The sequence below is a fragment of the Salmo salar genome, chromosome 16 (assembly GCF_965601325.2).
Source record: "Salmo salar chromosome 16, fSalSal1, whole genome shotgun sequence".
Lineage (NCBI taxonomy): Eukaryota > Metazoa > Chordata > Actinopteri > Salmoniformes > Salmonidae > Salmo > Salmo salar.
This window is the reverse complement of record NC_138306.1, coordinates 89,696,402-89,768,490: the sequence shown is the minus strand read 5'-3', so window position 1 is coordinate 89,768,490 and position 72,089 is coordinate 89,696,402. Positions and strand designations below refer to the sequence as shown.

The 72,089-nt window shown below is 41.6% G+C and overlaps 2 protein-coding genes, 1 non-coding gene and 1 pseudogene across 6 annotated transcripts; 3 read left to right on the top strand and 1 right to left on the bottom strand.

Moving 5' to 3' along the window:
- Window positions 1-6,586: 6,586 nt before the first annotated feature.
- LOC123727744 (uncharacterized) lies at window positions 6,587-27,272 on the bottom strand. 4 transcript variants are annotated; one of them, XM_082962355.1, is made up of 5 exons: window positions 27,166-27,272; window positions 26,022-26,270; window positions 23,180-23,416; window positions 12,674-12,922; window positions 6,587-9,484 (listed from the first exon to the last, which is right to left on the bottom strand). In XM_082962355.1, exons 1-5 carry the CDS (start codon window positions 27,170-27,172, stop codon window positions 8,562-8,564), a joined length of 1,665 nt encoding a protein of 554 aa, XP_082818481.1. In that variant the 5' UTR covers window positions 27,173-27,272; the 3' UTR covers window positions 6,587-8,561. The 4 variants fall into 4 exon arrangements, with proteins under 4 accessions (XP_082818481.1, XP_045552719.2, XP_082818483.1 ...); XM_045696763.2 differs by lacking the exon at window positions 27,166-27,272 and adding an exon at window positions 25,386-25,909; XM_082962357.1 differs by lacking the exons at window positions 6,587-9,484; window positions 12,674-12,922 and adding exons at window positions 12,930-19,016; window positions 19,237-19,348.
- A 7,106-nt stretch (window positions 27,273-34,378) lies between these two features.
- On the top strand, window positions 34,379-34,452 carry trnav-uac (transfer RNA valine (anticodon UAC)). The gene has a single exon. It is a non-coding gene; the product is annotated as a tRNA-Val (tRNA).
- Window positions 34,453-37,433: 2,981 nt separating this feature from the next.
- Window positions 37,434-48,170, top strand: LOC145861027 (uncharacterized). Its single transcript, XM_082962361.1, has 4 exons — window positions 37,434-37,523; window positions 40,042-40,285; window positions 42,224-42,469; window positions 44,765-48,170. The coding sequence occupies exons 2-4, from the start codon at window positions 40,054-40,056 to the stop codon at window positions 45,772-45,774; spliced, it is 1,488 nt and encodes a 495-aa protein (XP_082818487.1). The 5' UTR covers window positions 37,434-37,523; window positions 40,042-40,053; the 3' UTR covers window positions 45,775-48,170.
- Window positions 48,171-64,012: 15,842 nt separating this feature from the next.
- Window positions 64,013-64,975, top strand: LOC145861060 (uncharacterized; annotated as a pseudogene).
- Window positions 64,976-72,089: the final 7,114 nt, after the last annotated feature.

The window sequence follows — 72,089 nt, the reverse complement described above, 5'->3', positions numbered from 1 at the left end:
CAAAGGCTGCTTTCAGCTTGTGTATCACAGCTGCAGATGTGGTGCTGCGAAGCTTGTCAACTTCGAAGTATCTGCTGTAGTAGTCCACTGTTACGATGTAGTCCTCGTTGTTCCAGGTGAACATGGCTTGAGGGCTTGTAGGCCTCTTGTAAGGCAGGTCCTCATCAGACATCACCGGTAACAACGTCGCCTACGGGAACAAACCCCCCGTTGCTGGACCAGACAGGACTGGCAAAAAGTGCTCTTCACTGACGAGTCGCGGTTTTGTCTCACCAGGGGTGATGGTCGGGTTCGCGTTTATCGTCAAAGGAATGAGCGTTACACTGAGGCCTGTTCTCTGGAGCGGGATCGATTTGGAGGTGGAAGGTCCGTCATGGTCTGGGGCGGTGTGTCATAGCATCATTGGACTGAGCTTGTTGACATTGCAGCCAATCTCAAAGCTGTGCGTTGCAGGGAAGACATCCTCCTCCCTCATGTGGTACCCTTCCTGCAGGCTCATCCTGACATGACCCTCCAGCATGACAATGCCACAAGCCATACTGCCCGTTCTGTGCCTGATTTCCTGCAAGACAGGAATGTCAGTGTTCTGCCATGGCCAGCGAAGAGCCCTGATATCAATCCCATTGAGCACATCTGTGACCTGTTGGATCGGAGGGTGAGGGTTAGGGCCATTCCCCCCAGAAATGTCCGGGAACTGACTGTGACTTTAGATTTTTGTCTCAGTTGTTGAATCTTGTTATATTCATTCAAATATTTCCACGTTACGTTTGCTGAAAATGAATGCAGTTGACAGTGAGAGGACGCTTCTTTTTCTGCTGAGTTTAGATCTAACAATGGGGAACCATGAGGGCCAAGCCGACCTGCCGCCCCAAGCTTGTTGATATATCTTTGCTGTAATGTTCAGCCAGTCGGCTTGCCGTCTCGTAGAGCGCATCATCATCTGCGTTGACCAGGGTAGTGGGATGGATGGAGTCAAACAGACTCGATGTTGCCCGCAGGCTTTTAAATCTGTTTGACAGCTGGTGAATAACGATGTCAAGGTTTGCATTAAAGACGTTGACTCTAAAACTACTCTCCCCATCAAACACTCGTCCTCGTATAGCTCATCAAAATGATGCCTCGCCTTCCTTGCCTTCCTTCTCCGAGTGTCTTCAAATGCGTTCTGAGCTCCCCATTTGTCGGCAAGGGTTTTTGCAGTGACTTTGGCCTTCTCAAAATCCTGTCGGAATCTGGACAGGACCTCTATAATGTCCTTGAGTAGGCTAACTGCCCTGTGCAGGTCTGCATCTTTGGCCTGTAGCATTTTGGAGAAGACCTTCACATTTTCTAAAACCTTAGTCTGCAGAACGACTAAAATTGAAGTGCTGCTGCATCATCCATCTCGTCCTTCTTGTCACTTAAGCACAATCTTGGTGAGGGCCTTCATTACGTCCACATATCTGTATCTCAGGGCGGCATGGGACTCATATCTAGATGACCAGCGGGTGGGACCCAGTAGGCTTACACGAGCCTAATGTAATAACGTGCCATTTAACTTTTGCATCCACATTTGTTGCATAACGCCCCGTCAGTTGGATAGGTAAAAAGGCTTTCTGTCCCACTTCCACCTGTTTCCTCAGCCGCCACGATTCTAGCCTCACCCTGCTCCTTACCCTGCTCCTCTTCCTCCCTGCCTGGCCCGGGGATAGCTTGTCCGTCCTGGCTTGTGCTCAGCGTCGTATCCGCGAATACCTGACAACCTGTATCCTCCTCTGTCAAAGTTGCTTCTTCTGGTACGATGGAACAGCTCTGCCTTGGCTCACTTGACCTGCTAAAAGCTGCTGCTGGTGACGATAAACCTACATCCTCTTCTGGTCCCGCTACATTGCTTGTGCTAGCAATGGCTGCACTTGAACTGCATTTGAAAAAGGAATCTAATTTAACTCATTTTGATACCACCTTTGCTTTCTCATTTTTGGCCTTCCTCTTTTGGGCTCCACTTTTGTGTTGATACATTGCTGATTTTTAAATCCGTAATTTTCTATTCTCGACTTTCTCTTTATTTTATTTTGCCAGTTGTCTCTTGATAGCTAGCTCAACTGTTGTTAAAACGATGACAGAAACAACAAAGCTTTGGAGAGAATTTGCACAATGAATCCCAGAATGCATTTCATTATCTTAACATGGTATTGAAACTATTGAATAATATGATTTATTTAGCAAATGAATTAGATTTATTGTCATCAATACATTAAAATATCATGCTGACTTATGTAGTGACAAAAACATTTTGTTGGTGAAACCATCATTGGGATAATTGATCAAATAGCCGACATTAAAGAAAGATCTTCTCGTCAAATCGTGGGTGTGATGGGCTCACGTCAACAATTAATAATTGGACATGGTAGGGCGGAATTCAAATTACATAGGGGGCCTGTGGCTCCGCAGATCCAGGCTCATCACCGGGCTCATGTACTCCGCGGGCCCTGGTGCAACCACATCGGCAGAAGCTACAGAAGATTTGGTACAATACCAAGTCTATATTATGGCAAGAACAGCTCAAATAAACCATTTGAATTTTAGTTAGTTCAACATAAAGCTTGAGCTTTGCTGTCAGCACCACGGAGTGAATCCTTACCACCGCTGCACCTGGCTATCAGCCACAGGAGCCTCGTCCGGCAGTTAATTCGGACTCATTTACTGCCTTTTTTAAAACATAGCTGATATGACTGACTTGCTTAAACAAATATGGTTTCTACTGACTCCTTGTGGATTTGTTTAAGTCGATAAGAACCGCCTAGTTAAATCAAGGTTAAATAATAAAATATGTACATGCTAAAATCACCACTGTAAAACACACAGGGTGTTCACTCCTTAGGCCCACCTTCCTTTCTGCATCAGACTTCAGCCTCATGTCTGGGGTGGAACATCTACTTCTTAATGTACCATGCTTAGATTCATAATGACATCTCAGATTGAACTCTTTGCAAACAGCGACAGTCTCGTTACAAACAAGTCACACTGGTTTGAAATTGGAGAAGTACGATGAATATGGGTGATGAAATCCAAGTTTATGTCACATGCGCCGAATACAACAGGTGTAGACATTACAGTGAAATGCTTACTTACAAGCCCTTAACCAACAATGCAGTTTTAAGAAATAAATAAATAAAAGTAACAAATTATTAAAGAGCAGCAGTAAAATAACAATAGCGAGGCTATATGCCGGGGTTACTGGTACAGAGTCAATGTGCAGGGGCACCGGTTAGTCAAGGTAATTGAGGTAATATGTACATGTAGGTGGAGTTATTAAAGTGACTATGCATAGATAATAACAGAGAGTAGCAGCAGCATAAAAGAGGGGGGGTGGGTGGGGTAATGCAAATAGTCTGGGTAGCCATTTGATTAGCTGTTCAGGAGTCTTATGGCTTGGGGGTAGAAGCTGTTTAGAAGCCTCTTGGACCTTGACTTGGCACTCCAGTACCGCTTGCTGTGCGGTAGCAGAGAGAACAGTCTATGACTAGGGCAGTTGGAGTCTTTGACAATTTTTAGGGCCTTCCTCTGACACCGCCTGGTATACAGGTCCTGGATTGCAGGAAGCTTGGCCCTAGTTATGTACTGGGCCGTACGCACTACCCTCTGTAGTGCCTTGCGGTCGGAGGCCGAGCAGTTGCCATACCAGGCAGTGATGCAACCAGTCAGGATGCTCTCGATGGTGCAGCTGTAGAACTTTTTGAGGATCTGAGGACCCATGCCACATCTTTTCAGTCTCCTGAGGGGAATAGGTTTTGTTGTGCCCTCTTCACAACGGGCCATTTGTGTCTTAGGGTTCGATTTTTAAGATAAAATGTTAATTTAGATTTGTTTATTTCACATCCATTAAGTAAATACTAAAATAACCTTCAACTCTTTTTTTCAGCTTACATTTTTTTTTTTTTTCAGCATGTCATGTCTGGATTTCACTGTTTTTGTTCTGTCTCACACCCAGACTTTTGACATTATTCTATGTATTACACTTAAAAAAGTATTTAATTACAAAATATTTAATGCACCTGTTTAAAGAGAGTCAAATACATGGAAACTATATACATATTAGATGTGCATAAGCCATTTGATACTTTCTTTACACAAAATACAGTCATCTCTAAGTATTGTGTCATTAACACCACCACAAGCAAATTACATGACAATAACCTTTTTTCAAAAGTTTGTGTACTTGGTTACCATGGATATGAATAGTGACAGTGGAGCACATGGATGTCATGGAGTCTATTTGGTCATTACCAAATAGGCTATAATTCCATCACATTATGTTAATTTTTGAAATTGTTTTAATTATATGTATTTAGGATATATGTATGCTAGCTGTTCAACTGGAGTTAGCCTGCTAGATTCCCTGCTATTTATGACCAAATATCATAAAAATGTCATTCCCACCACATGTCATTACCACCACATAATGAACTGTGATGGTAAAGACAGAATGTGGTGGTAATGACAAAATGTATTTGTTAATACATTTTTACTTGCCGTAAGACCTGAAAAGACAAACAAATGACATATATGATCATGGTTCAGTTGAAATTGAACACTAAATAAGATCATTACATGTTGTATTGTGTTAGGATGGTTGAGTGATTTTGATGTCTATTCATGTGACTTACTATAGTTATTGCTGGGTTAAGGTTAAATGACAACATTTAGACATGACAACTCACTACCGAGTTCCAAACTGCCACTATCACAAGGGTTAGTAACTACCAAGGGTGAGAAAGAATTCATTTCAAGTAGTTCCAGTGAAAGAAAATCTTAACGCTACAGCAAACAATGACATTGTAGATGATTCAGTGCTTCCAACTTTGTGGCAACAGTTTTGGGGAAGGCCCTTTCCTGTTACAGCATGACAATGTACCCACGCACAAAGCAAGGTCCATACAGAAGTGGTTTGTTGAGATCGGTGTGGAAGAACTTGACCGGCCCGCACAGAGCCCTGACCCTTACCCCATCGAACACCTTTGGGATGAATTGGAACAAATGGTCTGTTCTATATCTTCAATCAAATTAAACATGTACTACTGTGACATTAAAATGTTTCATGGTATTTTTCATCAGTTGTTTTATATGAAATGTCATTTCCACCACACTCTATTACCACAACGCTAAGTCATTACCATCACAGTACATATTTCTGTGGAAAAGGTTATTAAATTACAACTGATATAAATTATTTTTCCCATATGTGAACCTTTGTTCTTAAGATCATTTCTAAAGTAATGTAAAATATTAAGATTTTGATGTGGTAAATACATGTTTCTGAGTATCATCAAGGCATGTATTGACATTTAGACATGACAATGATGAATACATATAATTAAGAACACTTCCAAATAGTAAAAAAAAATCAAATACAATTCATGTGAAATGTTATATTAAACACCTTAGGCGCAATTTCTGTAATAGCTAATTTTATGACGTAGTGGTAATGACATTTCCCCTCAGGTATTCAGAGAAACCGATAAAAATCTTTAATTATTAAATAGTTTGGTCTCAGCCACTATTAGATCTTGTTTCCAGAGAGAGTGAAGAAGATATTCAGAGAAAAAGCAGTTTCAAGAGATTTCATTTTCCAAAACATTTAACATGCCTGTATTTGTAAAATCAACCATATATTTATAACAGTTTGACTATTAATATAGACATTGGTGATTTTACCACTGTAATCAGATCAACATTATTATGTTATGGTCATTGAATTGATTAGTCCACTAACCACATGTTAAATGTGTAGTGTAGCCTACACTGTGTAGGACTATGAATTGGGCAGCTATAGGCTATTTGTTAATAGGATAATTATGTTCTGGCCCACAGACTAGCTACAAGCTCAGCAACAAACTGACTGGAGGCCAAACCTAGTTACCAATCCCCGTTGTATATAGTCAATTCAGTCTTCCCCTTCACCATCTTCATCATCCAGATAATTCAAACACGTGTGTATATAGTGTTAAACTTCAAGGACTCATTTTCTCTGTGAATTGAAATTATGTTGTTCCCCACCAGTGACCTCAGAAGAGGAAACAATTATACAATGTAGTCTAACAACATTGCTCTCAAACAGCACAGATGTGAGATGTGTTTCACTGTAGAAGAATACATTTAAATAATGTTTTACTGTGATTTTTTTTTTCAACCCTGCTGCATTTATTCAATGTAATCCATTTCAAATGTGTCTCCCAGTGCAGCTTTACTTCCAGGCTATTATGACACATCTGGCAGTTTCTTCTATGTTCTAAGGTGTAGTACAATAAAAAAAACATATGTTTTTTGGTCACTACCATTGCAGGAAAATACCATGCTACTGGTGCAACTAGCAAACCAAAAACAACATAATAGTAGTTATTTAGCCTGATAACACCACTCCTGACAGACACAAACAGAAATGTAGCAGCCTATACATCTAATCATTAATGATCTGACATGCTGTATTGCATGGAAACTGTAGGCTACTAACAACAGCAGCTACATAGTCTAGCTTACTATGGTCCTGTACCTCTGACCAGGGTAAACAAAGTGGTAATGTTGTGTATTGTATATACAGTATTTCACTTCAAACTGTTTATTTCATTTAATTATACACAGGAGAATAAAAATGTATGTACAAACATTTTTCATTACATTCTTGTCATTTAGCAGATGTTCTTATCCAGAGCGATTTACAAGACAAATAAGGGTTAATTGCCTTGCTCAAGGGCACACTGACAGATTTTTCACCTAGTCGGCTCAGGATTCAAACCAGCAACCTTTCAGTTACTGGCCCAACACTGTTAACCTCTAGGCTACCTGCCACCAGATCAATTAACTTCAATACAGTTATTCAAATACATTCATCATCACCACCATCTTTATCTGATATGCACTGTGTACAAAACATTAGGAACACCTTCCTAATATTGAGTTGCAGCCCCCCTTTGTCCTCAGAACAGCCTCAATTCATCGGTGCATAGACTGTCCAAGGTGTTGAGTGTTCCACAGGGATTCTGGCCCAATGCTTCCCACAACTGTGGCAAGTTGGCTGGGAGTGGATCTCTACTCTGAATAGCTTGTACCATCTCCTCCCACAGATGCACAATTGGATTGAGATCTGGTGACTCGGCAGGCCACTGCAGTAAGCTGAATTCACTGTCATGTTCTTGGAACCATTCCTGGACAAGCCTTGTGGCATGGGGCATAATCCTGCTGAAGAAATCTATTTGTAGATGGATACACTGCTGCCGTGAAGGGATGCACCTGATTGGCAATGATTCTTTAGACATCCTGTAGCATTCAAACATTGTTCATCTTTTATCAAGGGGCCCAATGTGGGCCCTGAAAACACACCCCAACCATCACACCACCAGCCTGCAATGCTGACACACGGCATGGATGCATATAGTGGTGTAAAGTAATGAAGTAAAAATTATTTAAACTACTTTAGTAGTATCTGTACTTTACTATTTATATTGTTGACAACTTTTATTTCACTACATTCCTAAAGAAAATGTACTTTTTACTCCATACATTTTCCCTGACACCCAAAAGTACCCCTTACATTTTTTATGATTAGCAGGACAGAAAATGGTCCAATTCACACACTTCTCAAGGCAACATCCCTGGTCCTCCCCTACTGCCTTGGATCTGGCGGACTGACTAAACACAAATGCTCTGTTTGTAAATTATGTCTGAGTGTTGGAGTGAGCCCCTGGCTGTCCGTAATATATATCTTTTTGAAGACAATTGTGCCGTCTGGTTTGCTTAATTTAAGGAATTTGAAATTATTAATACTTTTACTTTTGATACATAAGTATATTTACAACCAAATATTTCTCAAGTAGTATTTTAATGGGTGACTCACTTTACTTGAGAAATTTTCTATTAAGGTATCATTACTTTTACTTAAGTATGACAGGTAATTTTTCCACCACTGGATGCATGTACTCGTGGTTTCCGGCAAACCATAGTCCTCCCATCAGCGTGAAACAGCAGGAACCGGGGATTCATCAGACCAGGCAATATGTTCCCAGTTATCCAGTGTTTTCATTCCTTAGCCCACTGCAACCGCAGTTTTTGTTTTGTTGAAAGGTAATGAGGATCTATAATAAATACACATAACTACATCATTAAGGATCAGAGCTTTCACCTGGGTTCAGCTGGTCAGTCTATGTCATGGAAAGAACAGGTGTCCTTAATGTTTTGTACACTCTGTACATGTTGTCTACCAGCTCATTCCCACAGAAAACTGCAGAGGGAAGCAGTACCACCCAGTCAACCATCAGAATCCATAGTGAGACGCCTCACAGAGGATATTAAACCTTAAGGGCAAATCCAACGTCATCTCAATATCTTTACAGTAGAAGCTAACAACACTCACCAAAACTGACCAGGTGCACACTGATCAGTAAGAGAGGCTAACATTCTATAACGCTCCATTCCCTCTGCACAGTGAGAAACAATAGGATAACAATGGAGTGTTCTACGCTTTCTTCATTTGATTCAATTCAACGTTGCCAATTATTTAATGACATGAGAATTAAGTGGAGTGTCTAATCTTAGCTGGTCTGAGAAAACGTCTCTCCTTTATGTATACATTGGTGTCTTTTTAAATGGCCCAATCTGTAGAATCTCTTCTCACAGTCAGTGCAGTGATAAGGTTTCTCTCCTGTGTGTTTACGTTCATGTCGTTTTAAGTTGCACAGTAGAGAGAAACTTGCCGCACAGTCAGAGCAGGAGTAAGGCTTCTCTCCTGTGTGTATAGTTTCATGTCGTTTTAAGTGGCAGAGTATAGAGAAACTCGCTGCACAGTCAGAGCAGATGTAAGGCTTCTCTCCTGTGTGTGTTCTCTGATGGACTTTTAGCCTAGTTGATGTTGCGAAGCATTTTACACAATCAGAGCAGGAGTAAGGCTTCTCTCCTGTGTGTGTTCTTTGATGAACTTTTAGCTCAGTTGATGTTGTGAAGCATTTTACACAGTCAGAGCAGGAGTAAGGCTTCTCTCCTGTATGCATATGTTTATGTGTTTTTAAGTGGCCCAGTCGAGAGAAACTCTTTCCACAGTCAGAGCAGGAGTAAGGCTTCTCTCCCGTATGTACATGTTGGTGTCTTTTTAAGTGGCCCAGTAGAGAGAAACTCTTTCCACAGTCCGAGCAGGAGTAAGGCTTCTCTCCTGTGTGTGTTCTCTGATGAACTTTTAGCCTAGTTGATGTTGTGAAGCATTTTACACAGTCAGAGCAGGAGAAAAGCTTCTCTCCTGTGTGCACTCTCTGATGAACTGTCAGAGCCTTGGATGTGGTGAAATTCTTCCCACCGTCAGTATAGGAATACCGATTCTCTCCTGTGTGTATTTTGAGGTGTATTTTTAGCTTTGATAGAAATGGGAAAATCTCCTCACAATGTGGGCAGTGGTGAGACCTCTTAGCTCTGTGATCTTCCTGCTGTTGCTCTCTGGATGTAGAGGATGTCTCATCACGGTCTCCTGTGTGAACAACATCAGAAGAACCAGTCAGTTGGTGTGATATACATGTCAATCACATGTATTTTATGTAGCCATTATTACATCAGAAGTTGTCACAAAGTGCTTTACAGTAACCCAGCCTCAATCCCCAAAGAGCAAGCAATGCAGGTGTAGAAGCAAAGTGGCCATGAAAAACTCCCTAGCAAGCAGGAACCTAGGAAGAAACGTAGAGAGGAACCAGGCTCAAAGGGGTGGTCAGTCCTCTTCTGGCTGTACCGAGTGACATACGTATTCATATCAGTAGGCTGTACAATACAAAAGGGAATAAAACTATTCTAAAAGTGGGTAAAAGTCGTGAAAATTATGAGCCATATCATCCTCCACTCATTATCACAAGGGTTAGTAACCAGGCTGTATCACATCCGACCGTAACTGGGAGTCCCATAGGGTGGCACACAATTGGCCCAGCGTCGTCCGGGTTTGGCCGGGGGTAGGCCGTGAATGTAAATAATAATTTGTTCTTAACTTGTTATGGATAGGGGGCAGTATTTTCACGGCCGGATAAAAAACGTACCCGATTTAATCTGATTATTACTCCTGCCCAGAAACTAGAATATGCATATAATTATTAGCTTTGGATAGAAAACACTCCAAAGTTTCTAAAACTGTTTGAATGGTGTCTGTGAGTATAACAGAACTCATTTGGCAGGCCAAAACCTGAGAAGATTCTGTACAGGAAGTACCCTGTCTGACCATTTCTTGCCCTTCTTGATTATCTCTATCCATTACAGGGGATCTCTGCTGTTACGTGACACTTCCTACGGCTCCCATGGGATCTCAGAAGGCGGCAAAAAGCTGAATCGTGGCTTTGCAGGCTCTGGCTGAAAAAAAGTAGCGCGTTTGGATAGTGGCCAGTCACAGTACTATGAAACTTACGCTCGTGCACGAGGGGATCCCATGCTTTTATTTTCTCTCTCTTTGTACGTATACACACTTTCCCGGTCGGAATATTATCGCTTTTTTACGAGAAAAATGGCCTAAAAATTGATTTTAAACAGCGGTTGACATGCTTCGAAGTACGGTAATGGAATATTTAGAAATCTTTTGTCACGAAATGCGCCATGCTCGTGACCCTTATTTACACTTCGGATAGTGTCTTGAACGCACGAACAAAACGCCGCTATTTGGATATAACAATGGATTATTTTGAACCAAACCAACATTTGTTATTGAAGTAGCAGTCCTGGGAGTGCATTCTGACGAAGAACACCAAAGGTAATCAAACTTTTCTAATAGTAAATCGGAGTTTGGTCAGGGCTAAACTTGGTGGGTGTCTAAATAGGTAGCCGTGATGGCTGGGCTATCTACTCAGAATATTGCAAAATGTGCTTTCACCGAAAAGCTATTTTAAAATCGGACATATCGAGTGCATAGAGGAGTTCTGTATCTATAATTCTTAAAATAATTGTTATGTTTTTTGTGAACGTTTATCGTGAGTAATTTAGTAAATTCACCGGAAGTTTGCGGGGGGTATGCTAGTTCTGAACGTCACATGCTAATGTAAAAAAGCTGGTTTTTGATATAAATATGAACTTGATTGAACAAAACATGCATGCATTGTATAACATAATGTCCTAGGGTTGTCATCTGATGAAGATCATCAAAGGTTAGTGCTGCATTTAGCTGTGGTTTTGTTTTTTTGTGACATTATATGCTAGCTTGAAAAATGGGTGTCTGATTATTTCTGGCTGGGTACTTTGCTGACATAATCTAATGTTTTGCTTTCGCTGTAAAGCCTTTTTGAAATCGGACAGTGTGGTTAGATTAACAAGAGTCTTGTCTTTAAAATGCATGTAAAATAGTCATATGTTTGAAAAATGGAAGTTTTCGGATTTTAGGAGTTTGTATTTCGCGCCACGCCCATCATTGGATATTGGAGCAGGTGTTCCGCTAGCGGAACGTCTAGATGTAAGAGGTTAAACAGCGTTTGACATGCTTCGAAGTACGGTAATGGAATATTTTGACATTTTTTGTCACGATACGCGTCCGCGCGTCACCCTTCGTTACCCTTCGGATAGTGTCTTGAACGAACGAACAAAACGCCGCTATTTGGATATAACTATGGATTATTTGGAACCAAACCGACATTTGTTATTGTTATTGAAGTAGAAGTCGTGGGAGTGCATTCTGACGAAGAACAGCAAAGGTAATCCAATTTTTCTTATAGTAAATCTGAGTTTGGTGAGTACCAAACTTGGTGGGTGTCAAAATAGCTAGCCATGATGGCCGGGCTATCTACTCAGAATATTGCAAAATGTGCTTTCACCGAAAAGGTATTTTAAAATCGGACACCGCGATTGCATAAAGGAGTTCTGTATCTATAATTCTTAAAATAATTGGTATGTTTTTTGTGAACGTTTATCGTGAGTAATTTAGTAAATTCACCGGAAGTGTTCGGTGGGAATGCTAGTTCTGAACATCACATGCTAATGTAAAAAGCTGGTTTTTGATATAAATATGAACTTGATTGAACAAAACATGCATGTATTGTATAACATAATGTCCTAGGAGTGTCATCTGATGAAGATCATCAAAGGTTAGTGCTGCATTTAGCTGTGGTTTTGTTTTTTGTGACATTATATGCTAGCTTGAAAAATGGGTGTCTGATTATTTCTGGCTGGGTACTCTGCTGACATAATCTAATGTTTTGCTTTCGCTGTAAAGCCTTTTTGAAATCGGACAGTGTGGTTAGATAAAGGAGAGTCTTATCTTTAAAATGGTGTAAAATAGTCATATGTTTGAAAAATGGAAGTTTTCGGATTTTCGAGGAGTTTGTATTTCGCGCCACGCCTATCATTGGATATTGGAGCAGGTGTTCCGCTAGCGGAACGTCTAGATGTAAGAGGTTAACTGACTTGCCTAGATAAAAAAAGGTTAAAAAAAAAATGTTTTAAGACTAATTTCATAGAACTTCAAAACACTGGCAGATTGTCTACCACTTTCGTCTACTCTTTGAGCACTCCAGATATCCCAGTGAATAAAACAAATGCTGGCAATACTGGTGTCAAACCATGCAAGTCGGAGTAGCATGAAATAACATCTACCTTCTCATTGAAACAGTTCATCGTGAAACAGTTATACTGCAACTTTTCATGCACAGTGAGAAGTTGGAACGAACAACAAACGTAGTTAGATAGAACCTGCTCTTACCATGAGAAACAGGTTTCCCAATCTTCTCCTCCACTTCTTCATCTTTAATGTTGACATTCAACTCCAGTGTTTGACTGCAGTCTTCCAGCTTCACTGATGCCATCTCTGGATCCTGCAGTGCAAACTGGGCTCCACTGTCACAATCAGGACCCAGTGAATGTAGGTTTGGACATAGTGTAGCACGAGCGAGGCAGGCTGGGTTTGTCCTCACTGTTGATGTTACCGGCCTCAAACTTAATTCTAGTCGTCCTGTAGTAACAATGAGAAACAAACAAAAAGTTATTGTCTTGACAGTTCTGGCATGTTCTTTATTCTCTATTAAAATATATTATATTTTTTCTTGTTCAATTATCTAAATCAGTGCTTGACTTGGACTGAAATAGTTGTCGATACTCATTTTGGGTGGCGGTACTGTTTATATTTAGATGCAGGAGCTCCACAATACTGTTGAGGTAATATTCTATAAGAACATGAGCTCAAGCAGTAGAAAATTGAGGTGCCGGTACTCAGCTCCAGTGAGCTCCTGTCCATCTCATTTCAATAGATCAGGTAGGTAAGCATTGACAACAAAACATCAATTCTTTCAAATTAGACAAATTACCGACATAATCTGCCCGAGGATTCCAACAGGCCCATCAGGCACGACGTCCCCAGAAGGCCCATTCTGCTAACCACGGCCTGCTACCTATCTAGAGCATATTGGGCTGTTAGTGGTCCAAGAAACTGGCCGATGGATCAGCTATACCCATTTTGCCAATTGTACTTAGACCCCTCTGCTACTTGAAACCCTACTAATTCCATGACTGGTCTATCGACTTTCCCCCATCACGACGTCCTTCTAAGGCCCTTATGCTAGCTTGCTAGCTCCGGCCTACTAACTGCTAGCCCCGGCCTGCTAACTGTCTGAATCGCCGTGTCCCCAGCCAGCCCAACAACTCACTGGACCCATACGATCACTGGGCTACGCATGCCTCTCCCTAATATCAATATGCCTTGTCCATTAATGTCCTGGTTAGTGATTACTGTCTTATTTCACTGTAGAGCCTCTAGCCCTGCTCAATATGCCTTAACAAACCATGTTGTTCCACCTCCCACATATGCGATGACATCACCTGGTTTAAACGTCTCTAGAGACTATATCTCTCTCATGTGTACTCAATGCCTAGGTTTACCTCCAATGTACTCTCTTCCTACCATACCTTTGTCTGTACATTATGCCTTGAATCTAAGCTATCGTGCCCAGAAACCTGCTCCCTTTACTCTGTTCCGAAAGTGCTAGACGGCCAGTTCTTATAGCCTTTAGCCGTACCCTTATCCTACTTCTCCTCTGTTCCTCTGGTGAGGTAGAGGTTAATCCAGGACCTGTAGTGCCTAGCCACTCCTACTCTCCAGGTGCTCTCATTTGTTGACTTCTGTAACCGTAAAAGCCTTGGTTTCATGCATGTTAACATTAGAAGCCTACTCCCTAAGTTTGCTTTATTCACTGCTTTAGCACATTCTGCCAACCCGGATGTCTTAGCCGTGTCTGAATCCTGGCTTAGGAAAACCACCAAAAAACCTGACATTTCCATCCCCAACTATACTATTTACCGCCAAGATAGAACTGCCAACGGGGGCGGTGTTGCAATCTACTGCAGAGATAGCCTGCAGAGTTCTGTCTTACTATCCAGGTCTGTACCAAAACAATTCGAGCTTCTACTTCTAAAAATCCACCTTTCCAGAAACAAGTCCCTCACCGTTGCCGCTTGCTATAGACCCCCCTCTGTCCCCAGCTGTGTCCTGGACACCATATGTGAATTGATTGCACCCCATCTATCTTCTGAGCTCGTGCTGCTAGGTGACCTAAACTGGGACATGCTTAACACCCCGCCCATCCTACAATCTAAGCTTGATGCCCTCAATCAAACACAAATCATTAATGAACCTACCAGGTACAACCCCAAATCCGTAAACACGGGCACCCTCATAGATATCATCCTAACTAACTCGCCCTCCAAATGCACCTCTGCTGTTTTCAACCAAGATCTCAGCCTCATTGCCTGCATCCGTAATGGGTCTGCCGTCAAACGACCACCCCTCATCACTGTCAAACGCTCCCTAAAACACTTCAGCGAACAGGCCTTTCTAATCTACCTGGCCGGGGTATCCTGGAATGACATTGACCTCATCCCGTCAGTAGAGGATGCCTGGTTATTTTTTTTTAATTATTTGACCCCCTCTCAATCAGAAAGATTTCTGGCTCCCAGGTGTCTTTTGTACAGGTAACGAGCTGAGATTAGGAGCACACTCTTAAAGGGAGTGCTCCTAATCTCAGGTTGTTACCTGTATAAAAGACACCTGTCCACAGAAGCAATCAATCAGATTCCAAACTCTCCACCATGGCCAAGGCCAAAGAGCTCTCCAAGGATGTCAGGGAGAAGATTGTAGACCTACACAAGGCTGGAATGGGCTACAAGACCATTGCCAAGCAGCTTGGTGAGAAGGTGACAACAGTTGGTGCGATTATTTGCAAATGGAAGAAACACAAAAGAATTGTGAATCTCCCTCGACCTGGGGCTCCATGCAAGATCTCACCTCGTGGAGTTGCAATGATCATGAGAACGGTGAGGAATCAGCCCAGGACTACACGGGAGGATCTTGTCAATGATCTCAAGGCAGCCGGGACCATAGTCACCAAGAAAACAATTGGTAACACACTACGCCGTGAAGGTCTGAAATCCTGCAGCGCCCGCAAGGTCCCCCTGCTCAAGAAAGCACATATACATGCCCGTCTGAAGTTTGCCAATGAACATCTGAATGATTCAGAGGACAACTGGGTGAAAGTGTTGTGGTCAGATGAGACCAAAATGGAGTTCTTTGGCATCAACTCAACTCGCTGTGTTTGGAGGAGGAGGAATGCTGCCTATGACCAAGAACACCATCCCCACCATCAAACATGGAGGTGGAAACATTATGCTTTGGGGGTGTTTTTCTGCAAGGGGACAGGACAACTTCACCGCATCAAAGGGACGATGGACGGGACCATGTACCGTCAAATCTCAGCCAGGGCAATAAAAATGGGTCGTGGATGGGTATTCCAGCATGACAAGGACCCAAAACACACGGCCAAGGCAACAAAGGAGTAGCTCAAGAAGAAGCACATTAAGGTCCTGGAGTGGCCTAGCCAGTCTCCAGACCTTAATCCCATAGAAAATCTGTGGAGGGAGCTGAAGGTTCGAGTTGCCAAACGTCAGCCTCGAAACCTTAATGACTTGGAGAAGATCTGCAAAGAGGAGTGGGACAAAATCCCTCCTGAGATGTGTGCAAACCTGGTGGCCAACTACAAGAAACGTCTGACCTCTGTGATTACCAACAAGGGTTTTGCCACCAAGTACTCAGTCATGTTTTGCAGAGGGGTCAAATACTTATTTCCCTCATTAAAATGCTAATCATTTTATAACATTTTTGACATGTGTTTTTCTGGATTTTTTTGTTATTCTGTCTCTCACTGTTCAAATAAGCCTACCATTAAAATTATAGACTGATAATTTCTTTGTTAGTGGGCAAACGTACAAAATCAGCAGGGAATCAAATACTTTTTCCCCTCACTGTAGCCCTTGGTTCACTCCAGACCTGTCTGCCCTTGACCAGCACAAAAACATCCTGTGGCGTTCTGTATTAGCATCGAATAGCCCCCGTGATATGCAACTTTTCAGGGAAGTTAGGAACCAATATACACAGGCAGTTAGGAAAGCTAAGGCTAGCTTTTTCAAGCAGAAATTTGCATCCTGTTGTACAAACTCAAAAAAGTTCTGGGACACTGTAAAGTCCACGGAGAATAAGAGCACCTCCTCCCAGCTGCCCACTGCACTGAGGCTAGGAAACACTGTCACTACTGATAAATCCACAAAATTTGAGAATTTCAATACGTTTTTTTCTACGGCTGGACGTGCTTTCCACCTGGCTACCCCTACCCCGGTCAACAGCCCTGCGCTCCCCACAGCAACTCGCCCAAACCTCCCCCATTTCTCCTTCACCCAAATCTAGATAGCTGATGTTCTGAAAGAGCTGCAAAATCTGGACCCCTACAAATCAGCCGGGCTAGACAATCTGGACCCTCTCTTTCTAAAATTATCTGTCGAAATTGTTGCAACCCCTATTACTAGCCTGTTCAACCTCTCATATCGTCTGAGATTCCCAATGATTGGAAAGCTGCCGCGGTCATCCCCCTCTTCAAAGGGGGAGACACTCTAGACCCAAACTGCTACAGACCTATATCTTTTCTACCCTGACTTTCTAAGGTCTTTGAAAGCCAAGTTACCAAACAGATTAACGACCATTTTCGAATCTCACCGTACCTTCTCCGCTATGCAATCTGGTTTCAGAGCTGGTCATGGGTGCATCTCAGCCACACTCAAGGTCCTAAACGATATCATAACCGCCATCGATAAAAGACTCTGTCAATCACAACATTCTTATTGGCAGACTCAACAGCCTTGGTTTCTCAAATGATTGCCTCGCATGGTTCACCAACTACTTCTCCGATAGAGTTCAGTATGTCAAATCGGAGGGCCTGTTGTCCGTACCTCTGGCAGTCTCTATGGGGGTGCCACAGGGTTCAATTCTCGGGCCGACTCTCTTCTCTGTATACCTCAATGATGTCGCTCTCGCTGCTGGTGATTCTTTGCTCCACCTCTACGCGGACAACACCATTCTGTATACCTCTGGCCCTTCTTTGGACACTGTGTTAACCTCTCTAGGGTAGGGGGCAGTTTGAAAAACGTACCCAAATTAAACGGCCTACTACTCGGGCCCAGGAACAAGAATATGCATATTATTAGTAGATTTGTATAGAAAACACTCTGACGTTTCTAAAACTGTTTGAATGATGTCTGTGAGTATAACAGAACTCATATGGCAGGCAAAAACCTGAGAAGAATCTAACCAGGAAGTGAGAATTCTGGTGCTTGTAGCCCTTTCAAGTCATTGCCTATCGAACACACAGTGACTTAGGGTTCATTTTGCACTTCCTAAGGCTTCCACTAGATGTCAACAGTCTTTAGAAAGTTGTTTGAGGCGTCTATGATGAACAGAGAGCGAACAGAGGAAGTTGGAAGTTGTTGACTCAGGAAGGTACTGGCGTTCATTGGCGCGCATTCACGTGAGTTAGCTGTGTTTCAAAACATTTTTCAAGACAATGGAATCGTCCGGTTGGAATATTGTTGAAGTTCTAAGTGATAAAGTCCCTAAAGATTGATGCTATACAACTTTTGACATGTTTGAACGAATGTAAATATAACTTTTTTAACTTTTCGTTGTGACATTTTCCGCGCGCTTCCTACACTTGGAGTAGCTGACTGAACGCGCTAACAACAAGGAGCTATTTGGACACAAATTATGGAGTTTATCGAACAAAACAACATTTATTGTGGACCTGGGATTCCTGGAAGTGCCTTCTGATGAAGATCAAAGGTAAGTGAATATTTCTAATGCTATTTATGATTTTAGATGACTCCAAAATGGAGGTATCTGTATTGCCTAGTGTATTTTCTGAGCGCAGTACTCAGATTATTGCAAAGTGTGCTTTCCTCGTGAAGCTTTTTTGAAATCTGTCAGTGTTTGCATAAAGGAGATGTTCATCTATAATTATTTGAAAAACAGTTTAATATTTTATCAACGTTTATGGTGAGTATTTTTGTAAATTGTTGTGCTGATTGGAGGCAAAATATTTTCTGAACATCACGCGCCAATGTAAAATGGGGTTTATGGATATAAATATGAACTTGATCGAACAAAAAATGCATGTATTGTGTAACATGATGTCCTAGGAGTGACATCTGATGAAGATCGTCAAAGGTTAGTGGATAATTTTAGCTGGTTTTCTGGTTTTTGTGACGCCTGTCCTTGCTAGGAAAATGGCTGTGTGCTTTTTCTTGTGTTGGAACTGTCCTAAATCAAATCAAATCAAATTTATTTATATAGCCCTTCGTACATCAGCTGATATCTCAAAGTGCTGTACAGAAACCCAGCCTAAAACCCCAAACAGCAAGCAATGCATGTGAAAGAAGCACGGTGGCTAGGAAAAACTCCCTAGGAAAAACTCCCTAGAAAGGCAAAAACCTAGGAAGAAACCTAGAGAGGAACCAGGCTATGAGGGGTGGCCAGTCCTCTTCTGCCTGTGCCGGGTGGATATTATAACAGAACATGGTCAAGATGTTAAAATGTTCATAAATGACCAGCATGGTCAAATAATAATAATCATAGTAGTTGTCGAGGGTGCAACAAGCACGTCCGGTGAACAGGTCAGGGTTCAATAGCCGAGGGCAGAACAGTTGAAACTGGAGCAGCAGCACGGCCAGGTGGACTGAGGACAGAAAGCAAACCAGTTTTTAGAAATGTTTTCACAAAAAAAAAAAAAGAAATACCTTATTTACGTAAGTATTCAGACCCTTTGCTATGAGACTCAACATTGAGCTCAGGTACATCCTGTTTCCATTAATCATCCTTGAGATGTTTCTACAACTTGATTGTTATCAACCTGTGGTAAATTCAATTGATTGGACATGATTTGTAAAGGCACACACCTGTCTAGATAAGGTCCCACATTTGACAGTGCATCTCAGAGCAAAAACCAAGCCATGAGGTCGACGGAATTCTCTGTAGATCTCCATGAAAGAATTATGTCGATGCACAGATCTGGGGGAGGGCACCAAAACATTTCTGCAGTGTTTATTTTTTATTGAACCTTAATTAAACTAGACAAGTCGGTTAAGAACTAATTATTTTTTACAATGACGGCCTACGCTGGGCCAATTGTGCGCAGCCCTATGGGACTCCCAATAACGACCGGTTGTGATATAGCCTGGAATCGAACCAGGGTCTGTAGTGAGATGCAGTACCTTATACCGCTGCGCCACTCAGGCGCCCCTTGAAGCGTTGAAGGTCCCCAAGAACATAGTGGCCTCCATCATTCATATATATATATATATATATATATATATATATATATATATATATATATATATATATATATATATATATTAGTTCCAAGTACGACAAATCGGCAATTACAGAAATACAATTCTCTTTTCTTTTTTACACCCCCCCCTCAACACAAAGATAGAAAAACAAAACAACCAAACAAATAAAAAGTACAATGTGCGGTTGCTTCGACTAGAGCCAATATTCAATGCTTCTACAATATCACCAGTTTGCAAAAACTCACAAAACTGATCAGAAATATTATGAAACCCTGGGGCTTTCTTTTTCACTATACAAGTTAATTTTTCAAGAGCCAGGCTTGATGTTAATTATTTTAACCAATGACCAAGTGAGGGAACTGACATAATTCCTGTGGCGAGCAATTGAACATCTAGTTTGTAATAGACAGAGGTCAACCATTTACTTTTCTCTCCTCTCCTATGTAAAGAGATATTCTCTGGGTAAAGATTTAGGAGGCATAGTTTAGGGATTAGTGGTATTGGGGTAGAGGTCATCTAAGAGATATAGCGCAGTACTGAGCTCTCAGCACATTCCTCCAGGCAATGATACAAGGTGCCTAAATGCGTGTTACATTTAACACACAGGTCTGGGGAATTAGGGTCAAATTTGTGGAGCTTAACAAGGGTGATATATGTTCTCATTATCCAATTGTATTGCAACTATCTCAGGCGGGTGTTTATTGTCTGTCTCTGAGCTTTAGAGGATACCATACCTCAATACACTACATATCCGAAAGTGGACCTAGAAGTTCGTCCTTAAATATCTATTGGGAGCCCATCTGGACCTGCCTCTTTACCTCCCTTCAAATTGAAAATAACATCAGATATTTCAACACCATCCAATTCCTTTTCCAGATCCAATTTAGTATCTTCTGAACTAGAGGGAACATCAAGACCTAATTAGTTCTCAGGAGATTCAGAGTTGTAAAGTGTGTTGTAGTAGGAAGCAAATGTTTGGTTTATTTCTACAGGATCCATTGATAATTGTCAATATTAATTATGAATTGCATTAATGGCTCGGTCTGAATTGAACTTCTTAATGCGCCAGGCCAGCAATATACGAGGTTTTTCACCTTGATCATAGGACTGTTTCAGCCTAGTTAAGCTGTTTGCAGCCTTTGGAGGTGGAAAGTTCTTCAAACTGAGCTTTAATGCAGCTGGTGGCCACACCAGATACTGACTGTTACTTTTGATTTTGACTAGAGGTCGACCGATTATGATTTTTCAACGCTGATACCGATACCGATTATTGGAGGGCCAAAAACCCCGATACCGATGAATCGGACGATTTATTTTTTTATTTTATATGTAATAATGACAATTAGAACAATACTGAATGAACACTTATTTTAACTTAATATAATACATCAATAAAATCAATTTAGCCTCAAATAAATAATGAAACATGTTCAATTTGGTTTAAATAATGCAAAAACAAAGTGTTGGAGAAGAAAGTAAAAGTGCAATATGTGCCATGTAAAAAAGCTAACGTTTAAGTTCCTTGCTCAGAACATGAGAACATATGAAAGCTGGTGGTTCCTTTTAACATGAGTCTTCAATATTCCCAGATAAGATGTTTTAGGTTGTAGATATTATAAGAATTATAGGACTATTTCTCTCTATATGATTTGTATTTCATATACCTTTGACTATTGGATGTTCTTACAGGCACTTTAGTCTTGCCAGTGTAACAGTATAGCTTCCGTCCCTCTCCTCGCTCCTGCCTGGGCTCGAACCAGGAACACATCGACAACAGCCACCCTCGAAGCAGCGTTACCCATGCAGAGGAGGGGAAACAACTACTCCAAGTCTCAGAGCGAGTGACGTTTGAAACGCTATTAGCGCGCACCCGGCTAACTAGCTAGCCATTTCACATGGGTTACACAAGCCTAATCTCGGGAGTTGACAGGCTTGAAGTCATAAACAGCGCAATGCTTGAAGCATTGCGAAGAGCTGCTGGCAAAACGCACGGAAGTGCTATTTTGAATGAATGCTTATGAGCCTGCTGTTGCCTACCACCGCTCAGTCAGACTGCTCTTTCAAATCATAGACATAATTATAACATAATAACACACAGAAATACAAGCCTTAGGTCATTAATATGGTCGAATCCGGAAACTATCATCTCGAAAACAAAACGTTATTCCTGTTACATTGCACAATCTTCAATGTTATGTCATAATTACGTAAAATTCTGGCAAATTAGTTCGCAACGAGCCAGGCGACCCAAACTGTTGCATATACACTGACTCTGCGTGCAATGAACACAAAATGACACAATTTCACCTGGTTAATATTGCCTGCTAACCTGGATTTCTTTTAGCTAAATATGCAGGTTTAAAAATATATACTTGTGTATTGATTTTAAGAAAGGCATTGATGTTTATGGTTGGAGCAACGTGTACCTAAGCGAGTATATGCAACGCAGGACAGGCTAGTTAAACTAGTAATATCATCAACCACGTGTAGTTAACTAGTGATTATGATTGATTGTTTTTTATAAGATAAGTTTAATGCTAGCTAGCAACTTACCTTAGCTTCTTACTGCGTTCTCGTAACCTCGTGGAGTGCAATGTAAAGCAGGTGGTTAGAGCGTTGGACTAGTTAACCGTAAGGTTGCAAGATTGAATCCCTGAGCTGACAAGGTAAAAATCTGTCGTTCTGCCCCTGAACAAGGCAGTTACCCCACCGTTCCTAGGCCATCATTGAAAATAAGAATGTGTTCTTAACTGAGTTCCCAAGTTAAATAAAGGTCACAATTTATTTATTTTTTAATAATAATTGGTTTAAATTAAAAATCGGCGTCCAAAAATACCGATTTCCGATTGTTATGAAAACTTGAAATCGGCCCTAATTAAATCGGCCATTCCGATTAATCGGTCAACCTCTAATTTTGACCCCCCCCCCCCCCCCTTTGTTCAGGGACACATTACTCAATTTGTTAGTCACATGTCTGTGGAACTTGTTCAGCTTATATCTCAGCTGTTGAATCTTGTTATGTTCATACAAATATTTACACATGTTAAGTTTGCTGAAAATAAACGCAGTTGACAGTAAGAGGACGTTTCTTTTCTTGATGAGTTTATTTGTACCTTGTCAGTTCAGGGATTCGATCCAGCAACCTTTCGATCACTGGCCCAACGCTTTAACCATTAGGCTACCTGTACGTATTCATATGAGTAGGCTGTGCAATACAAAAAGAGAATAAAACTATTCTAAAAGTATCTCATAAGTCAAGAAAATTATGACCTACATCATCCTCCACTCACTATCACAAGGGTTAGTAACTATACAGACTCACTTCATAGAACTTTAAAACACTGGCAGTTTGTCTACTTCACTTCTTTAGTCTACTCTGATCCCTCCAGTGAATAAAAAAATGCTGGCAATACTGGTGTCAAACCATGAAATAATATTTACCTTCTCATGGAAACAGTTCATCATGAAACAGTTATACTGCAACTTTTCATACACAGTGGGAAGTTGGAACAAACAACAAAATTAGATAGATAGAACATGCTCTTACCATGAGAAACAGATGTCCCAATCTTCTCCTCCTCTTCTTCTTCATCTTTAATGTTGACATTCAGCTCCAGTGTTTGACTGCAGTCTTCCAGCTTCACTGATGCCATCTCTGGATCCTGCAGTGCAAACTGGGCTCCACTGTCACAATCAGGACCCCGTGACTGTAGGTTTGGACTCAGTGTGGAAGGAGAGAGGCAGGCTGGGTTTGTCCTCATTGTTGATGTTACCGGCCTCATAGCTGACTCGGCAAGTAGTACAAGAGAGACAGACCCAAGTTATTTTCTTGAAAGTTCTGGCAAGGTCTTTATTCTCTATTAAATATATTATATTTTATATTGTTCAATTATCTCATTCAGTGCTTGACTTGGACTGAAATAGTTGCTGATAAACATTTTGGGTGCCGGTACTGTTTATATTTAGGTGCAGGAATTCCACAATACTTTTGAGCTAATACTTAACCTATAGTAGACAGGTGTGTGCCTTTCCAAATCATGTCCAATCAATTGAACTTAACACAGGTTGACAACAATCAAGTTGTAGAAATATCTCAACCATGATCAATGGAAACAAGATGCACTTGAGCTCAATGTCGAGTCTCATAGCAAAGTGTCTGAATACTTATGTAAATAAGGTATTTCTGTTTACATTTTTTTATAAATGTGAAAACATTTCTAAAAACCTGCGTTTGCTTTGTCATTATGGGGAATTGTGTGTAGATTGAGGAACATGTTTTATTTAATCCATTTTAGCGTAACGTAACAAAATGTGGAAAAAGTCACGTGGTCTGAATACTTTCAAAATGGATGTATTCATACGAGTAGGCTGTGCAATACAAAAGAGGAATAAAACTATTCTAAAAGTATCTCATAAGTCATGAAAATTATGAGCCATATCATCCTCCACTCACTATCACAAGGGTTAGTAACTACACAAACTCACTTCCTAGAACTTTAAAACACTGGCAGTTTATCTACTTCACTTCTTTAGTCTACCTTCTGAGCACTCCAGATAGACCAGTGAATAAAACAAATGCTGGCAATACTGGTGTCAAACCATGCAAGTCTCAGTAGCATGAAATAACATCTACCTTCTCATTAAAACAGTTCATCATGAAATCCTGCCCTGCCTTTCTAAAGTCTTCGAAAGCCAAGTTAACAAACAGATCACCGACCCTTTCGAATCCCACCGTACCTTCTCCGCTATGTAATCTGGTTTCCGAGCTGGTCACGGGTGCACCTCAGCCACGCTCAAGGTCCTAAACAATATCATAACTGCTATCGATAAAAGACAGTACTGTGCAGCAGTCTTCATTGACCTGGCCAAGGCTTTTGACTCTGTCAATCACTGTATTCTTATCGGCAGACTCAACAGCCTTGGTTTCTCAAATGACTGCCTCGTCTGGTTCACCAACTACATATCAGACAGAGTTCAGTGTGTCAAATCGGAGGGCCTGTTGTCCGGACCTCTGGCAGTCTCTATTGGGGTTCCACAGGGTTCAATTCTCGGGCCGACTCTTTTCTCTGTATAAATCAATGATGTCACTCTTGCGGCTGGTGATTCTCTGATCTACCTCTACGCAGACGACACCATTCTGTCTACTTCTGGTCCTTCTTTGGACACTGTTAAACCTCCAGACGAGCTTCAATGCCATACAACACTCCTTCCGTGGCCCCCCAACTGCTCTTAAATGCTAGTAAAACTAATTGCATGCTCTTAAACTGATCGCTGCCTGTACCCGCCCGACTAGCATCACTACTCTGGACGGTTCTGACTTAGAATATGTGGACAACTACAAATACCTAGGTATCTGGTTAGACTGTAAACTCTCCTTCCAGACTCACATTAAGCATCTCCAATCCAAAATGAAATCTAGAATCGGCTTCCTATTTCACAACAAAGCCTCCTTCACTCATGCTGCCAAACCTACCCTCGAAAAACTGACTATCCTACCGATCCTTGACTTCGGCGATGTCATTTACAAAATAGCCTCCAACACTACTCAGCAAATTGGATGTAGTCTATCACAGTGCCATCTGTTTTGTCACCAAAGCCCCATATACTACCCACCACTGCGACCTGTATGCTCTCGTTGGCTGGCCCTCGCTTCATATTCGTCGCCAAACCCACTGGCTCCAGGTCATCTATAAGTCTTTGCTAGGTAAAGAACTGCCTTATCTCAGCTCACTGGTCACCATAGCAACACCCACCCGTAGCACACGCTCCAGCAGGCTTATTTCACTGGTCATCCCCAAAGCCAACTCCTCTTTTGGCCGCCTGTCCTTCCAGTTCTCTGCTGCCAATGACTGGAACAAATTGCAAAAATCACTGAAGCTGGAGTCTTATATCTCCCTCTCTAACTTTAAACATCAGCTGTCAGAGCAGCTTACCGATCACTGCACCTGTACACAGCCCATCTGTAAATAGCCCACCCAACTTCCTCATCCCCATATTGTTATTTATTTTTGCTATTTTGCACCACAGTATCTCTACTTGCACATCTATCACTCCAGTGTTAATGCTAAATTGTAATTATTTCCCCACTATGGCCTTTATTGCCTTACCTCACTAATCTTACTACATTTGCATACACTGCATATAGATTTTTCTATTGTGTTATTGACTGTACGTTCATTTATCCCATGTGGAAGTCTGTGTAGTTTTTGTCGCACTGCTTTGCTTTATCTTGGCCAGGTCGTAGTTGTTAATGAGAACTTGTTCTCAACTGGCCCACCTGGTTAAATAAAGGTGAAATAATTTAAATAAATAAAACAGTTCTACAGCAACTTTTCATACACAGTGGGAAATTGGAACGAATAACTTAGTTAAATAGAACCTGTGCTTACCATGAGAAACTGATGTCCCAATCTTCTCCTCCTCTTCTTCATCTTTAATGTTGACATTCAGCTCCAGTGTTTGACTGCAGTCTTCCAGCTTCACTGATGCCATCTCTGGATCCTGCAGTGCAAACTGGGCTCCACTGTCACAATCAGGACCCAGTGACTGTAGGTTTGGACTCAGTGTGGAAGGAGAGAGGCAGGCTGGGTTTGTCCTGACTGTTGATGTTACCGGCCTCAGACTTAATCTGAGTCGGTCTGTAGTAATGAAGCGAAACGGACACAAAAGTTAGTCTTGACAGTTCTGGCACTTTCTTAATTCTCAAAAAAGATGGTTTATATTTAGGTGCAGGAGCTCCACAATACTGTTGAGCTAATATTCTATAAGAAGAACATCAGCTCAAACAGTAGACATTTGAGGTGACGGTTCTCAGCTCCGGTGAGCTCCTGTCCAAGTCAAGCACTGATCTCATTTCAATAGATCTGGTAGCTAAGCATTGACAACAAAAATTAATTCACATTAGACAAAGTATACACTTTAAATTAGGCGACACAACTCGAAATGCACTTAATCTATAGTAGATTTCCTGATTTCACATAAATGCATAAATGACTCAAAAAACATTTAGTACAAGTTTGCAGTATGTTTTAGGCAGCACTATGTACTATTTCCTGAATAACCTTGTCTTCACTGTATTATTCCAATCAAAAACCAATAGTATTTCCGTTCACACCATAGTAACATGTATAGATAGACAGAAATAACTGAATGTCTCTGAATATTAGTACACATGTAGAAAACTGATAATCATTACATTCAGCTCCAAAACAGTAGTGCAACCGTAAAATTGTCTCTCTCTGCTGCACCCTCACTGCCTGCACTGAAGTACGTTGATGCAGACCGAGGGGGAACCGCCATTTTACCAGCTCATGAATTTTACACAAAACCAAAAACGACATGTAAAACGAACCCAGAAATCTAAAAGAAATTGATCCTTAATGAAATGACCTTGACGAAATTATACTCAGACCAACCAAAAAATGTATAACTATGTGACTTGAAAAAAGTGATCACGTTCACTCACGCGGTTTGACACAAAATTAGCACATAAAACCTTTACCAAACGTGATAATAACTTGACGTATTTGTTACCTAGCATGTTATTACATGTTCTTTCGGTGTTATAACGTGGTATTACATACCAGTAGTAATATATTTGAAACAGACACAGAAGTTGTCGTCTCGACTGCACAATTCTGGCGGATCCTTTATTCTGAAGAATGATGCGCGCCTGCGCGGAACTTCCTGTTCCCCCCACTACCAGTTTCTAAACCCAGAGACGTAACAACGCGAGACTTCAGAGAACGTCTGTGAAGCGGACCAAGCCGTGGTTTGAGAAGTCAGTGAGAGAAGTGAACAATTCTGATACTTTTGCAGCGTTTAATGGGGATCCCAATAAATACCAAAAATATTCCGTCGGCACACACTTGATACATGGCCATTATTTGATCAATTTCATAACTGTAGTGGTTAATTCACAATAGCTCTCACTGTGTATCTTACATATCCTAGCATCACATGAGTAGGTATTGGAAATCTTCCAGTACATATGTGTTCATTACACATTTTGTAGTCAGCTGGATGAGTGCACTATATATGTGTGTCTAGGTCATTAGACATGCACCTGTCTGGGGAGTGACCATGACTGTTTATTTTTTAACCATTGCTATGGCTCTAATGTTTCCATGCCCTAATATGAAACCAAACTAAAATTAGTGCAAAGCAAAAAGATAATGGTGGCTAAATGCCAGAGGGGATAATCATTAACATAAAGAGGAGTTACTATGTGTGTGACATAAGGATGAAACCTGTATGAAAAAGTGTGTGCCAAGGCTAGAAAGTTAGTTCGTTTTCATGAACCAGCAAGGCTGATATTACTCTGTAATAAAAGTCTATTTGAACTCACAGGCTCCGGTATTTGAGAAATATTATTGACTGAATATTTCCACAACATAGGCAGACACTCTTCACTCTTCCAACGAAACTCCAGATATAACACCCTTTTATCGGTGCCCTGCTCCGAAAAACACAATGCTCTCCCCTTCTCTGCTCTTCTGAGACGCATGAAATCATAACAAAACCACTACTGGCCACTCTGACTGACTACCTTTCCTAATGCCTCCTTCACCATCTTCCTGACCTCAAATGACCAAAAAAAACGATGTTCGTTTACAACTTTTTGTATTTTTGTTAAACTTTTCGTTGTCTCCGTCTTCCATTCATTCTTACCAACTTTACTCAACTGGGAGCCATCAGACTCGAACAGCACTTCCGCTTCGCCATATTTCCCTACCCAAAACCAGACACACCCCGCTACGGACTAACTCCTGCATGTAGAATCCTGCATTGAAGAAATTTAACAACTACAGTTTAAAGGGGAATTTCACCCTGGCTCTGCTGTGGCATATAGTCATTAGTATAAGAACATTCCGTTTTTGTAATAAACTTCAAAATTATCCAAACCACAAGCTAGAACTAGTAAGTTTTAATTTCACTGGTAGAATCGGGAAGTTTCTACTTCCTGTGTATTAATCTGCTCATAGTGAACCACCAAGTCCCGCATTCATAGCAGGCATGGCGGGAGTTGAACAGCTGTTGTCAAGTCGAGAGAGAGAGAGAGCGTAAGGGAGTTTGAGGCACCAATCTTGAATGTCATTGAGTGACTAGAAAAACAGTCTGAGGGTGAGTTATTGGCAGATGTAATCACCAAAGTCTGAAAAATCAATAATCAAATCAATCAATATTACGGTCTGTTGAGCTGTATCTGAACAGCCAATTACATGTTTTGCTTTGCCTCAGGTGAGGTGACATCAGCTCACCTACTTTAAAATATGTCCACCCTGGATGACAGACGAAAAGGATAGCTGTAGAGACATCAACTCTCCACTAGGAGGTGCTGGCCAGCCTATTGTCTTTTCTGATAGTGGATATAAGGTTGAAGATATCATGTTGTTTCAAACGTACAAATTCAACATATATTCAACCTATTTATACAAGGTTTAACTATGTTGAAAATTGGTTAAAATGATGCCATAATCCTGTGGTTGAACCTCAAAACAACACTTTTTCCAATGTACAGTATTCTACACGTACATTCCACGTCACAATACGTTGACAAATTATGTTGAAACGACGTTGATTCAACCAGTTTGTGCCCAGTTGGCACCTTGTCAGTTGTGCTGTGTTTTGTTAGGTTCTACTGAAAGATATTAACTTGGATTTGCCCTTAGGGTTGAATACCCTCTGGCTTCCGACAATTAAACAATTTGTGGTGAGAACCAATATAGATAATTAGATATGATATTGATTTTGTTTGATATAGATATGAGCAAGGCATATTGTGATATTGGTTTATCCTTGCTGTTAACCTACATTTTTATGTATAGTAGAACAGCCTATGTGACTGTTGCTGGAGGCTCAAAACCTTCTCAATTTAGCATAGTTAAATGATGGACCATGGGCTATCAATTGATTCCTATTGTATTCAAACTGTTTAGGTATGTTAGACACCCAGAACAATCACACTTGGCCCAAAGAGCATTCAGCATCACTTTTCTGGATTTCACAAAGCCATGGAAGTGAAGTGTAGACAGTTGCATTGTAATTCATTGAAATAGATATGATCTCAGTGGAGGCTGAGAGGAGGATGGCTCATAATAATGGCTAGGACGGAACGAGAGTGAAGTACATCGAAAAAAGCTAAAGAAAACTGCAAGACTGAATAGGAGAAAAAACAAGCAACAAACAAAGAAGATAGGCTTTTGAAAAATAACTATTTTTCATAAAATTGTAGTTATCTTAGCTAGCTGAATTGTTTACCAGTTGCTAAGCAGTTGCTAGGGACTCTTTTGGAAGAAGCTAGCTAGCTAACGAAGAACAACAAAGAATATCTAGTTAACAGAAGAAAAGAAAGAGAAAATCAGGACAGAAGAAAAAGGATATCAAAGTGAAACAGTTCTCTAAAGACATAAGAGACAATAATACAAGAAACAACACTTCTGTAGCTTGTCAACTATGTGTCTGTCTATCCCTGTTCTCTCCCCTCTGCACAGGCCATAAAAACGCTTCACACCGCGTGGCCGCTGCCACTCTAACCTGGTGGTCCCAGCGCGCACGACCCACGTGGAGTTCCAGGTCTCCGGCAGCCTCTGGAACTGCCGGTCTGCAGCCAACAAGGCTGAGTTCATCTCAGCCTATGCTACCCTCCAGTCCCTAGACTTCCTGGCGCTGACGGAAACATGGATTACCACAGATAACACTGCTACTCCTACTGCTCTCTCTTCGTCTGCCCACGTGTTCTCGCATACCCCTAGAGCATCGAGCCAGCGGGGTGGTGGCACTGGAATCCTCATCTCTCCCAAGTGGACATTCTCTCTTTCTCCCCTGACCCATCTGTCTATCTCCTCATTTGAATTCCATGCACAGTTACCAGCCCTTTCAAGCTTAACATCCTTATCATTTATCGCCCTCCAGGTTCCCTTGGAGAGTTCATCAATGAGCTTGACGCCTTGATAAGTTCATTTCCTGAGGATGGCTCACCTCTCACAGTTCTGGGTGACTTTAACCTCCCCACGTCTACCTTTGACTCATTCCTCTCTGCCTCCTTCTTTCCACTCCTCTCCTCTTTTGACCTCACCATCTCACCTTCCCCCCCGACTCACAAGGCAGGCAATACGCTTGACCTCATCTTTACTAGATGCTGTTCTTCCACTAATCTCATTGCAACTCCCCTCCAAATCTCTGACCACTACCTTGTATCCTTTTCCCTCTTGCTCTCATCCAACACTTCTCACTCTGCCCCTACTCGGATGGTATTGCGCCGTCCCAACCTTCGCTCTCTCTCTCCCGCTACTCTCTCCTCTTCCATCCTATCATCTCTTCCCTCTGCTCAAACCTTCTCCAACCTATCTCCTGATTCTGCCTCCTCAACCCTCCTCTCCTCCCTTTCTGCATCCTTTGATTTTCTCTGTCCCCTATCCTCCAGGCCGGCTCGGTCCTCCCCTCCTGCTCCGTGGCTCGACGACTCACTACGAGCTCACAGAACAGGGCTCCGGGCAGCCGAGCGGAAATGGAGGAAAACTCGCCTCCCTGCGGACCTGGCATCCTTTCACTCCCTCCTCTCTACATTCTCCTCTTCTGTCTCTGCTGCTAAAGCTACTTTCTACCACTCTAAATTCCAAGCATCTGCCTCTAACCCTAGGAAGCTCTTTGCTACCTTCTCCTCCCTCCTGAATCCTCCTCCCCCTCCCCCCCCCTCCTCCCTCTCTGCGGATGACTTCGTCAACCATTTTGAAAAGAAGGTTGACGATATCCGATCCTCGTTTGCTAAGTCAAACGACACCGCTGGTCCTGCTCACACTGCCCTACCCTGTGCTTTGACCTCTTTCTCCCCTCTCTCTTCAGATGAAATCTCGCGTCTTGTGACGGCCGGCCACCCAACAACCTGCCCACTTGACCCTATCCCCTCCTCTCTTCTCCAGACCATTTCCGGAGACCTTCTCCCCTTCCTCACCTCGCTCATCAACTCATCCTTGACTGCTGGCTACGTCCCTTCCGTCTTCAAGAGAGCGAGAGTTGCACCCCTTCTGAAAAAACCTACACTCGATCCCTCCGATGTCAACAACTACAGACCAGTATCCCTTCTTTCTTTTCTCTCCAAAACTCTTGAACGTGCCGTCCTTGGCCAGCTCTCCTGCTATGTCTCTCAAAATGACCTTCTTGATCCTAATCAGTCAGGTTTCAAGACTGGGCATTCAACTGAGACTGCTCTTCTCTGTGTCACGGAGGCTCTCCGCACTGCTAAAGCTAACTCTCTCTCCTCTGCTCTCATCCTTCTAGACCTATCTGCTGCCTTTGATACTGTGAACCATCAGATCCTCCTCTCCACCCTCTCCGAGTTGGGCATCTCCGTAGCGGCCCACGCTTGGATTGCGTCCTACCTGACAGGTCGCTCCTACCAGGTGGCGTGGCGAGAATCTGTCTCCGCACCATGCGCTCTCACCACTGGTGTCCCCCAGGGCTCTGTTCTAGGCCCTCTCCTATTCTCGCTATACACCAAGTCACTTGGCTCTGTCATATCCTCACATGGTCTCTCCTATCATTGCTATGCAGACGACACACAATTAATCTTCTCCTTTCCCCCTTCTGATAACCAGGCGGCGGATCGCATCTCTGCATGTCTGTCAGACATATCAGTGTGGATGACGGATCACCACCTCAAGCTGAACCTCGGCAAGACGGAGCTGCTCTTCCTCCCGGGGAAGGACTGCCCGTTCCATGATCTCGCCATCACGGTTGACAACTCCCTTGTGTCCTCCTCCCAGAGTGCTAAGAACCTTGGCGTGATCCTGGACAACACCCTGTCGTTCTCCACTAACATCAAGGCGGTGACCCGATCTTGTAGGTTCATGCTCTACAACATTCGCAGAGTACGACCCTGCCTCACACAGGAAGCGGCGCAGGTCCTAATCCAGGCACTTGTCATCTCCCGTCTGGATTACTGCAACTCGCTGTTGGCTGGGCTCCCTGCCTGTGCCATTAAACCCCTACAACTCATCCAGAACGCCGCAGCCCGTCTGGTGTTCAACCTTCCCAAGTTCTCTCACGTCACCCCGCTCCTCCGCTCTCTCCACTGGCTTCCAGTTGAAGCTCGCATCCGCTACAAGACCATGGTGATTGCCTACGGAGCTGTGAAGGGAACGGCACCTCCATACCTTCAGGCTCTGATCAGGCCCTACACCCAAACAAGGGCACTGCGTTCATCCACCACTGGCCTGCTGGCCCCCCTACCTCTGAGGAAGCACAGTTCCCGCTCAGCCCAGTCAAAACTGTTCGCTGCTCTGGCACCCCAATGGTGGAACAAGCTCCCTCACGACGCCAGGACAGCGGAGTCAATCACCACCTTCTGGAGACACCTGAAACCCCACCTCTTTAAGGAATACCTAGGATAGGATAAAGTAATCCTTCTAACCCCCCCCCCCCCCCCCCCCCGCCCTTAAAAGATTTAGATGCACTATTGTAAAGTGGTTGTTCCACTGGATATCATAAGGTGAATGCACCAATTTGTAAGTCGCTCTGGATAAGAGCGTCTGCTAAATGACTTAAATGTAATGTAATGTAAATGTAACGAATGGAACGGCATCAAACACCTGGAAACCATGGAAACCTTGTGTTTGTATTTGATACCATTCCAACCATTATCACCAGCCTGGCCTCCCCAATTAAGGTGCCACCAACCTCCTGAGTTTGGTATCCATATCAGTTTGAAAAAATCCTACTGTTATTGATATATATATTTTCCATATTGGTGCCCATCACTTAAAACAATGGAGTCTGACAGTTGACTGGGTGGTACTGCTTCCCTCTGCACTTTCTGTGGGAATGAGTTAGTAGATACAACATGTATCAGATAGAGATGGTGTGATGATCAGTTTTCTGTGGGAATGAGTTAGTAGACACAACATGTATCAGATAGAGATGATGTGATGATCAGTTTTCTGTGGGAATGAGTTAGTAGACACAACATGTATCAGATAGAGATGGTGTGATGATCAGTGTTCTGTGGGAATGAGTTAGTAGACACAACATGTATCAGATAGAGATGGTGTGATGATCAGTTTTCTGTGGGAATGAGTTAGTAGACACATGTATCAGATAGAGATGATGTGATGATCAGTTCTCTGTGGGAATGAGTTAGTAGACACAACATGTATGAGATAGAGATGGTGTGATGATCAGTTCTCTGTGGGAATGAGTTAGTAGACACAACATGTATCAGATAGAGATGATGTGATGATCAGTTTTCTGTGGGAATGAGTTAGTAGATACAACATGTATCAGATAGAGATGATGTGATGATCAGTTCTCTGTGGGAATGAGCTAGTAGACACAACATGTATCAGATAGAGATGGTGTGATGATCAGTTCTCTGTGGGAATGAGTTAGTAGACACAACATGTATCAGATAGAGATGATGTGATGATCAGTTTTCACCACTAGTTTGGGATAATTTTTTACTACTAAATTACTATTTCTTTAATTATAAACAAGCTGTGAAATGACTGACTACATGTGTTTATTAAATTGTATTTTCAAAACTAGATTTGTTATGTTAGTCATTGATAATATGTTTGGAAAACAACATTCAAGCCAACTAAATTGATCTGCCAATGAAAAAGAAAGTTTGTATATGAATTTGTGCTGATCAAACTCTTCACTTTTGTGTAATGAATTACAAAAAAATATGTTTCAAGTGACATATTTACTGTTTTTCTGAAGCTGAACAAAACAGGAAGTTGAAATGAAAGTCCCGTGTGGCTCAGTTGGTAGAGCATGGTGTTTACAACGCCAGGGTTGTGGGTTTGATTCCCACGGGGGACCAGTACGAAGAAAAAAATGTATGAAATGTATGCATTCACTACTGTAAATCGCTCTGGATAAGAGCGTCTGCTAAATTAATAAATGTAAAATGTTTTAAGTTCCTGGGCCTACACATCACAGACAAACTGAAAAGGTCCACCCACACAGACAGTGTGGCGAAGAAGGCGCAATAGCGCCTCTTCAACCTCAGGAGGCTGAAGAAATTTGGCTTGTCACCCAAAACCCTGGCAAACTTTTACAGATGCACAATTGAGCATCCTGTCGGGCTGTATCATAGCCTAGTACGGCAACTGCACCGCCATCAACCGCAAGACTCTCCAGAGGGTGGTGAGGTCTGCACAACGCATCACCAGTGGGCAAACTACCTGCCCTCCTTGACAGCTACAGCACCCAATGTCACAGGAAGGCCAAAAAGATCATCAAGGACAACAACCACCCGAGCAACTGCCTGTTCACACCGCTATCATCCAGAAGGTGAGGTCAGTACATGTGCATCAAAGCGGGGACCGAGAGATTGAAAAACAGCTTCTATCTCAAGGTCATCAGACTGCTAAACCGCAATCACTAACTCAGAGAGGCTGCTGCCTACATTGAGCCCCAGTCACTAGACACTTTAATAAATGAATCACTAGTCACTTTAAACAATGCCACTTTAAATAATGGCACTTTAATCATGTTTACATATCTTACATTACTCATGTCACCTGTATATACCGTATTTTATACCATCTATTGCAACATGCCTATGCCGCTCGGCCATCGGTCATCCATTTACTTATTTGTACATATTCTCATTCACCCCTTTAGATTTGTGTGATATAGGTAGTTGTTAGGGAATTGGTAGATTACTTGTTAGGTATTACTGCACTGTCGGAACTTGAAGCACAAGCATTTCGCTAACATCTGCTGACCATGTGTATGTGACCAATAAAATGTGATTTGATTTGAGCATCACAAAGCTAAATCTGACCTATTCTCTAACATGTTTTTTCAGCATAATCAGCTGTGAGACCTGCTAGAGTACTGTAACTTTATTGATCTACTGAATCATTGTAGTTTTGGGGGGTTATCTTTACAGTAAATATAATGCTTTTGTTTAATTCATGGAATTAAAAATAATACATGTTTATTGATCTACTCAATACATGTCATGACACCTCTACACATTGGGACAAGCCTATTTGCTAGTCACCAATATTCTCTAAATCAAATCAGCGATGACTGTTGTCATGACGTTGGCCTGTGGGTAAGGTTTATGACCCCCCCCCTTCCCCCATAAATACCTTTCTCCCTTCCCCTCTCTGACCCTACTGAAGGACTTGAATAGCCTGTGTTAAATATAGAGAGTCTGGGAACATCAAACAAATGGGGAAAGGAACCATATTTTGGTAATAAAACCAGTTGGAAATATGCTTTGGAACGTAATGAGTATGGATGTCAGTTCGTTGGTATCTGAGACATTATGATTGATGACAGGATGACATAAACTGTACCTGAGAAAGTATACACCCTCTAGTTATCAGAGTAACATGGAATTGTTATGCAATTGAAATGTTTGATATTGAAATTGTTAGGAGATGAAATGTAATTTTAGCTTCCAAATGAGAGATTTGGGTTTTCATAAGGAAAGTGCCCTGCTCGATCAGTGGCCCAACCCTGTGAAGAGGAGGGGTTATAAACGATGAAACACATCCTTCCCCCCTCTCCACTATATAAGCCTTTGACGAAAAGATAACCAGGTTGTTCCAGCACGTGAGGTCTGCAGCCTCTACGTTAGAAGGACAACACATGTCAAGGACAGAACTAAGCCAACCTCGGCATGAGCTATGGTATGAACTGGTATGAACTTTGAGCTTATTCACTACAGAAGTGCTACTTCCTAGCCGTTGAGTTAGCAGCGGCCGCTGTAGACGTGGGCTAGGAAAGGACGGACGACGGATCCAGTCTAACAGACGGACGAAGATACCACCACGTATCCAATTCACCACCAGAGACATTCTTCCAAGTACAGGGAGATCTGTTGGCCAACCCGGCCAGCATCTACGACCAATCTACCGAAGCGCAGCTCAGAGTAAATATTTATTGCATTTTCCTTTTCCAAATGGGCGGTAATTTAGAATGCATAAGATAATGTATTTACGATAGCATAGCTGCTGTTACTTCGTTCCTAAATCTTCCCGCTCTTTCATTCAAGCCCAACCCCCTGTCCTTTGTGTAACCAGCTTTCATACAGGTTCCGTCCACCAGGACGTTTTCTGTATGACATCATTTGTATTCTGTGTATATGTAATTCTGTGTGATTAGTTTAGGTATTTAGTAAATAAATAATTAAACCCAATTTCGTATTGCTGATTCAACTTGTTAGCCAGGGTTCGTGAAGATAGCCAAGAATTTACAACTTTCATTATGAGACTGAAAATAAGATAAGGGTTAATATTGACTGCTATCGATGTAAAATATTACTAAGTATTTTAAGAGTTTATTCGGAAGATAACGGCTCTATAAACGTTCTTCCGTGGTGCCCCGACTTTCTAGTTAATTACATTTACATGATTAGCTTAATCAGGTAATATTAATTACAGAGAGAATTTTATAGGTTAGCATGTCATATCACTTAATCCGGCATAGCCAAAGACACGACACTGTTTAACAGTCTTGTGGCCTGGAGATAGAAGTGGTTTCATTCTCTCTGTCCCAGCTTTGATGCACCTGTACTGTCTCCACCTGATAGATGGTAGCAGGGTGAACAGGCCGTGTCTCTGGTGGCTGAGATTCTTGATGATCTTCTTGGCCTTCCACAGAGATCATCTACAATGCATATGTAATGGGTTGAAAAACTTAGACACGAAAACAGACAGCTCTTTAGTTTTTTAAACCAAGTTTTATTTGTGTAGCTAATCAATCTCACTTTTATATTCTACATGCTTTAGCAGTAGTTAGTCCATCAGTCCAATAGATGGCGCTGTTGCACTGTGGTAGTGGGGGACAGGAAGTTCCGGTTTGGCGCGCACCATTCTTCATAATAAAGAAAACACCCGAACTGTGCTTTCCGTTTCTCTTTATTTCTACAGGTATGTAATAGCACGTTTAAACTGCCTAATATCGAAAGAACGTCATAACATGTTAGATAACAAATCCGTCAAGATATTGGCGCGGCAGGTAACCTAGTGGTTACAGCGTTGGGCCAGTAACCGAAAGGTTGCTGGATTGAATCCCCGAGCTGACCAGGTAAAAACATGTCGTTCTGCACCTGAACAAGGCAGTTAACCCACTGTTCCCCCGTAGGCCAGGCCGTCATTGTAAATAATGTGTTCTTAACTGACTTGCCTAGTTAGATAACGGTAAAATAAAATCATGTTTGGGAAAGGTTTTGTCTTATTTTCTTGTCCACCCGAGTGAGCGAAGAACGTGATAAAAAATATGTTACAAGCACACGGAGCGGTGTCCACCACACGTTTTCAATTGTGAGACTTTCCAGGTTCACACTCTGGTTTTCGCCTGGGGATGTTCTGTACAAAAACGTCGTGGAAAGTTGCAGATAGAAATGCTGTGAATAGAACTGACATTATTCATTGGAATCGGAGGCATGTTTGTTCTACATAATACATTTCTATCTGAATGTGTCCAACGTCTCCATCCTCCTCCTGGAAGCAGCCCTGGTATTCGCTTGTCCCTACCTATGTGAAACTAGCCACAATAACGATTAGCCACAATAGTAGAATTTGTATTGAAAGCAATGCAAACTGATACAAATTAATGGAATCATGTAATATTTGGACTAAATAACGCTAAACATGGTTGCAGTGTTACTTAACTTAAAATAAATTACAATAATTCATTAATTTGAAAATAAACAGAACAAACGGTTGAAATCCCACTGTGGATGTTATAGACCACATTATTGCATTGGGGACATTTTTATATGAACTTATGAAACGGGTTGGATTGTGCACCCATATAACAGTGACACCCACCTAATACAATTACCAAGAGTTAACACCTATTAATATCTTAGCTCTTACTGCAGGACTTTGACTGAAAAATCACCTTCCCAGTCAGTCTATTGCAGGGATACTCCAGTACTATTTGAGAAGGTCCAGTCACACACATTTCCTAGGTGGCAAAGGTCCAGATGGATATTGTCATTTGTTGGCATAGTAACAAATCCCTAACTTGAAACCCATACGACCCCAAACTGTTCACAACCCCCTTGTTGGTGGAGAAAATATTTTGCCGTTTTAAAGGTAATATCCCACAACTCTACGCATTTTGTGATGCGGCCGAGATGGGTTTTTTGGCTGTTTCGAAGCAAATTTCCTGCAATTCGACACGGTTCCATTTCTGTGTGTTTATATGATACCAGGGGTCGAAGCCCAACCCAAAAATGATGTGTATATTTTTGGGGCACCCGAGGTCCGTATGGATCCCGTTCAGTTGCAGTCCGCCAGTTGAATATGGAGGATCTTTTGTTTGTGTTGGACATTTATATTGCACTCTACAGCCTTACCTATGGATTGTTCAGCCTACTCAGTGACACCCACAGAACACAACTATGTCGAGTTTACACAAATATTAGCATCTCCGCTCTATTGCAGGACTCTGAAACCACTGTTGTCCGGGAGTTGAACCCCGTCAGCTAAATTGTCATGATAATCAGTGGTTTAAAGTTTCTCTGTACATTTTTGATGAGTTGATCATAGCAAAAAATATTTTTGCATTTCCGCATTGATTCTCATTGCCAATAGGCTCAGGATAACTCCTGATAAAGTTGGGTAGCTGATGGGTCTATTCAGCGCTTAAATAGACAAAATGATTAGTCACAGGAACCAGGACTAATAAAGCCAATGCAACTGCCTGTTTTACAAACGCTAGGCCTACCACATGGATGGACATTCATAAAATTCCATTGCAGACCGGCACTGTAGGATACACCCTAGTAAGGACGGACGGACCGACGCTGACTTCTTTTTAATGCCTTTTTTTTACTTGGCCCAAACATTAAACCTCGACCAAATCTGAACCAATCACTCAGACATCATTAGGCAGGTTTCCATTGACTCGGGTGCATTCGACAAAAGTAATGTGGCTAAAATACGATGAAGACACTATTATTCAGGAAAAAAGTACTTAGTGATGCCTAAAACATACTCAATGTTTTTTTGTCATTTATGCATTTATGTAAATTCAGGAAATCTACTATAGATTAAGTTCACTTAAGTTGTGTGGCTTCATTTAAAGCATGTACTTTGTGTCTAATGTGAATTAATTAATATTTTCTTGCCAATGCTTAGCTACCTGATCCATTGAAATGAGAACAGTGCTTGACTTGGACAGGAGCTCACCGGAGCTGAGTACCCTCACCTCAAATGTCTACTGTTTGAGCTCATGTTCCTCTTATAGAATATTAGTTCAACAGTATTGTGGGGCTCCTGCACCTAAATATAAACAGTACCGGTACCTATTTCAGTCCAAGTCATGTGGTGAATTAGATAATTGAACAAGAAGCAATATAATATATTTTTAGAGAATAAAGAAAGTACCGGAACTGTCAAGACTAACTTTTGTGTCCGTTTCTCTTTATTACTACAGGTCGACTCAGGTATGAGGCCGGTAACATCAACAGTGAGGGCAAACCCAACCTGCCTCTCTCCTTCCACACTGAGTCCAAACCTACAGTCACGGGGTCCTGATTGTGACAGTGGAGCCCAGTTTGCACTGCAGGATCCAGAGACGGCATCAGTGAAGCTGGAAGACTGCAGTCAAACACTGGAGCTGAATGTCAACATTAAAGATGAAGAAGAGGAGGAGAAGATTGGGAAATCTGTTTCTCATGGTAAGAGCAGGTTCTATCTAGGTTTGTGTTATTCGTTTCAACTTCCCACTGTGCATGAAAAGTTGCTATGAAGTTGCAGTAAGTCTATTGCAGGGATACTCCAGTACTATTTGAGAAGGTTCAGTCACATAAAGTTCCTAGGTGGCAAAGGTCCGGATGGATATTGTCATTTGTTGGCGTAGTAACAAATCCCTAACTTGAAACCCATACGACCCCATCGAATCCCCGAGCTGACAAGGTAAAAATGTGTCATTCTGCCCCTGAACAAGGCAGTTAACCCACTGATCCCTGGTAGGCCGTCATTGTAAATAAGAATTTGTTCTTAACTGACTTTCCTAGTTTAATAAAGGTTAAATAAAAAAATAAAAATATTTGACCCGTATGGAGAATCTGAAAAAGGAGCAAAGTTGATCTCTATTATTGATGTTTGATGAAGAGTATCTACCACCCTATGTAAAGCTGGGATATATAAGATACCCCATAAGAGAGTTGGTGTAAAACCCGATGCAACGGAATAAATGTAAAAGGTTTGGCCATATGTCAAGTGTTTGCAGACTGAAGGAATATGTTTAGAGTGAATGTAAAATGCTGCAACTGTTGTGGGGGTCATATTCCTGAATTCCCAGAGTGCCATGTTAGGGTGAAAGAGGTTGAGGTGTCAAGGATCAGGACTGTACAGCAAATCTCCTATGTCCACTCCCGGCCAGTGGCCTTCCTCTCACTACCATATTTGTTAGTGAGTGGAAACGCTAAGCGCATGCTTCACATTTATACATCCGGTGAAATATCTGTCTCATTGTTCAATCTGTGGCTTCACTGTGGTAGTGGGGGAACAGGAAGTTCCAGGCAGGCAGGCATCATTCTTCAGAATAAAGAAACGCCAGAACTGTTATGTGAAGAAGATAACCTTTGTATCCGTTTCTGTTTATTACTACAGGTATGTAATAGCACGTTTAAACTTTCTAATATCAAAAGAACATGTCATACCATGCTAGGTAGCATCCGTTAAGGTATTATCACGTTTGATAAAGGTTTGATGTTTCATTTTTGAGTCAAACCAGGTGATTGTGATCAACTATTTTACAAGTCACATAGCTGGAAGCTTTGGGTTTGTCTGAATGGATGTACATCATTTCCTCAAGGTAATCTTAATAAAGAATACATTTATTTGAGATTTCTGAGTATGTTTAGCATGTTATTGGTTTTGTGTAAAATACACAAGCTGGTAAAATGGCGCCGTCCACTCTGTCTGCGCCAATGGACTTCAGTGCTGGTGCAGAGAGACAATTTCACGGTCGCACTACAGTTTTGAAGCTAAATGTAATGATTATCAGTTTTCTACATGTGTACTAATATTCAGACACATTCAGTTGTTTCTATATTTATCTATAAATGTTACTATGGTGTGAACAGAAATACTATTGGTTTTGATTGAAATAATACAGCGAAGACAAGGTTACTAAGGAAAATAGTACATAGTGCTGCCTAAAACAATGTGAATTTGGGAAATCTACTATAGTTTAAGTGCACTTACATTGTGTAGCTTAATTTATGTTGTGTAGACTAATTTTAAAGTGTGTACTTTGTCTAATATGAATTAATTAATGTTTTGTTGTCAATGCTTACCTACCAGATCTATTGAAATGAGATCAGTGCTTGACTTGGACAGGAGCTCACCGGAGCTGAGAACCGTCACCTCAAATTTCTACTGTTTGAGCTCATGTTCCTCTTATAGAATATTAGTTCAACAATATTGTGGAGCTCCTGCACCTAAATATAAACAGTACCGGTACCTATTTCAGTCCAAGTCCAGCACTGAATTAAATAATTGAACAAGAAGAAATATCATATATTTTTGGAGAATAAAGAAAGTGCCAGAACTGTCAAGACTAACTTTTTATGTCTGTTTCTCTTTATTGTTTCTCATTGTTACTACAGGACAACTAGAATTAAGTCTGTGGCCGGTAACATTAATAGTGAGGACAGACCCAGCCTGCCTCTCTCCTTCCACACTGAGTCCAAACCTACAGTCACTGGGTCCTGATTGTGACAGTGGAGCCCAGTTTGCACTGCAGGATCCAGAGATGGCATCAGTGAAGCTGGAAGACTGCAGTCAAACACTGGAGCTGAATGTCAACATTAAAGATGAAGAAGAGGAGGAGATTGGGACATCTGTTTCTCATGGTAAGAGCAGGTTCTATCTAACTTAAGTTTGTTGTTCGTTCCAACTTCCCACTGTGCAGGAAAAGTTGCTGTAGAACTGTTTCATGATGAACTGTTTCAATGAGAAGGTAGATGTTATTTCATGCTACTGAGACTTGCATGGTTTGACACCAGTTTTGTCAGCATTTGTTTTATTCACTGGGCTATCTGAACACTCCAGATCGCCCAGTGAATAAAACAAATGCTGACAATACTGGTGTCAAACCATGCAAAAGTAGACTGAAGATGTGAAGTAGATAAACTGCCAGTGTTTTAAAGTTCTATGAAATGAGTCTGTGTAGTTTCTAACCCTTGTGATAGTGAGAGGAGGATGATATGAAATGAGTCTGTGTAGTTACTAACCCTTGTGATAGTGAGTGGAGGATGATATGAAATTAGTCTGTGTAGTTACTAACCCTTGTGATAGTGAGTGGAGGATGATGTGGCTTATTTTCATGACTTTTGCCCCTTTTTAGCTTTCAACTCTTATCCACTTTTAGAATAGTTTTATTCCCTTTTGTGTTGTACAGACTACTGATATGAATAAATATGTCACCCGGTACAGCCAGAAGAGGACTGGCCACCCCTTTGGGCCTGGTTACTCTCTGTTTCTTCCAAGGTTCCTGCCTTCTATGGAGTTTTTCCTGGCCACTGTGCTTTTACATCTGCATTACTTGATCTTTGGGGTTTTAGGCTGGGTTTCTGTAAAGCACTTTGTGGCAACTGCTGATGTAAAAAGGGTTTATAAAATACATTTGATTGACATGGACAGTACCAGTCAAAAGTTTGGACACACCTACTCATTCCAGGGTTTTTCTTAATTTGTACTTTTTTCTACATTGTAGAATAATAGTGAAAACAAACTTTTAAATAACACATATGGAATCATGTAGTAACCAAAAAAGTGTTAAACAAATAAAAATATATTTTATATTTGAGATTCTTCAAAGTAGCCACCCTTTGCCTTGATAACAGCTTTGCACACTCTTGGCATGCTCTCAACCATCTTCATGAGGAAGTCACCTGGAATGCATTTCAATTAACAGGTGTGCCTTGTTTAAAGTTAATTTGTGGAATTGCCTTTTTAATACATTTGAGCCAATCAGTTGTGTTGTGACACGGTTGGGGTGGTATAGAAATGACAGTCCATCATTACTTTAAGACATGAAGGTCAGTTAATGCGGAACATTTCTAGAACTTTGATAGTGCATTCAAGTGCAGTCTCAAAAACCATCAAGCACTATGATGAAACTGGGCTCTCACGAGGACTGCCACAGGAAAGGAAGACCCAGAGATACCTCTGTGGCAGAGGATAAGTTAATTAGATTTACCAGCCTCAGAATTTGCAGCCCAAACAAATGCTTCACAGAGTTCAAGTAACAGACACATCTCAACATCAACTGTTCAGAGGAGACTGCATGAATCAGGCCTTCATGGTCGAATTGATGCAGAGAAACCAATACTAAAGGACACCAATAAGAAGAGACTTGCTTGGGCCAAGAAACATGAGCAATGGACATGAGACCAGTGGAAATGTGTCATTTGGTCTGATGAGTCCAAATTTGAGATTTTTGGTTCCAACCGCTGTGTCTTTGTGAGACGTAGGTGAACGGATCATTTCTGCATGTGTGGTTCCCACTGTGAAGCATGGAGGAGGTGGTGTGGGGGTGCTTTGCTGGTGACAGTGTCTGATTTATTTAGAATTCAAGGCACACTTAACCAGCCTGGCTACCACAGCATTCTGCAGCGATATACCATCCCATCTGGTATGTGCTTAGTGGGACTATCATTTGTTTTTCAACAGGACAATGACCCAAAACACCCCTCCAGGATGTGTAAGGGCTATTTGACCAAGAATGCGAGTGATGGAGGGCTGCATCAGATGACCTGGCCTCCACAATCCCTGGACCTCAACCCAATTGAGATGGCTTGGGATAAGTTGGACCGCAAAGTGAAGGAAAAGCAGCCAACATGTGCTCACCATATGTGGGAAGTCCTTCAAACGGTTGGTAAAGCATTCCAGGTGAAGCTTTTTGAGAGAATGCCAAGAGTGCAAAGCTGTCATCAAGGCAAAGGGTGGCTACTTTGAAGAATCTAAAATATAACACTTTTTTGGTTACTACATGATTCCATAGTTTTGATGTCTTCACTGTTATTCTACAATGTAGAAAATAGTCAAAATAAAGAAAAACCCTGGAATGAGTAGGTGTGTCCAAACTTTGGACTGGTACTGTATATCACACCAACTGACTTGTTCTTCTGATGTTGTTCACACAGGAGACCATGTTGAGACATTCTCTACATCCAGAGAGCAACAGCAGGAAGATCACAGAACTAAGAGGTCTCACCACTGCCCACATTGTGAGGAGATTTTCCCAATTCTATCAAAGCTAAAAATACACCTAAAAATACACACAGGAGAGAATCTGTATTCCTGTACTGACTGTGGGAAGGACTTCACAACATTAAAGGTTCTGATAGTTCATCAGAGAGTGCATGAACAGATACATACAGGATTGAAGCCTTACTTCTGCTCTGACTGTGGAAAAAGTTTCTCTCGACTGGGCACCTTAAAAAGACATGAACATATACATACAGGAGAGAAGCCTTACTCCTGCTCTGACTGTGGGGCAAGTTTCTCTCGACTGGGCCACCTAAAAACACACAAAGGTATACATACAGGAGAGAAGCCTTACTCCTGCTCTGACTGTGGAAAGAGTTTCTCTCGACTGGGCCACCTAAAAACACATGAACGTATCCATACAGGAGAGAAGCCTTACTCCTGCTCTGACTGTGGGAAGAGTTTCTCTCTACTGAGCAACTTAAAAGCACATGAACGTATGCATACAGGAGTGAAGCCTTACTCCTGCTCTGACTGTGGAAAGAGTTTCTCTCGACTGGGCCACCTAAAAACACATGAACGTATACATACAGGAGAGAAGCCTTACTTCTGCTCTGACTGTTTAAAATGCTTCACAACATCAAATGACCTAAAAGTTCATCAGAGAACACACACAGGAGAGAAGCCTTACTCCTGCTCTGATTGTGTAAAATGCTTCACAACATACTCTGGTCTTGAAAGTCATCAGAGAACACACACAGGAGAGAAGCCTTATGCCTGCTCTAATTGTGTAAAATGCTTCACATCATCAACTAACCTAAAAATTCATCAGAGAACACACACAGGAGAGAAGCCTTACTCCTGCTCTGACTGTGGAAAGAGTTTCTCCCGACTGGGCAACTTAAAAAGACATGAACGTATACATACAGGAGTGAAGCCTTACTAATGCTCTGACTGTTGGAAGAGTTTCTCCCAACAGGGCAACTTAAAAATACACCAATGTATACATAAAGGAGAGAAGCCTTACTCCTGCTCTAACTGTGGGAAGTGCTACACAACATCAACTGACAAAAAAGTGAATCGACGACGACACATGAGAGAAGCCTTAATCCTGCTGTGACTGTGGGAAGTGCTACACAACGTCAACTGAGCAAAAAGTTCATCAAATAGGACACACAGGAGAGAAGCCTTGCTTCTGCTCTGACTGTGGGAAGAGTTTCTCCCAACAGGGCAACTTAAAAATACACCAACGTATACATAAAGCAGAGAAGCCTTACTCCTGCTCTGACTGTGGGAAGAGTTTCTCCCGATTGGCCACCTTATTAAAAACACATCAATGTATACATAAAGGTGAGAAGCCTCATCAGTTGTCTCAGACCAGCCAAGATTAGTCACTACATCACCTCATTCTCATCTTGTAAAGGAAGTGGTAACATTGAATTTGATAACATTAACACTATTGTAATCATATTTTTTTCTCAATGTGTTATCTGTGCAGAGGAAAGGGAGCATTATAGAATGTCATTGGAAATGATCTTTCTCCATCTTTTTTACTACAAAACATAGAAGCGCATCAACATGTACTTTAGCATTTGAGCTAATAAGCAACTTTGCAACAACATTGCATGACCAAAAGTTTGTGGACTCCTGCTCGTTGAACATCTCATTCTAAAATCATGGACATTAATATGGACTTGGTCCCCCTTTGCTGAAATAACAGCCTCCACTCTTCTGGGAAGGCTTTCCACTAGATGTTGGAACATTGCTGTGGGGACTTTCTTTCATTCAGTCACAATGGATGTTGGGTGATTAGGCCTGGCTCGAAGTTGGCATTCCAATTCATCCCAAAGTTGTTAAATGGGGTTCAGGTCAGGGCTCTGTGCAGGCCAGTCAAGTTCTTCCACACCGATCTCGATAAACCATTTCTGTATGGACCTCGCTTTGTGTAAAGGAGCATTGTCATGCTGAAACAGGAAAGGGTCTTCATCAAACTGTTGCCACAAAGTTGGCAGCACAGAATCGTCTAGAATGTCATTGTATGCTGTAGCGTTATGATTTCCCTTCACTGGAACTAAGGGGCCTAGCCTGAACCATGAAAAACAGCCTCAGACCATTATTCCTCCTCCACCAAACTTTACAGTTAGCACTATGCATTGGGACAGGTAGCATTCTTCAGGCATCCGCCAAACCCAGATTTGTCCATCAGACTTCCAGATGATAAGGCGTGATTCATAACTCCAGAGAACGTGTTTCCACTGCTTCAGAGTCCAATGGCGGTGAGCTTTACACCACTCCAGCTGACGCTTGGCATTGCGCATGGTTATCTTAGGCTTGTTTGCGGCTGCTCGACCATAGAAACACATTTTTTGTGAAGCTCCTGACAAACAGTTCTCGTGTTGACGTTGCTTCCAGAGGCAGTTTGTAACTCGGTAGTGAGTGTTGCAACCGAGGACAGACAATTCTTACACGCTTCAGCACTTGGCGGTCCCGTTCTGTAAGCTTGTGTGATCTACCACTTCGCTCCTAGACGTTTCCACTTCAATATAGCAGCACTTATAGTTGACCGGGGCAGGTCTAGCAGGGCAGATATTTGACGAACTGACTTGTTGGAAAGGTAGCATCCCATGACGATGCCACTTTGAAAGTCGCTGAGCTCTTCAGGCCATTCTACTGCCAATGTTTGTCTATGGAGATTGCATGGCTGTGTGCTCGATTTTATTCACCTGTCAGTAACGGGTGTGGCTGAAATAGCCGACTCTACTAATTTAAGGGGGTGTCTATATACCTTTCTGTTTATATAGTGTACTAAGCATGTTAGGTTAGCATGCAACTACTTAGCATGTTCATTAACGTTAGCAACAACAAATTGGAATAAGTAAAATATACGTATTGCATATTCGTAACCTATTGTATGAATTGTAATTCGTAACATACTATATGTCATACAAATCTTATTACATTGTACGACTCATTTTACATTTGTAGGCCAATGTAATATAACAAAGCATACTGTATCATACTAAAGTGAGTGGTATGGCTTTTTGTTACATATAATACGTTTTGCTCTGACACCAAGTTGTCCCTCTGCAGTTCTCTGTGGGAATGAAGATAGAGTCAGATAGAGATGGTGTTTTGATCAGTTTTCAGCATTAGTTTGAGTGGATTATTTTGAACTACATAACAACTTTTTTTTTATGATATGCAGGCTCTGAAACGACTACAAGTGTTTTATTAAATTGCCTTAGAAAACTAGATTGATTACTTTAGTCATTGGTTAATGTATTTGGATAACTGCAATGAACTTAATTGATCTGCCTATGAAAAATACAAATTCTACATGAATTTGTGCCGGTCATACTTTGTTTTTTGGGTTATCTATACAGAAAATACAATGATTTGTTTAATTCATGAAATTCAAAATAATTTACATGTCTATCTACTCAAAATATGTCACTACATCACCATGGGGACAAGCCAATTTGCAGTATAAATGACTTAAATATGTTTCTTATTAAATAACAGTTAAAAAAAACAAACAAAGTATTATTTCTTATTTTAAAGTGTTTATATGGTGCCAAAGTCCAGGGACAGCATTACCACCACAATCCAATAATGACCCAGTTACTATTGGGGAATGGAACCAGAAAGGAAGCTTGTGTTACCTTTCCACACCCCATTGTTAAGAGTGGAAGAGCTGTGAACTCGCCAGTGAAGGCCCACCTCTACCACAACCTTTCCTATTGTGTTAGTCAGCACCACAGCATTTTAGGAAGCCATTGTTCAAAATATGTTCATACACACAGTAACAATGGGAGGGGGTGTGGCATGCACAGGGGAGGACCAGGAGGTTGAGCTCAGACTTCTATTTCGGACTGGGATCCAATCCAGAGTTGACAGATTAACAGTGAGGACAAACCCAGCCTGCCTCTCTCCTTCCACACTGAGTAGAAACCTACAGTCACTGGGTGCTGATTGTGACAGTGGAGCCTAGTTTGCACTGCAGGATCCAGAGATGGCATCAGTGAAACTGCAAGACTGCAGTCAAACACTGGAGCTGAATGTCAACATTAAAGATGAGGAAGAGGAGAAGAAGATTGGGAAATCTGTTTTTCATGGTAAACAGGTTCTATCTATAAATGATCTTGATAATTTATACCTCCATACATTATGACCTAGTCTACTGTTAGGTTGAATTCTGACATCCAATTCTCTTCAAAGCTTTTGAACAAGGAAAATGTGGAATTGGAATTTGGGATACTTTGTGAATTGACTGGAATTGAAATGGCCCCTGAGTGTACAAAACATTAAGGACACCTGTTCTTTCCATGACATAGACTGACCAAGTGAACCCAGGTGAAACCTATGATCCTTAATGATGTAGTTGTGGTGTATTTATTATAGATCCTCATTAGCTTCCACCAAAAAAACAAAAAACTGTGGTTGCAGTGGGCTAAGGAATGAAAACACTGGACTCTGGATAACTGGGAACATATTGCCTGGTCTGATGAATCCCTGGTTCCTGCTGTTTCACGCTAATGGGAGGACTAGGGTATGGAGGAAACCACGAGTACATGCATCCAGTGGTGGAAAAATTACCTGTCATACTTAAGTAAAAGTAATGATACCTTAATAGAAAATTACTCAAGTAAAAGTGAGTCACCCATTAAAATACTACTTGAGTAAAAGTATTTGGTTGTAAATATACTTAAGTATCAAAAGTAAAAGAATGAATAATTTCAAATTCCTTAAATTAAGCAAACCAGACGGCACAATTGTCTTAAAAAAAATATATAGTACAGATAGCCAGGGGCTCACTCCAACACTCAGACATCATTTACAAACGAAGCATTTGTGTTTAGTCAGTCCGCCAGATCAGAGGCAGTAGGGGAGGACCAGGGATGTTATCTTGATAAGTGTGTGAATTGGACCATTTTCTGTCCTGCTAATCATAAAAATTTAAGGAGTACCTTTGGGTTTCAGGGAAAATGTATGGAGTAAAAAGTACATTATTTTCTTTAGGAATGTAGTGAAATAAAAGTTGTCAACAATATAAATAGTAAAGTACAGATACTACTAAAGTAGTTTAAATAATTTTTACTTCATTACTTTACACCACTATATGCATCCATGCCGTGTGTCAGCATTGCAGGCTGGTGGTGTGATGAGTGGGGTGTGTTTTCAGGGCCCACATTGGGCCCCTTGATAAAAGATGAACAATGTTTGAATGCTACAGGATGTCTAAACATCATTGCCAATCAGGTGCATCCCTTCACGGCAGCAGTGTATCCATCTGCAAATAGATTTCTTCAGCAGGATTATGCCCCATGCCACAAGGCTTGTCCAGGAATGGTTCCAAGGAAACCATGACAGTGAATTCAGCTTACTGCAGTGGCCTGCCAAGTCACCAGATCTCAATCCAATTGTGCATCTGTGGGAGGAGATGGTACAAGCTATTCAGAGTAGAGATCCACTCCCAGCCAACTTGCCACAGTTGTGGGAAGCATTGGGCCAGAATCCCTGTGGAACACTCAACACCTTGGACAGTCTATGCACCGATGAATTGAGGCTGTTCTGAGGACAAAGGGGGGCTGCAACTCAATATTAGGAAGGTGTTCCTAATGTTTTGTACACAGTGCATATCAGATAAAGATGGTGGTGATGATGAATGTATTTGAATAACTGTATTGAAGTTAATTGATCTGGTGGCAGGTAGCCTAGAGGTTAACAGTGTTGGGCCAGTAACTGAAAGGTTGCTGGTTTGAATCCTGAGCCGACTAGGTGAAAAATCTGTCAGTGTGCCCTTGAGCAAGGCAATTAACCCTTATTTGTCTTGTAAATCGCTCTGGATAAGAACATCTGCTAAATGACAAGAATGTAATGAAAAATAATGTTTGTACATACATGTTTTTTCTCCTGTGTATAATTAAATGAAATAAACTGTTTTGAAGTAAAATACTGTATATACAATACACAACATTACCACTGTGTTTACCCTGGCCAGAGGGACAGGGCCATAGTAAGCTAGACTATGTAGCTGCTGTTGTTAGTAGCCTACAGTTTCCATGCAATAACACATGTCAGATCACTAATTATTAGGTGTACAGGCTGCTACATTTATACAAGAGTTTCTGCCTGTGTCTGTCAGGAGTGGTGTTATCAGGCTAAATAACTACTATTATGTTGTTTTTGGTTTGCTAGTTGCACCAGTAGCATGGTATTTTCCTGCAATGGTAGTGACCAAAAAACATATGTTTTTTATTGTACTAGGCCTAGGAACATAGAAGAAACTGACAGATGTGTCATAATAGCCTGGAAGTAAAGCTGCACTGGGAGACACATTTGAAATGGATTACATGCAGCTGGGTGGAAATAATCACAGTAAAATGTTATTTAAATGTATTGTTGGAAGGACTGTGGTCACCATTCATGTAATACATTAAATATATACATCAGATGGTATTGGGGAGCTATTTCATAGGGTTTTCATGGGTACATTATTTTCCCATTTCAATCTTTTACCAACCAACCCTATGCTTGGTGGGACTGTTATGGGCAGAGCAGACCACCTGATATGCCCTTAAATATTGTGATTATCAACCTGGAATTAAAATGTAAGAGGACCAGTGCTTCTACAGTGAAACATCTCACATCTGTGCTGTTTGAGAGAGATGTTGTTAGACTACATTGTATCATTGTTTCCTCTTCTGAGTGCACTGGTGGGGAACAACAATTTCAATTCACCGAGACAATGAGTCCTTCAAGTTTAACACTATATACACACACACGTTTGAATTATCTGAATGATGATGATGGTGAAGGGGAAGACTGAATTGACTATATACACAACGGGGATTGGTAACTAGGTTTGGCCTCCAATCAATTTGTTGCTGAGCTGGTAGCTAGTCTGCAGGCCAGAACATAATTATCCTATTAACAAATAGCCTATAGCTGCCCAATTCATAGTCCTACACATTTAACATGTGGTTAGTGGGCTAATCAATCCAATGACCATAACTTAATAATGTTGATCTGATTACAGTGGTAAAATCAACAATGTCTATATTAATAGTCCTACCTGTTCTATTAAAATATATGGTTGATTTTACAAATACAGGCATGTTAAATGTTTTGGAAAATGAAAACTCTTGAAACTGCTTTTTCTCTGAATATCTTCTTCACTCTCTCTGGAAACAAGATCTAATAGTGGCTGAGACCAAACTATTTAACAATTAAAGATTTTTATCGGTTTCTCTGAATACCTGAGGGGAAATGTCATTACCACTAAAATTAGCTATTTTAGTTGAAAATGAAATTACAGAAATTGCGCCTAAGGTGTTTAATATAACATTTCACATGAATTGTATATATTTTTTTTTACTATTTGGAAGTGTTCTTAATTATATGTATTCATCATTGTCATGTCTAAATATCAATACATGCCTTGATTATACTCAGAAACATGTATTTACCACATCAAAATCTTAATTTCTAAAGTAATGTAAAATATTATCTTAAGAACAAGTATAAAAGGTTCACATATGGGAAAAATAATTTATATCAGTTGTAATTTAATAACCTTTTCCACAGAAATATGTACCGTGATGGTAATGACTTAGCGTTGTGGTAATAGAGTGTGGTGGAAATGACATTTCATATAAAACAACTGATGAAAAATACCATGAAACATTTTAATGTCACAGTAGTACATGTTTAATTTGATTGAAGATATAGAACAGACCATTTGTTCCAATTCATCCCAAAGGTGTTCGATGGGGTAAGGGTCAGGGCTCTGTGCGGGCCAGTCAAGTTCTTCCACACAGATCTCAACAAACCGCTTCTGTATGGACCTTGCTTTGTGCACGGGGACACTGTCATGCTGTAACAGGAAAGGGCCTTCCCCAAAACTGTTGCCACAAAGTTGGAAGCACTGAATCATCTAGAATGTCATTGTCTGCTGTAGCGTTAAGATTTTCTTTCACTGGAACTACTTGAAATGAATTCTTTCTCACCCTTGGTAGTTACTAACCCTTGTGATAGTGGCAGTTTGGAACTCGGTAGTGAGTTGTCATGTCTAAATGTTGTCATTTAACCTTAACCCAGCAATAACTATAGTAAGTCACATGAATAGACATCAAAATCACTCAACCATCCTAACACAATACAACATGTAATGATCTTATTTAGTGTTCAATTTCAACTGAACCATGATCATATATGTCATTTGTTTGTCTTTCCAGGTCTTACGGCAAGTATAAATGTATGAACTAACACATTTTGTCATTACCACCACATTCTGTCTTTACCATCACAGTTCATTATGTGGTGGTAATGACGTGTGGTGGGAATGACATTTTACGACATTTGGTCATAAATAGCAGGGAATCTAGCAGGCTAACTCCAGTTGAACAGCTAGCATACAATATATCCTAAATACACATAATTAAAACAATTTCAAAAATTAACATAATGTGATGGAATTATAGACTATTTGGTTATGACCAAATCGACTCCATGACATCCATGTCACTATTCATATCCATGGTAACCAAGTACAAACTTTTGAAAAAAGGTTATTGTCATGTAGTTAATGACACAATACTTAGAGACGACTGTATTAAGTGTAATACATAGAAGAATGTCAAAAGTCTGGGTGTGAGACAGAACAAAAACAGTGAAATCCAGACATGCTGAAAAAGAGTTGAAGGTTATTTTAGTATCTACTTAATGGATATGAAATAAACCAAATCTAAATTAACATTTTATCTTAAAAATCGAACCCTGAGACACAAAAAGGCCCATTGTGAAGAGGGCACAACAAAACCTATTCCTCTCAGGAGACTGAAAAGATTTGGCATGGGTCCTCAGATCCTCAAAAGGTTCTACAGCTGCACCATCGAGAGCATCCTGACTGGTTGCATCACTGCCTGGTATGGCAACTGCTCGGCCTCCGAATGCAAGGCACTACAGAGGGTAGTGCGTACGGCCCAGTACATCACTAGGGCCAAGCTTCCTGCCATCCAGGACTTCTATAACAGGCGGTGTCAGAGGAAGGCCCTAAAAATTGTCAAAGACTCCAGCCACCCTAGTCATAAACTGTTCTCTCTGCTAACGCATGGCAAGCGGTACTGGAGCGCCAAGTCAAGATCCAAGAGGCTTCTAAACAGCTTCTACCCCCAAGCCATAAGACTCCTGAACAGCTAGTCAAATGGCTACCCAGACTATTTGCATTGCTGCCCCCCCCCCCCCTTTTATGCTGCTGCTACTCTCTGTTATTATCTATGCATAATCACTTTAATAACTCCACCTACATGTACATATTACCTCAATTACCTTGACTAACCGGTGCCCCGCACATTGACTCTGTACCAGTACCCCATGCATATAGCCTCGCTATTGTTATTTTACTGCTGCTCTTTAATAATTTGTAACTTTTTTTTTTTTTTTCTTCTTAAAACTGCATTGTTGGTTAATCATCGTCTGATCCCGTTAGCGGGATCAAAATCCAGCGAAAAATCATATCGCCAATTAGCATTAAAAAAAATCATAATTAAAAAAATATTTTTTTTTTATTTTATTTTTTTATAGATACACCTCTCCTGAATCGACCCACGTCGTCCGATTTCAAAAAGGTTTTACAGGAAAAGCAAATCATTAGATTATGTTAGATGAGTCCATCGTAAAAAGAAGCAACATAGCCATTTTCCGACCAACCACTTGCATCACAAATAACCAAAAACAGCTAAATGCAGCACTAACCTTTCACAAACTTCATCAGATGACACACCTAGGACATCATGTTATACAATGCATGCATTCTTTTGTTCAATAAAGGTCATATTTATATATAAAAACAGCATTTTACATCGGCGCGTAAAAGTTGACTGACTATTTTCCCCTCAAATGCGTCCCGGGAAACAGCGCATAATTCCATTTATTACTATTCGAAAACGATTTTTTAAATGTATATTGTCAATCTAACATTTATAGATGAATATCTCTTGAGAAAACCTGTCATACCAGATTTTAAATTAACTTTACTGGGTAATCACACTTTGCGATAAAAGGAGATGCGATACACAGAAAATGAGCTAATAAACCGAGCTCGGCGCCATCTTGGAACAATCGCATGTCACATCTCATCTTGTATAATATTGTCAATAATCGCCTACCTTTAGTTGTCTTCATCAGAAAACACTTCCAGGAATCCCAGGTCCACAACAGATGTATTTTCGGTCGAAAAAGTCCATCATTTATGTTCCATTAGCTTTCTGTTGTTAGCGCGTCTGAATGCTGTATCCAAATACTCTGCCGGGCGCGGCACAGCCGTTTCGAAATGAAACGTTTTTTTCCCATTTAGGTTCGTTCAAACATGTCAAACGTTGTAAAACATTAATCTTCAGGGCCTGTAACACCAAGAGAGCCAATAAGATTCGAGGGGGATGATTTCATTGTGTTTCAAACCGTTTACAAAGGTGGGGGTAGACATGGCCGCCGGCGTCATAATGGTGATGGCCCATCCCGTGACCAATTTCCAACGCGTCTCATTCACTGAGTTTCGACTGTATAAGGCTCAAACCACTGTGAAAAGACTGGCGACATCTAGTGGAAGCAATAGGAAGTGCTCACTGAACCATTGTTAACGGTGTGATTAATAGGGAAAGATGAGAAGTCGAGTCCACAATTCTGAATTCCACTTCCTGTTTCAATCGGTCTCGGGGTTTTGACTGCCATAGGAGTTCTGTTATACTCACAGACACCATTCAAACAGTTTTAGAAACTTTAGGGTGTTTTCTATCCATATATAATAAGTATATGCATGTCCTAGCTTCTGAGTTTGATTAGTAGGCCGTTGAAAATGGGAACGAATTTTTTTAAAAATGCGCTGTGGCGCCCCCTATCCTAGGGTATCCTCAAGAGGTTTTAAGGGCTTGTAAGTAAGCATTTCACTGTAAGGTTGTATTCGTTGTATTCAGCGCATGTGACATAAAATTGTATTTGATCACCCATATTCATCGTATTTCTCCAATTTCAAACCAGTGTGACTTGTTTGTAACGAGACTGTCGCTGTTTGCAAAGAGTTCAATCTGAGATGTCATTATGAATCTAAGCATGGTACTTTCAGAAGTAGATGTTCCACCCCAGAAGTCCGACACAGAAAGGAAGGCCTAAGGAGTGAACACCCTATGTGCTTTACAGTGGCGATTTTAGCATGTACATATTTTATTGTTATTTAACCTTAATTTAACTAGGCGGTTCTTATCGACTTAAACAAATCCACAAGGAGTCAGTAGAAACCATATTTGTTTAAGCAAGTCAGTCATATCAGCAGTAAATGAGGCTGAATTAACTGTTTAGCTGCCAGACGAGGCTCCTGTGGCTGATAGCCAGGTGCAGCGGTGGTAAGGATTCACTCCATGGTGCTGACAGCAACGCTCAAGCATTATGTTGGACTAACTAAAATTCAAATGGTTTATTTGAGCTGTTCTTTCCATAATATGGACTTGGTATTTTACCAAATCTTCTGTATACCACCCAGTGGCGTAGCTTTAGCCGGTGCAGCCGGTGCGAATGCACCAGGGCCCGCAGCGTACATGAGCCCTGATCTGTGGAGACACGGGCCCATATGTAATTCAATACCGCCCTACCGTGCCCAAGTATTAATTTTTGACATGGGTCCATCATGCCCACAATTTGAGAAGATTGTTCTTTAATGTAGGCTAAATGATAAATGATCCCACTGATGGTTTCACCAACAATTTATTTTTTGTCACTATATAAGTCAACATGATATTTTAGTGTATTGATGATAATAAATCAATACATTTTCTAAATAAAATCATATTTTTCAATAGTTTCAATACCATTTTAAGATAATGAAATGCAATCTGGGATTCATTGTGCAAACACTCTCCAAAGCGTTGTTGTTTCTGTCATCGTTTTAACCTCTATGGGCTAGGTTGGACGTTTGCGTCCCACCCTAGTCAACAGCGAGTGGAATCCCGTGGCGCGATATTCAAATACCTTAGAAATGCTATTACTTCAATTTCTCAAACATATGACTATTTTACACCATTTTAAAGACAAGACTCTCGTTAATCTAACCACACTGTCCGATTTCAAAAAGGCTTTACAACGAAAGCAAAACATTAGATTATGTCAGCAGAGTACCCAGCCAGAAATAATCAGACACCCATTTTTCAAGCTAGCATATAATGTCACAAAAACCCAGAAGACAGCTAAATGCAGCACTAACCTTTGATGATCTTCATCAGATGACACTCCTAGGACATTATGTTATACAATACATGCATGTTTTGTTCAATCAAGTTCATATTTATATCAAAAACCAGCTTTTTACATTAGCATGTGAATTGCATTCCCACCAAACACTTCCGGTGAATTTACTAAATTACTCACGATAAACGTTCACAAAAAACATAACAATTATTTTAAGAATTATAGATACACAACTCCTTTATGCAATCGCTATGTCCGATTTTAAAATAGCTTTTCGGTGAAAGCACATTTTGCAATATTCTGAGTAGATAGCCCGGCCATCACAGGCTAGCTATTTTGACACCCACCAAGTTTGGTACTCACCAAACTCAGATTTACTGTAAGAACAATTGGATTACCTTTGCTGTTCTTCGTCAGAATGCACTCCCAGGACTTCTACTTCAATAACAAATGTTGGTTTGGTTCCAAATAATCCATAGTTATATCCAAATAGCGGCGTTTTGTTCGTGCGTTCAAGACACTATCCGAAGGGTAATGAAGGGTGACACGCCTGGCGCGTTTCGTGATAAAAAATTTCAAAATATTCCATTGCCGTACTTCGAACCATGTCAAACGCTGTTTAAAATCAATTTTTATGCTTTTTTTCTCGTAAAATAGCGATAATATTCCGACCTGGAAACCTTGTTTTCGTTCAAAGACTGAAAATGTAAACATGGAGTCGTCTCGTGCACGCGCACCCCAGTCTCATTGTTCTCAGATCGACCACTTACCAAATGCGCTACTGTTTTTCAGCCATGGCCTGCAAAGTCATCATTCAACGTCCTGGCGCCTTCTGAGAGCCTATGGGAGCATTAGAAAATGTCACGTTATGCCAGAGATCCCCTGTTTTGGATAGAGATGACAAAGAAGGCCAAGAAATGGTCAGAGAGGGCGCTTCCTGTTTGGAATCTTCTCAGGTTTTGCCCTGCCAAATGAGTTTTGTTATACTCCCAGACACCATTCAAACAGTTTTAGAAACTTTAGGGTGTTTTCTATCCAAATCAAACAATTATATGCATATTCTAGTTACTGGGCAGGAGTAGTAACCAGATTAAATCGGGTACGTTTTTTATCCGGCCGTGCAAATACTGCCCCCTATCCCCAACAGGAACAGTTGAGCTAGCTATCAAGAGACAACTGCTACAGGCCAAAATGCTACAGGCCAAAGATGCAGACCTGCACAGGGCAGTTAGCCTACTCAAGGACATTATAGAGGTCCTGTCCGGATTCCGACAGGATTTTGAGAAGGTCAAAGTCACTGCAAAGACCCTTGCCGACAATTGGGGAGCTCAGAAGTCTTTTGAAGACACTCGGAGAAGGAAGGCAAGGAAGGCGAGGCATCATTTTGATGAGCTATACGAGGACGAGTGTTTGATGGGGAGAGTAGTTTTAGAGTCAACGTCTTTAATGCAAACCTTGACATCGTTATTCACCAGCTGTCAAACAGATTGTAAAGCCTGCGGGTAACATCGAGTCTGTCTGACTCCATCCATCCCACTACCCTGGTCAACGCAGATGATGATGCGCGCTACGAGACGGCAAGCCGGCTGGGTGAACATTACAGCAAAGATATATCAGCAAGCTTGGGGCGGCAGGTAACCTTGGCCCTCATGGTTCCCCATTGTTAGATCTAAACTCAGCAGAAAAAGAAGCGTCCTCTCACTGTCAACTGCATTCATTTCCAGCAAACTTAACATGTGTAAATATTTGTATGAACATAAGATTCAACAACTGAGACAAACTGAACAAGTTCCACAGACATGTGATGAACAGAAATTGAATAATGTGTCCCTGAACAAAGGGGGGTCAAAATCAAAAGTAACAGTCAGTATCTGGTGTGGCCATCAGCTGCATTAAGTACTGCACTGCATCTCCTCCTCATGGACTGCACCAGATTTGCCAGTTCTTGCTGTGAGATGTTACCCCACTCTTCCACCAAGGCACCTGCAAGTTCCCGGACATTTCTGGGGGGAATGGCCCTAGCCCTCACCCTCCGATCCAACAGATCCCAGACGTGCTCAATGGGATTGAGATCCGGGCTCTTCGCTGTCCATGGCAGAACACTGACATTCCTGTCTTGCAGGAAATCACGCACAGAACGAGCAGCATGGCTGGTGGCATTGTCATGCTGGAGGGTCATGTCAGGATAAGCCTGCAGGAAGGGTACCACATGAGGGAGGAGGATGTCTTTCCTGTAACGCACAGCGCTGTGATTGGCTGCAATGACCCTCCACCTCCAAATCAATCCCGCTCCAGAGTACAGGCCTTGGTGTAACGCTCATTCCTTCGACGATAAACGCGAATCCGACCATCACCCCTGGTGAGACAAAACCGCGACTCGTCAGTGAAGAGCACTTTTTGCTAGTCCTGCCTGGTCCAGCGATGGTGGGTTTGTGCCCATAGGCGACGTTGTTGCCGGTGATGTCTGGTGAGGACCTGCCTTACAACAGGCCTACAAGCCCACAGTCCAGCCTCTCTCAGCCTATTGCGGACAGTCTGAGCACTGATGGAGGGATTGTGCGTTCCTGGTGTAACTCGGGCAGTTGTTGTTGCCATCCTGTACCTGTCCCGCAGGTGTGATGTTCGAATGTTCCGATCCTGTGTAGGTGTTGTTACACGTGGTCTGCCACTGTGAGGACGATCAGCTGTCCGTCCTGTCTCCCTGTAGCACTGTCTTAGGCGTCTCACGGTACGGACATTGCAATTTATTGCCCTGGCCACATCTGCAGTCCTCATGCCTCCTTGCAGCATGCCTAAGGCACGTTCACACAGATGAGCAGGGACCCTGGGCATCTTTCTTTTGGTGTTTTTCAGAGTCAGTAGAAAGGCCTCTTTAGTGTCCTAAGTTTTCATAACTGTGACCTTAATTGCGTACCGTATGTAAGCTGTTAGTGTCTTAACGACTGTTCCACAGGTACATATTAATTGTTTATGGTTCATTGAGCAAGCATGGGAACCAGTGTTTAAACCCTTTACAATGAAGATCTGTGAAGTTATTTGAATTTTTACAAATTATCTTTGAAAGACAGGGTCCTGAAAAAGGGGCGTTTCTCTTTTTTTGCTGAGTTTAGTTTACTATTGATATTTCCTGGCAACTTTTACTCCACTACATTCCTAAAGAATATATGTACTTTTTGCTCCCATACATTTTCACTGACACCCAAAAGTACTTGTCACATTTCGAATGCTCAGGCAGGAGAGCAATATGGTCCAATTCATGCGTTGTCATCGCTACTCCCTCTGATCTGTCAGACTCACTAAACACAAATGTTGCATTTGTAAATGATCCCTGAGTGTTGGAGTGTGCCCCTGGCCGTCCATAAATAAATAAAAACAGTCTGGTTTGCTTAAAGATGCGTTATGCAGAAATCCCTCCTCCATTTCCTGTTTGCATGAATTTGAATAATACGGATTTCAGTTTGTGACAAACCAAGCGGTGTGGAGAATCATTGTACCATCTAAACTGCTGTGAAATAACTTTTCCATAACCACAAATATTGTACAGTGCATTTGGAAAGTATTCAGACCCCTTTACTTTTCCCACATTTTATTACGTTACAGCCTTATTCTAAAATGTATTAAATCGTTTTTTTCCCCTCATCAATCTACACACAATACTCCATAATGACAAGGTAAAAACTGAAATACCACATTTACATAAGTACTCAGACCCTTTCCTCAGTACTTTGTTGAAGTACCTTTGGCAGCGATTACAGCCTTGAATCTTCTGTCGTATGACGCTACAAGCTTGGCACACTTGTATTTGGGGAGTTTCTCCCATCTCCACAGAGGAACTCTGGAACTCTGTCAGAGTTAATACTTATGTAAAATGTTAGTTTGTTTTTAATACATTTGCAAAAATGTTAACTTGTTTTCGCCTTTTAATACTTGGTATTGTGTGTAGATTGATGAGGATTTTTTTTTATTTAATCCATTTTCGAATAAGGCTGTAACGTAACAGTGGAAAAACTCAAGGGGTCTGAATACTTTCCCGAATTCACTGTAGTTATCCTCTATTCAGGTGTACAAAACCAAAAGTAAAAGACAATAACTAAACTTAGGAAGGGAAAGCATAGAAATATCACACACAGAACAGATCTACCGCTTCTTAGACTTGCTTTCAATGAGACTGACAGATCTATAACTCACATTTATATGTGCATTTGGTCGGGTTGCCCAAAAAGTTACATATTGTAGCTTTAATGTAAGGAATTTGATGTATAGCAGTTATTTTTTACTTTTACTCATAACTAACCATTGGTTATGAGCGAAATAATACAGCGAAGACAAGGTTATTCAGGAAAATAGTACATAGTGCTGCCTAAAACATACTGCAAACTTGTACTAAATGGTTTTTGAGTCATTTATATGAATTTAGGAAATCTACTATAGATTAAGTGCACTTACGTTGTGTAATTTAAGGTATGTGTGTCTGATGTGAATTCAGGTTTTGTTTTCAGTGTTTAGTTACCTGATCTATTGAAATTAGATAACTGAACAAGAAAAAATTGAATATTATTTTAGAGAATAAAGAATGTGCCAGAACTGTGAAGACAATAAGTTTTTTGTGTCCGTTTCTCTTTATTACTACAGGCCGACTCAGATTAAGTCTGAGGCCGGTAACATCAACAGTGAGGACAAACCCAGCCTGCCTCTCTCCTTCCACACTGAGTCCAAACCTACAGTCACTGGGTCCTGATTGTGACAGTGGAGCCCAGTTTGTACTGCAGGATCCAGAGATGGCATCAGTGAAGCTGGAAGACTGCAGTCAAACACTGGAGCTGAATGTTAACATTAAAGATGAAGAAGTGGAGGACAAGATTGGGATATCTGTTAATCATGGTAACAGCAGGTTCTATCTATAAGTTATCTTAAGTTAGACCTCCATTCGTTATGACCCAGTCTACTTCTAGGTTAAATTCTGTAATTCTGACATCACATATCCCTGAGAAACTCCAGACTGCGCAACAAAGTTTGTTTTTCATTCCAACTTCCCACTGTCGTGTCTTTGGGGTACCATTAAACTGAAGACATGTTTATCAATTAACTCCCTGTAATTATTATCACGCGATTAAACTGATTAATCGTTTAATTGTAATTAACTAGGAGATCGGGGCACCAAGGAAAATATTCAGATTACAAAGTTATAATTTTCCTAATATAACTTTCCTATATTATAATATTATATTATATTATAGGCCGATTATCTTCTGGTTTAAATGGTGTATTTTACCTCGCGTCCAGTCTCATTCCAAACGTCGTAAATTGATGTATCTGCACGAACCCAGTCTTTACTAAAATCATCCATACATCAATTGTCTTAAAATCATTTATTTACTACACTAAGTAATTAACAGAAAACATACAAACAGTAATTATCGTCACAAAGGATTGGTAGAGTAATGTGCCCTAATGGCTAACAGGCATGGCTGGTCTGTTAGACAATGGGTCATAAATGGTCAGCTGAGGAGGTACACAGAGTTCATTAATATTAACAATTGAACGCTCACTCATTCGGGAACAATTGCAATCAATATATATTTACGCTCAGTGTGTCGTCGGGATCCTTGTTGGAGCGTCGTTCTGATGGAGAGCTCTCTCTCTCTCTCTCTCTCTCTCAGAATGGATCTTTCAAAGCGACATTCATTAATGTCGTTATAGAATGGATGTTTCGTTGGTCTTCAGGTTCAATGATATAATTTACTTAGCTGCAGACTAATAATTAATATCAAAGACTTGTTCTTATTCTGTCGGTATCAATAGTCTAAAAGTTAACCACGTGGTATGGTTCACTTTCAGTAGAGTACTTGGATGGTCAAACCTATTGGCCAACTTCTCGCAATGGAGTGGAGGCCTGGTCTGAAGAAAGTAAATCAGGGTATAGTTTTATAGTGAACATGTCACGTGACGCCTGGGCCTGTCTGTGTCCCTGGGGGGCGTGCCGATGACTGAGTTAAGCTTGGTACAGAAATACAATTCTATCACATTAACATCAGTACATAGCATCTCAATGTATTACAAATAGCTTTATCCTTATTAATACATTTTATACAACCATGTGGATGCAAGTCTCATCGCTGAGGCTATTATATAAACAGTTTTATGGTAATATGGCTATATTGTCTCTTCTGAGTATCACAAAATTGTACCAAGCGGACCAGTTCGTAGCTGGATTCTTCACCAATCTTCCATACCTTCTCCAGAACACAAATGTCATTCGGTTCCCCAATTCTGTGAGTTGGAAGAATTTCCTGTGTCTCTCTATGGGACCCCTCTGTGTCTCAACTGGGCCATGTGGTTGTAAGATTCTTCTCTTAGAGTTTTTACAACCCTTTCACACAGGGCCTGGGTGGGGGAAGGTTGGTTGGGGGATGGTGCAAGGGGGGGGGGGGGGGGGGGGGTCAACTGTCCTCCCTGTACTCAAAGAGGCCAACGTCATGACACCACTGTACATGAAAAGTTGCTGTAGAACTGTTTCATGATGAACAGTTTCAATGAGAAGGTAGATGTTATTTCATGCTACTGACACTTGCATGGTTTGATACCAGTATTGTCAACATTTAAAAAAATGCAAATTCAGTTAATTGAACACTGAAATTAGTTATTGTCAAACCTTTGAAAAGAGGAAATTTGGAATTGGAATTTGGTTTACTTTCTGAATTAACAGCACTAGAAATAGAATTGATGGTTGCTAACTTGTCATCCTCCACTCACTATCACATCATTTTCACTCCTTTTGCCCCTATTTTGCCTTCAACTCTTATCCACTTTTAGAATTAGTTTTATTCCCTTTTGTATTGAACAGCCTACTGATATAAAGTCATATGTATATCTCATCAACTGACTGGTTCTTCTGATGTTGTTCACACAGGAGACTATGTTGAGACATTCTCTACATCCAGAGAGCAACAACAGGAAGATCACAGACCTAAGAGGTCTCACCACTGCCCACATTGTGAGGAGATTTTCCCAATTCTATCAAAACTAGAAATGCACCTAAAAATACACACAAGAGATCATCTGTATTCCTGTACTGACTGTGGAAAAAGCTTCAAAACATCAAGGTCTCTGACAGTTCATCAGAGAACACACACAGGAGAGACGCCTTACTCTTGCTCCGAATGTGGAAAAAGTTTCTCTCAACAGAGCAGTTTAAAAACACACCAACGTATACATAAAGGAGAGAAGCCTTACTCCTGCTCTGACTGTGGGGTCAGTTTCTCTGGATTGGATACCTTAAAAACACACAAACATATACATACAGGAGAGAAGCCATATTCCTGCTCTGACTGTGGGAAGACATTTTCTCAACTGGTCCATTTAAATGCACACCAACGTATACATACAGGAGAGAAGCCTTACTTCTGCTCTGACTGTGGAAAGAGTTTCTCTCCAGAGAGCAGATTAAAATCACACCAGCGTATACATACAGGAGAGAAGCCTTACTCCTGCTCTGACTGTGGGAAGTGCTTCACAACATCATCTGCAATAAATGTTCATCAGAGAACACACACAGGAGAGAAGCCTTACTTCTGCTCTGACTGTGGAATGAGTTTTTCCCGATTGAATACCTTAAACTGTCACCAGCTAATACATACAGGACAGAAGCCTTACTTCTTCTCTGACTGTGGGAAGAATCTCTCTACAGAGCAGCTTAAAATCACACCAACCTATACATACAGGAGAGAAGCCTTACTCTTGCTTTGACTGTGGGAAGAGTTTCTCTCGACAGGGCAGCTTAAAATCACACCAACGGCTACACACGAGAGAAGCCTTACTCCTGCTCTGACTGTGGGAAATGCTTCAAAACATCAGCTGAGCTGAAAGTTCATCAGCTAACACACACAGGAGAGAAGCCTTTTTCAGATTAAAACTTTACATTTTGGGTGGATTGACAATGGACCCATGTTTTAAACTATCCTCCTTTTAAATGAAGTCATACAGAGTTGGCTACAATGTCATCCTCCAGATAAATTACATCAAATAATATGGCTAAACTCCAATGTACTGATAGATTTAAAAAAATCGATTTTCTTGTAAAAGAAATTGTATATCTATGAAGGACATTGTAAACAAGAACAGTCAAATGATGTCACACAACTAACAACAGCGTATGGAGGTGTATACACAATACAAGATAACCAACTCATCGTGGCTCTGCCACAAAATTGGAAGAGTCAATTACTTAAGAAATTAAACAATTTGTCTAGTTTTCTCCCATTTAAAATCAGAAATGGCTTAAAATTATTAGTATAAATTGAAAAATGTATCAGTTTCACTGAGTCAAAATGTTTGACAGCAATACGGTATAAAATGCAAGCAATTTGGAAACAGGTTTTTGAGGTCCCAATACTTTGGCATCGGGTCTATGAACTGACATAACTATTGACACTGCAGTCCCATTCGCTTCGATATAAGCTATTATACAACATACTTGTTACAAAAAGAATGCTCAATATATGGGGCATAGAACAGTCAGCCCTGTGCAGACTCTGCCACGAGGAAACAGAATCAATAGGACAGTCAGCCCTGTGCAGACTCTGCCACGAGGAAACAGAATCAATAGAACAGTCAGCCCTGTGCAGACTCTGCCACGAGGAAACAGAATCAATAGAACAGTCAGCCCTGTGCAGACTCTGCCACGAGGAAACAGAATCAATAGGACAGTCAGCCCTGTGCAGACTCTGCCACGAGGAAACAGAATCAATAGGACAGTCAGCCCTGTGCAGACTCTGCCACGAGGAAACAGAATCAATAGGACATATTTTCTGGTACTGTCCATCGGTGGCTCGCTTTTGGAGTCAGGTCCAGGAATGGTTGTGGCGTCATATTATCAGGGTTAAGATGGACTTGCAAACTGTATTGTTAAGGGATCTGAAAAACCACGATCAGTCAGTGGGTAATATCATTATACTCTGGGGTAAAGTATTTATTTTTAGGGCGATATGGTAGAAATGTTACAAATAGGGAGGTTCAGGACCCTCGGGTGACATCACAGTCAAATGGAGACATGTATTGCCAAGTGAAATAGCAAAATGGCATACTGGAAAAGGTGGGTTAATCTGTGGACATCGGAGGGTTGGAGTTCAGATCAGAATGAATGGCAATATATGTATAATATACTGCTCAAAAAAATAAAGGGAACACTTAAACAACACATCCTACATCTGAATGAAAGAAATAATCTTTTAAATACTTTTTTCTTTACATAGTTGAATGTGCTGACAACAAAAATCACACAAAAATAATCAATGGAAATCCAATTTATCAACCCATGGAGGTCTGGATTTGGAGTCACACTCAAAATTAAAGTGGAAAACCACACTACAGGCTGATCCAACTTTGATGTAATGTCCTTAAAACAAGTCAAAATGAGGCTCAGTAGTGTGTGTGGCCTCCACGTGCCTGTATGACCTCCCTACAACGCCTGGGCATGCTCCTGATGAGGTGGCGGATGGACTCCTGAGGGATCTCCTCCCAAACCTGGACTAAAGCATCCGCCAACTCCTGGACAGTCTGTGGTGCAACGTGGCATTGGTGGATGGAGCGAGACATGATGTCCCAGATGTGCTCAATTGGATTCAGGTCTGGGGAACGGGTGGGCCAGTCCATAGCATCAATGCCTTCCTCTTGCAGGAACTGCTGACACACTCCAGCCACATGAGGTCTAGCATTGTCTTGAATTAGGAGGAACCCAGGGCCAACCGCACCAGCATATGGTCTCACAAGGGGTCTGAGGATCTCATCTCGGTACCTAATGGCAGTCAGGCTACCTCTGGCGAGCACATGGAGGGCTGTGCGGCCTCCCAAAGAAATGCCACCCCACACCATGACTGACCCACCGCCAAACCGGTCATGCTGGAGGATGTTGCAGGCAGCGGAACGTTCTCCACGGCGTCTGCAGACTCTGTCACGTCTGTCACGCGCTCAGTGTGAACCTGCTTTCATCTGTGAAGAGCACAGTGGCCAATTTGCCAATCTTGGTGTACTCTGGCAAATGCCAAATGTCCTGCACGGTGTTGGGCTGTAAGCACAACCCCCACCTGTGGACCTCAGGCCCTCATACCACCCTCATGGAGTCTGTTTCTGACCGTTTGAGCAGACACATGCACATTTGTGGCCTGCTGGAGGTCATTTTGCAGGGCTCTGGCAGTGCTTCTCCTGCTCCTCCTTGCACAAAGGCGGAGGTAGCGGTCCTGCTGCTGGGTTGTTGCCCTCCTACGGCCTCCTCCACATCTCCTGATGTACTGGCCTGTCTCCTGATAGCGCCTCCATGCTCTGGACACTATGCTGACAGACACAGCAAACCTTCTTGCCACAGCTCGCATTGATGTGCCATCCTGGATGAGCTGCACTACCTGAGCCACTTGTGTGGGTTGTAGACTCCGTCTCATGCTACCAATAGAGTGAAAGCACCGCCAGCATTCAAAAGTGACCAAAACATCAGCCAGGAAGCATAGGAACTGAGAAGTGGTCTGTGGTCCCCACCTGCAGAACCACTCCTTTATTGGGGGTGTCTTGCTAATTGTCTATAATTTCCACCTGTTGTTTATTCCATTTGCACAACAGCATGTGAAATTTATTGTCAATCAGTGTTGCTTCCTAAGTGGACAGTTTGATTTCACAGAAGTGTGATTGACTTGGAGTTACATTGTGTTGTTTAAGTGTTTGAGCAGTGTATTTATTTACAGGTACCGTAGATGTGAGCAAAAATAGCTGTATGTAGCAGTAGAAGTATTGTTGTCTGTTGGTTTACTCCAACCAGGGGAGGGACGGTAGGGTCAACCAGTGACCTAAGCAACTTTGAGCGTGGTATGATAGTTGCCAGGTACGTGACTTTGAGCGTGGTATGATAGTCGTTGCCAGGTACGTGACTTTGAGCGTGGTATGATAGTCGTTGCCAGGTACGTGACTTTGAGCGTGGTATGATAGTCGTTGCCAGGTACGTGACTTTGAGCGTGGTATGATAGTCGTTGCCAGGTACGTGACTTTCAGCGTGGTATGATAGTCGTTGCCAGGTACGTGACTTTGAGCGTGGTATGATAGTTACCAGGTACGTGACTTTGAGCGTGGTATGATAGTCGTTGCCAGGTACGTGACTTTGAGCGTGGTATGATAGTTGCCAGGTAAGCTGGATCCAGTATCTCAGAAACAGCCACCCTCCTGGGCTTTTCACACATGACAGTGTCTAGGGTTTACAGAGAATGGTGCGACCAAACATCCAGTTAGCAGCAGTCCTGTGGGGGTCGAACACAGCTTGTTGAAGAAAGAGGTCGAAGGGGAATGGCGAGAATTGTGCACACTAACAGGCAGGCCACAAACAGACAAATAATCCCACAGCACAACAAGTGTTGTGCAGAACGGCATCTCGGAATGCTGCAACTTGTCGATCCTTGTCACGGATGGTTCTATTACAGCAGACAACCTTACCGGGTTCCACTCCTATCATCTAACAACAAGGAAGAAGCGGCTCCAGTGGGCACTCCATCAACCCTGGACAATTTGAGGAGTGCAAAAATATTGCCTGGTCTGACGAATCCCAGATCCTGTTGCATCATGCTGATGGCAGAGGCAGGATTTGGCATAAGCAGCATGAGTCTATGGACCCATCCTGCCTGGTGTCAACGGTACAGGCTGGTGGCAGTGGTGTTCCGAGGTCCAATCAGCAGCAACTCTGCTACACAGCTGATGCCTGCTGGACTGTTCATTAACACGGTACTTCATTTTGTTTATCTGTTGGCCCCAGCCTCGAACTCAGGCCCTGTGTGTAGCTAACTGACCCTCTCTGCCCATTCATCACCATTTACCCGTTGTTGTTGTCTTAGCTGTTTACCTGTTGCTGTCTCACCCGTTGTCTTAGCTCTCCCAATCGACACCTGTGATTGCTTTATGCCTTTCTCTAATGTCAATATGCCTTGTAAACTGTTGTTTAGGGCAGCTCTCATTGTTTTATTTTACTGCAGAGCCCCTAGTCCCGCTCAACATGCCTCAGATAGCACCCTTGTCCCACCCCCCACACCTTTCGGAGACTGCACCTAGCTTAACTGGCCTCCAGAGATGCAACCTCTCTCATCGTCACTCAATGCCTAGGTTTACTTCCACTGTACTCGCACCCTATCGTACCCTTGTCTGTACAATATGCCCTGAATCTATCTTACCACGCCCAGAAATCTGCTCCTTTTATTCTCTGTTCCAAAAGCATGAGACGACCAGTTCTTATAGCCTTTAGCCGTACCCTCATCCTACTTCTCCTCTGTTCCTCTGGTGATGTAGAGGTTAACCCAGACCCTGTGTGTCCCCAGGTGCTCTCATTTGTTGACTTCTGCATGCGCTCTCATTTGTTGACTTCTGCAACTGTAAATGCCTTGGAATATTTCACCAGGTAGGCAAGTTGAGAACAAGTTCTCATTTACAATTGCGACCTGGCCAAGATAAAGCAAAGCAGTTCAACACATACAACACAGAGTTACACATGGAGTAAAACAAACATACAGTCAATAATACAGTAGAAAAATAAGTCTATATACAAAGTGAGCAAATGAGGTGAGGTAAGGGAGGTAAAGGCAAAAAAGGGCCATGGTGGCGAAGTAAATACAATATAGCAAGTAAAACACTGGAATGGTAGATTTGTAGTGGAAGAAAGTAGAAATAGAAATAATGATGACCTGACCGAGACAATGGAATATTTTTAAATGTTTTGGCAATTGAATGTTCACTATTTTGGCCTTCGGAATTTTCATTAAAAAGCTTTACAATTATTGTTGTCATTGTCATTATTTATTTAATGTTTTTTATTATTTGAAACCAAACCAACTTTCGAGGCAGGCAACACTGAACCATGAGTGAAAGCATCAGCTGTTCCGGACAACTATATGACCACGCTCGCCGTAGACCTTAAACAGTAAGACCTCTAAACAGGTTAACATTCACAAGGTCGCCGGGGCCAGACGGATTACCATGACGCGTACTCAGAACATGTGCTGACCAGCTGACAAGTGTCTTCAGTGACATTTTCAACCTCTTCCTGACCCAGTCTGCATACCTACATGTTTCAAGCAAACCACCATAGTACCTGTGCCCATGAACATTAAGGTAACCTGTCTAAATGACTATCGCCCTGTAGCACTCACATCTGTAGCCATGAAATGCTTTCAAAGGCTGGTTATGGCTCACACCATCATCCCAGAAACCCTGGACCCACTCCAATTTGTCTACTGCCCCAACAGACGCACAGACGACACGATCTCTTCCCTGTGGCTCAGTTGGTAGAGTATGGTGTGTGCAACGCCAGGGTTGTGGGTTCAATTCCCACGGGGGGCCAGTACAAAAAAACAAAAAAAATGCATGAAATGTATGAATTCACTACTGTAAGTTGCTCTGGATAAGAGCGTCTGCTAAATGACTAAAATATCAATGTAAATCTCTATTGTACTCAACACTGCCCTCTCTCATCTGGATAAAAGGAACACCTATGTAAGAATGATGTTCATAAGGAGCTTATCGAGGACTAAAGGAAACGGACACGACCCCCATTTACATTTACTTGCCTCATCGAGCTATAGCGACTAGTGGCAGGCTGGGCGCCTGCAGGCTGACTTCGGTCGTCAGTTGAACGGTGTTTCCTCAGACACATTGGTGCAGCTGGCTTCTGGGTTAAGTGAGAGGATGTTAAGAAGCGCAGCTTGGTGGGTCATGTTTTGGAGGACGCATGACTCGACCTTTGCCTCTCCCGAGCCAGTTTGGGAGACAAGATCGTAATCAGGAAATTGGGGAGAAAAGGGGGTGTAACAATTAGCCCTCCCCCAAAAAAAGTCTAATACTCCAGCCAACCAAGTCATAGACTGCTCTCTCTGCTACCACAAGGCAAGCGGTACCGGAGCGCTAAGTCTGGGACCAAAAGGCTCTTAAAAAGCTTCTACCCCTAAGCCATAGGACTGTTTTATAGTTAATCAAATGGCTAACCGGACTATTTACATTGACACCCTTTATTAGTTATGTCTTAGTTACAATTAATTATTTAGCACTACTTTACACACACAAACTACACATACACACGCATATTGACTTCACACACAAATACACAGCTGCTACTCTGATTATTATATATCCTGATTGTCTAGTCACTTTTACTCCTACATGCTGTATTACCTCAATTAACCCTACACATTGACTCGGTACAGGTACTCCTTGAACATAGACTCGTTTTTATTGTACTACTTGTACTTTATTTAAAAAATATTAGCCTCAAATTGTATTACTATGCATTGTTGGGAATGGGCTCGTAAGTAAGCATTTCACTGTAAAGTAAATGCGGAAGACATTTCAGTTGAAGGCATTCAGCCCTTTCCCTAAAGTCAATCAGTTGTATTTGGCGCATGTGACCAATAAAATGTGATATCGCTACCAAAAACAATTGTATTTCCCATTCGCACCATAGTAACAAATATAGAGAAGATAGAAACAACTGAATGTGTCTGAATATTACTACACATGTAGAAAACTGATAATCATTACATTCAGCTTCAAAACAGAAAAGCAACCGTGAAATTGTCTCTGATACAACGGACTGCCTGCACTGAAGTCCGTTGACTCAAAGAGTGGACGCCACCATTTTACAATCTAATACAATTTTTTTTACACACAAAAGAAATAACACGTAAAACGAACTCAGAAATGTTAATGGAATCTTTATGAAATAATGTAGATTAATTTACTCAGACAAACCCAGTCGTCTCGAACTATGTGACTTATCACGTCCTTCGCTCGGTTTGACACATAAATAACACATAAAACCTTTACCAAACGTGATAATACCTTGACGGATTTGCAACCTAGCATGTTATGACATGTTATTTCTATATTAGTAAGTTGAAACGTGCTATTACATACCTGTAGTAATACATTTGAAACGGACACAAAACCTTTCGTCTTCACAGCACAGATCTAGTGTTTAGTGGTGGGGAGTCGATTCCTATTTCTGGGTGC

Excerpts from the sequence above, each read along its gene's own strand:
- LOC123727744 (XM_082962355.1), bottom strand. Across the intron at positions 23,417-26,021 it reads TGGGACATCAGTTTCTCATG|CTATGAGGCCGGTAACATCA; the intron begins GTAAGCACAGGT and ends TTGCCGAGTCAG. Across the intron at positions 12,923-23,179 it reads TGGGACATCTGTTTCTCATG|GACGACTAGAATTAAGTTTG; the intron begins GTAAGAGCATGT and ends TTGTTACTACAG.
- LOC145861027 (XM_082962361.1), top strand. The coding sequence starts at position 40,054 with ATGAGGCCGGTAACATCAACAGTGAGGGCAAACCCAACCTGCCTCTCT. Across the intron at positions 40,286-42,223 it reads TGGGAAATCTGTTTCTCATG|GACAACTAGAATTAAGTCTG; the intron begins GTAAGAGCAGGT and ends TTGTTACTACAG. Across the intron at positions 42,470-44,764 it reads TGGGACATCTGTTTCTCATG|GAGACCATGTTGAGACATTC; the intron begins GTAAGAGCAGGT and ends TTGTTCACACAG.